Source organism: Camelus bactrianus, chromosome 5 (assembly GCF_048773025.1).
Source record: "Camelus bactrianus isolate YW-2024 breed Bactrian camel chromosome 5, ASM4877302v1, whole genome shotgun sequence".
NCBI lineage: Eukaryota > Metazoa > Chordata > Mammalia > Artiodactyla > Camelidae > Camelus > Camelus bactrianus.
The window spans coordinates 18,213,218-18,283,921 of record NC_133543.1 but is presented as its reverse complement, the minus strand read 5'-3'; the positions used below and the strand labels follow the sequence as shown (position 1 = coordinate 18,283,921).

General features: G+C 49.5%; 1 protein-coding gene and 1 non-coding gene across 5 annotated transcripts; both read left to right on the top strand.

Moving 5' to 3' along the window:
- Nucleotides 1–11,269: 11,269 nt before the first annotated feature.
- On the top strand, nucleotides 11,270–65,479 carry STEAP3 (STEAP3 metalloreductase). Of its 4 annotated transcripts, XM_045516275.2 has the most exons (6): nucleotides 16,245–16,259; nucleotides 19,744–19,867; nucleotides 41,256–41,755; nucleotides 43,615–44,142; nucleotides 50,299–50,463; nucleotides 62,816–65,479. In XM_045516275.2, exons 3-6 carry the CDS (start codon nucleotides 41,276–41,278, stop codon nucleotides 63,095–63,097), a joined length of 1,455 nt encoding a protein of 484 aa, XP_045372231.1. In that variant the 5' UTR covers nucleotides 16,245–16,259; nucleotides 19,744–19,867; nucleotides 41,256–41,275; the 3' UTR covers nucleotides 63,098–65,479. The 4 variants fall into 4 exon arrangements, with proteins under 4 accessions (XP_010952921.3, XP_045372221.1, XP_045372231.1 ...); XM_010954619.3 differs by lacking the exons at nucleotides 16,245–16,259; nucleotides 19,744–19,867 and adding an exon at nucleotides 11,270–11,393; XM_045516265.2 differs by lacking the exon at nucleotides 19,744–19,867 and having other exon boundaries at nucleotides 16,113–16,259.
- Nucleotides 52,745–52,818, top strand: TRNAT-CGU (transfer RNA threonine (anticodon CGU)). The gene has a single exon. It is a non-coding gene; the product is annotated as a tRNA-Thr (tRNA).
- Nucleotides 65,480–70,704: the final 5,225 nt, after the last annotated feature.

The following is a 70,704-nucleotide window of genomic DNA, read 5'->3' as shown; positions in this document are numbered from 1 at the left end:
CAACAGCAGAAGCTGCAGGGCCAGTGGTGGATCTGGTGTCCACACTGATGGCCACAGTGTCCTGTCACATGACCTCACTGTCTTTCTGTCTTTCCAGCTCACCTCCTTTGTGCCTCCCTAGTTTCTGTGCAGGCCCCCAACCTGCTCCAGACAGTCGGAGCCCAGGTCTGCTGTGTTCAACCTGGAGCCCTCATGGTCACAGAAGGGGAGGGAGAAACAGAGGAAGAGAGTGGGGGAGAAAGAATATGATGCTAGCAGACCCCTCTGTGGCATGTGGGGGAATATGAGGCTGTTTCCAGCCCAGTTCCCACTGTCTATCGAATCCTGGGCAGACATCATCACGCCTCTCGCTGGTTATGCGCCTGTTCCTGGCAAGCACCTCTGCTCCGACACTCATTCACCTTGTATTAATTAAACACTTGCTTGTAGGTGTTTTGTGGGCAATTCATACTTTCCCTGGGACTCAGTTTCCCCATCTTTAAACAAGAGATTGGATAAGATTATCTCCAATGCTGCTTCCACTGTTTTATAGCTTGGTTCATGCATTCAGCCAACCAGGCCTTTCTGGAAGGCTCTACCTGGGTTAGAAACGTGGGGGAAAGTAGGCGCAGAGAGAGGAAGATGAATTGCCTGAGGTTAAAGAGAACCAGAAGTGTAGACACAGAAGGGAGGATTCATATTGTCAGGCAGTGAGATAAGTGGGGGCACCGGGCAGACAAGGTGGGGGAGAGGGAGGATGGTCCGGAAGATGGCATTGTGCCCGCCTTCAGCGTACAGGGGCTTTACTTCCTCTAAATGAGTGTGCCAACTGAAATAAATGCACAACCTAAAAGTCGGGAGTTACGTTTTATTCGGCGGACATTTCTGAGGACTCAAACCCCTTTGAGCCGGTGATGACAGCCTCTCAGTTCGCTCTGAGGGGGCTGCTCCGAAGAGGTAGGGGAGGGGCCAGGATATATAGGAGCTTTACAACAAAGACCAGGTAGTCGGAACATTAAAGATCACTTGTTAACTGAAGAAAACCAGACATCTCAAGTTAAAGAATTTAGCATTTTTCTATGTATGGGAGGGAGCAAACATTTGGGCTCACTGAATTCATTCATTGGACAAGCATCTAGCTATCTGGGGCCGGTATCCTGTCCTTTCTTTCCCCTCAGAGTGCACCATTGTGAGTGGCTGCAGAGGCCAGGCTGCAGGCTTGTCTTCACCGGGGGGTGGTGGCGGCAGCCCCTGATGACTTGATGGTTTCAGCATTCTTTGTTTACCGACATGGTTTGCAGTATTTGTCATTAACTAGTGCCAGCACGAAACTGGTTAGAACCCGATGGCTGCAACTGCGCGGTAGCGACCAGGACCCAACTGGATATGACCCAACACTCACTGTAATATAATTAGCGCTGCGGTTTAGGCCTCACCCCCACCCTGTGGATTTTCCTGTGTGCATCATGGATAAGGACATGCTCAAAAAGGGACAAGCATGACTAAGCACTCCAGGGGCAAGAGCTGTCAGTCAATCAAGAGACCACCCCTAAGCGCGGGTGTAAGAGAAGGGGCCGAGACCACTGCTGTCCGCCCTTGGATCAGCCGCCTCGCGTTCTGGGAGGTGCGCTTTCCCTTTGCTAGTAAAACCCTTAAAATCTTTCAGGTAAGACAAGAACTGGGGTCTTTTTTCTTTCCCCCTTTGAGGTAACAATATTACTGTAGGAATCCGAATTCTACAAGAACTGATACTTGTTCCTTAAACAGAGCCTTCATCTCTTGCACTTAAGTATTTGTTTGCAGATCAATACCAATTAACCACTGGGAGAGACGGGCCAAGACTCCAGCAAAGGTCAGATCTTCCTCAATGGAGGGAATCACCCTCTGGGTTGTAGGGTAAGTCAGAGGAAGTGTTCCAGGCTGGCCCTGCCCACCCCCGCCCCTTTGCCCTCTCCAGTCCTTTAGGACTTAATGGTGAATCACTCAACACACGGGCTGCCTTCTGAAGTCATGTAACTTCTCTCTCACTTTACTATAATAAAATGGGCTTTGTTAGCAAATGAATACATGAACCTCAATTTTCTCTGTAAGTGAGAAAGTTGGACTAGAATTAACAAGAGCCTCCTTATAGTTCCTTCCAGCTCTGACATCATCATCCATTGCTCGGTGGTTGTGAAACTGGATTATGTAAGGTCCTGGCCTCACCAACTGTTGGGAAGAATCCTATGTTTTGTCCCCAGCTAGACAGCGATGCGCCTGTAGGCCGGGGCTATGCTGACGCTCACCGGGAGTGTATGTGGCAGTGTCTGCTGATGGCGTGGTGGGGGTTTCAGCGCTGACCCACTGGGTCTCTCCTTTGCTGTACCTTTAGTGCCCCATCTCACACCCCCGTAACCTCCCCTCTGATGACAGCAGTGCCAGGCCTGTCTCCAGTTCAGAAGTGCAGGAGAGTGAAGGATCCTCAGAGCAGCCCTCAGTGGCCACGAGGCTGGGGAGTTCCACAGAAGCAGATACACTCTCCAGAAGCTTCCAGCAGGATGGGGTGGACTTGAGGCCAGATTCCCTCTCAGCACTGCACTGAGCTTGACTGTCCTAAAGCATCATCCACCACAGGGCTTCTTCGATTCTCACTGCTGGGGGATCGGTGTTCTCACCTGAGAAATGGGCAGATGGAGGGCTGTGCTAGAAGGACGCTGAAGATGTTAGAGATAATGAAAGTGGAGCTGCCGTCACGCAGGAGAGGCTGCTGGCAGGTGAGAGCCACAGCAGGCAGAGGGAGCATCAGGGCCTCCCGGCCCCTCGCCCAGGTGCCCTCCTGCCCCATCTCACATAGGACCTCTGCCCAGAAGCATTTATGACTGGACTTCTGCCTCAAGAAATCCCCCTGGGGGCTAACTGGGGAAGGTGGGCCTGCCTGAGAGCATGAAAGAGTCACTGCCTCAACCACACTCTTGAGGAAGGCTGTGTGGGGCAGGCGCCACTTCTCTTTCCTCTCTCTTCTTGTCCAAAAGGCAGACAGTCCTGCCCGCCCACCAGCCCATCTCTGGGGCCCACACCCATTGTGCATTTGAGCACCTGAGGGGGTGCTCTTTCCCGAAGTGCATTACCCAGGCCTGTGGTGGATTTTTCAGCAGCCGCTCGCCTCACTAATGGTCTGGGAAGTGGACTGGGCCTCCAATCCTACCTAAGTGCTCGGGCCTGTCTGCATCTGCCCTGCTTGGGCAGGAAGCCCGGCGCTGCCCCTGCAGCCAGCTCACCACACTGCCAGCAGCTGCCGTTCGCCCTCTGTCCAGGACGTGAGACTTGGCTTTGGGGGCTGGCATCTTATTCTACCCGTAATTGTACCTGGTTCCTGCAAGATAGGCCTGGGGAAGTGAACAGTTGAGTCTTTTTTCACTTGGGGAACCTGTTCCAAAGTATGTCCTGCTCAGGAGGAAATCTCAGTGCCCCGAGGTTAGCAGTAATGGGAGACTGGCTGTGGGAACTGGAGACCCTGTAATTGTCACCAGTGCTGCCTGGATTCCCCAGCCCCTGCCAGCTCTGGCCATTCCCTCTGTCACCTCCACATCAGCCTCAGTAGGTGTTGTCCCTCCATACTGGGCCTGGCCAGTCCGTAGGCCAGAGACCAGGCTGGGATGTGTGGGTCTCTGAGGCCCTCAGCCTATGACCCCAAAAGAGAGTAACTTTGCTTTTTAGTTTGAAGTCATAATAATGCAAGCCCCTACCACCATCTACTCAGAAAGCTGTCCCCTCTCAAAGTATACCTGCCCCCCTCCTCCCCATTATTTCTGAGTATTTTCCAGAAAACTGGCTCCAAGGGCTCCTGCTTGAGGCCCTTCTTCCAGCCTCTGGTCTGACCGTCACACTGCCAATGACCACACGAGGTGGCCACGTGCACACTTGTGTGGGCACAACTCTCTCCACTGGGAATCACGGATGTCCCCACTTGCTTTGGAGAAGGAATGGGACCCTGATTACGCACAGCACAACTGGGCCCAACTCTGATTCTGAGCAAAATATCCCTCAAAGCTTGGAGTTAAGGCACATCCAGCACTCTTCGCTCACACAAACCTCAGCCTGATCTCACAACCCCACTCCCCACTCCCCACTCCCCACTCCATGCCTGAGCCCCAGTGATCTGGAGCTGGAGGTTGGAATGGGGAGGGGCTAGAGAGGAGAGGAAGGAAGTTGCAACTCAACCCGCATGGGCCAGAACTCTGGCCCCTCCTTATCTGAGTGTCCAGGCAACGCTCTCCAGCCCTGGGGGTCCTCCTTGCCCGATTCTAAGGCCCCCTATTTCCTATCCCCGGGTTAGTTTCTTTCCCCATGACCTGACCCACTAATGGCACATCTGTTCATGCAGCAAGAAAACCCCATCCCCAGCTATCCACAGGATGTGGCTGGCCTGGACAATAATAAAAGAGCAACAAACACCCAGGTAGCTGAAAGAGACTTTAAGTACCCATATGAAAGATGCACTTTCATGCATTCATGAAAATACACACCAAGCACCTAGCAAGCTGCAGGCACCGGGTCTGGGAAGGAAGAGGTGGCCCAGGGCCACCACGTTAGGAGACCTGGGTCCCACTGCAGGATCTAGAGGGTCTCTGTGACCCCATGCCCATGTGTATTCAGTTGTCAGGTAGCACGGCGCTGTAGGCCGCGGTCACGGTGGAGGGGCGTGGAATCAGACTCAGGCAGCCTTGGACTGAATTCCTGTTCTGTCACCTCTAGCTGGGTGATGCAGAAATTCACCTCGCCTCTCCAAGCCTCACTGTCCTTTTCTGTGGAATGAGGATATTGTCCCAAATCAGACTGTCTGGCCTAGAATCTTCCTCTCTGTTGCCCCCTCGGTGGCCCTCGTACTTTCATACACAGGGGACCCACTCATGGTAGGCGTGCCATAGTTGTTTGTCTCCTGCTTAGGCCCACTGAGAAGAGGGACTGTGCAGAGGGAAGGCAATGGGCCTCTCTCCCTGTGAAGTCCTCAGAGGCCTAAGGCAAATTCAGAAATAAAGGGGGGACACCCCATCCCCAACCAGCTGCCATCCCAGGGCACCCGGCCTAAGGCTGGCTTCATTTGCATGTTATTTGCATAAATTTGAATAAGCACTGTATCCCAGTGTCTTGTAGCCAATTATTTCATTCTGGCATCTCTGCTTTCCAGGAAAGGGCACCGACAGAGATGTGGCCCCCAGGGCTTCAGGTCAAGAGGGTACCCAGAGCCTCTGCCCCAACCCCAGTGGAAAATACCTCCCATGGGCTTGCACTGCCCCACCACCACCTGCAGCCCCTGAACCCCCATCAGGGCCTACTATCCACTGCTTTTGACCAGCAGAAGTTCCTGTTACCTGGCAAAGGCAGGGTTTTGGCAACTCCAATCCTCCCACACTTCTCAGCAGCCCTAATTTGACCAGAATAGAATCTTAGATGCAGAGGGAATTTTCAGGATGTCTAACCCAAGGGTGTTTATCTTGATCTCATCCACAGATAGATAAAGGCAGCCCTGCTCTACATGGGGGGTGGGAGTGGCATGGAGTCCCCTCTTGGGCTAGTCCTTCACCCTACAAGAGTCATCTGCAGGTGAGACAGGAGGGAGGGGGGCAGGGTATAACCATTAAAAGAATGACACAGCAATTGAGGGTAGGACCGAAACTGGTTAGAACCTACTAAGCCCAAGATGGTGGAAAATTCAACTTCATTAGACCTTGAGCCTCATTTTATGCTCATTGTAACGGATCCATGGCACATCCATAGGTGCCATGACAATTCTGAGGTTGATCATAAAGGGTAAAAAAGTGGGTGGTGGCCCAGTTCCTGGGAATCCCTGCCCCTTCCCCAAAGTAGTTGAAATAATCCTCCCACTTGTCAGCATATGAAGTTACTGAGCCCGTAAAAACTAACAAGCCCTCACCCCCTGGCCTCTCTCTCTGGCCTTTTGAGATGGCCCATACTTTTATTTTAAACTAAACCCCCCCACACCCCGTGGCCTCTCTGGCCTTCTGAGACAGCCTGCACTCTGTCTGTGGAGTGTGCAGCTCCCTAAATAAATCTACCTTCACTCTTCTATGAGTCGCTCTTGAATTCTTTCCTGATGGAAGCCAAGGATGCTCACTTGGTGGGGCGTGTCCCAGGGACTCGCCTGAGATCTGGGACATGGCCAGCCTCTCACACCCCATTCTCTTGCAACACAAAGACCTCAGCCTCCAGAGCATTTGAACCTCGCCTCATTTTATATCTGGACAAATGGAGGCCCAAGGAGGGGACGGGTCTCAGCCGAGATCACAGCACAGCAGAGCTGGAACCAGAACCCAGAGGAGCTGGTGAGCCTGTGGGCCCATTAAAACCAGTCCCCCTAAAACCCAGTTCCTCTGCCGAATTTACAGTTAATCACTCTATCCAAAGCTTTATTCCCTCGCCTCACACCTGTTCTCCTCAAGATTGAGGAGTATCAAGGAAAAGGGGGCGGTTAACACGGAGCAGGACCCTGCGGGGAACCCCCAGGGACAAAAGCTTTTCCATGTCCCCCATTTCTTACTTGCAGAAAAAGGCTCTAGCCTCTGAGCCCTTCCCTGAGTTCCAAAGGGCAGATTCAAACAGTTACTCATCAGGGAAGGGAGGGGACGCAGAGACAAAGGAAGAGCAGTCAAGAAACAGTAGTGCAGCGATAAAGCAGAGTCCTGGTTCCTCTTCAGGGGTAACAACCTGATGTACATCTTTGAATTGTTCTACAGGAACTAAGGCCCCCCCCTCCTCAGGTTGGAGAGAGGCTGGTGACTCCATGCAGAGCACAAGATTCTGGCAACACCACCCTGTTACCTCATCACCAACCAATCACAAGGAAGTTGTGCATACCACAGCCCTCACCCCAAGTGTTGCTTAAAAACTCTTTTCTGAAAACTATTGGGTCTTTTGATCATGAGCTGCCATTCTCCTTGCTTGGCCCTTGCAATATACCTTTCTCTGCTCCAAACTCCCACATTTCGGTTTGTTTGGCCTCATGTGCGTCGGGCACACAAACTTGGGTTCAATCACACCAGCAGGGATGGAGAACAGGCCCAGGAGGCTCCAGGCCTCTCAGAGCAGCTTTCAGCATCAGAGAGGCCAGATGGGACTGGAGCAGAAATGGGGAAAGAGGGGTCCCACCCCTGCTTCCTGCCCTGGGAGAGTGAAGGTTTCTGGAACTTCAGGAAAGATTGTGAGAAAAGAGCTGAGGGAAGACTGGGCCCTGCAGCCACCCAACTCAGGCCAGCCAGCCAGGGCTGACTGAGACCAAGGGACAGAGTGCACCCTGGGTCCTAGACCCCTCCTTCTCCCTCACCACCCCAGGCACTGGAATCCAGGGGACTGATCAAGGCAGAGAAGGACAAGGAACCAGGGAGTGTAGGTGAGGGGATGTGGAGAATTAATGTGTGTTCAAGGCATAATTTTCCCATCTGCACTTAGTTAACTCCACTTGCTGTCATCATCCCCATTTTACAGATAAGAAAACTGAGGCTCAGTTGTCAGACCTGGGTCCTTGTAACTTCAAAAGCCTTGTCCTCTCCAAGTATCAGAGGCAGTAGGTGCCATGGGTCCAGCAATCACTTACCTTGGATTCCTGCAAGAGATTTAACCTTGACCAAATGAGCTTTCTGAACCCCCTTTTCACCCCCAGCAGAGGCCTGCAGTGGGCAGTTGCTTTGAATTTGATGAAACGTGCAGGCTTTAGGCCTGGGTGAGGAGCTCCCAACACAGAAGACTTATAAGACTTACCGTGTCCTCTAAGTAGACTTCAAGACACAGCCCATCCTGGCCCTTCACGTGCCTTTTTTGATCCACATCCCTCTGTCACCCAAAAAAAAAGAATTCTTGATGAAAGGCAGAAAGCGTGATATAAGCAAGATTTTTATTAGTGAAGTAAAAACAAAATAAATAAAAGATAGTACATTCCTGAGAATTGGGAGCAGGCCAATCCAAGAGAGGAAAAATGGCGCCCTTCCTTTGTTTTTCCTGTTTTTATATCCTGGTTTTGTGATTGATTGACTGATTGATTGACAACTCAGGTTCCCTGTGCTCTGGCATGCCCATCCCCTTTTGTACAGGTTCATTGGGTCAAGTTACACCAGGTCGCCCTCCCATTCGCAGCTGCAGCGCTTTGATTTTAACTGGCTTCTTTTACTGGCCCTCATTTAGAGAAAGTAAAGATTTCTGGAGTCTTTTTCCTGACTGCAGACACACATGCTGCCATTTCCTGAATTGTTCCTTTCCCCTTCCTCTCCCCCTGCCCAGTGCTCATTTCTATCTAAACTACCTAACACCTCCACCCCCACAGCCCCATGGCTGCCAGAGACGAGCTTTGGGAAGTGAGCGAACTCCCAGTAACAGGAATGGTAGGGAGTGGGCCCCGAAACAGACCCATGGGGTTCAGCCCTGGTTCTACCACTTTCTGAGCTATGTCGCTTAACCTCCCGCTACCTGATTCTTTATTTGAAGATGGGGAAAATGTACTTATGAGGATTGTTGGGTTCACCCCAGAGGCCTGCAAGCCTTCCAGTTGCCCAGCTTTGAGACCAAAGAAAGAACCCAGGGACAGTGACACAGACATCAAATCTTTGTTGGATGCAGGATCTTACACAAAGGGTCCTGGAGCGACACCCCACCATGTGTGGCAGACGGTGGATGGGCAAGCGGGACATGACAGCAGTCTTCACCACCCGAGGGAGGAGGCTACCATTCACGGGGGGGAATTTCATCAGGTGGCCTCATCAATTACCAGGGACTAATTAAGCCCTATAATGAAGAGGACAGGGAGTGGCTTCAAGACGGTGGAATAGAAGGACACAGATCACATCAAAAATACATATGAACTTATCTATGGAACAGAAACAGACTCAGAAACATAGAGAACAAACACAGTTACCAGGGGCAAAGGGGATGGGAAGGGATAAATCAGGGGTTCAAAATTTGCACCTCTTGGGGAGTGATGGAAATGCTAGCTATCTTGATTGTGGCAGTGGATTCATAGGTGTACACATCTATCAAAATTCATCAAATTGTACATCTGCAGTGTGTGTAGTTTACTGTATGGGAATTATACCACAATAAAGGTGTTAAAATTTTTTAATTAAAAAAATAAAATAAAATAATATTTTAGCTGAAAAATATATATCTACATGAAAAAATACATCTACACGTGGAATAATTCTCACAGATTACCTACTGAACTCTGGCAAAAAATCTTGTATAAGTGGAACTACAAGGGAAATCATCACGAAACCAGCTGTCCTGGTCACAACTTGCAACTCATTGTCAGCTGGGTATTAAATTTTTCAAATATGTTTCTCTCTTTTGTGGGAAAACAAAGAGGACTGGGTAGTCGTGTGAGTGAAGGAGGGACTGGTCGAGTAAGGGACGTACAGAGAGCAAGAGAACCGCCATTTGAATGGCCCGACCATACGAGGATTAAATGAGTTAATGCCGTTAACATGCTTGGAACAGCGCCTGGTATACAACATGCCTTAAAAACTGTCAGCTATTAATACCACACATACTCACACCTCTTCAAATCTTCCTGGGCCCCCACGGCCAGCAGGTTAAAGCCTTGATTTTCCACCCAAAACAAACCAGGTCTCTCTTTATCTGCCCCCTCTCACCACAGCCCCATCTGCTGCAGCACCTTTAAGGGCCCTCCCCTCACCAGACCGTACAGAGGGGAGGGCCTGCTCCCAGGACCCTCAGGGCAGTGGGGGAAGTGGCAGACACTAAGATCTCAGACACCTTGAGCTGGCACGAGCCGGAGGCCCAGCAAGAGGATTCCACAGTCAGCCCCGACGCTGAAGAGGGAGCCCACAGTGCCTGCAGACGGCTGGGACAGGGGAGGAGGGAGAGGAGGGGCAGCTGCTTTCATTATCCAACGAGGTTCCTTGCCAGGCAAGAGGCCAGAGGAGAGTGCATTCCCTGAGGGCTTCTCAGAGGAGGGGAGAGTTTAGATCAGGACACAGGAGAAGGAAGAAGACTTTTCCAAAGACGAGAGGGGCCTGCCAGGAAGTACATCTCCTGCGGAACTGGCTCTTTCGGTGGTCTGCCTTCCTCACACTCCTTTTCCTCTTAATTGACTGACTGCCTTTTATTGAACACTTACTAAGTGCCAGGCATTTTCCTGGCGATTTCTCACTTCAGTCTCACAACCACCCGAGGAGGTATATACTCTCATCTTGCAGCTGAAGAAACCAAGGTTCATTGGGGAGACCACGTTTGCACACAGGTGGGTGTGTTCTTTGCCTTGTAAATGTCTCCAGAGACCCAGTCCATGCCCCTCTTCTTCTCAGAGGCCCCATACCTGGCTGACTGTGGCTCGTGGCTCCTGGCACAAACAGCATTATATATGCTATATGAGCCATCATCTTCCTTATATGTCCTGCAGGGACCTGGCTTCTCATGTGCTGCCAGGGACCAGCAAACGTCTACAGACAACTCTGAGGATGGCACACTGTGCGCATCGGTGAAATCAGGCAGTACACCAGGAAGAACCAGACTTGAAAACTTACCTGACATTCCACAGACCTGCTTCCAGGCTGTGTAAATCTCAGGTAGACAAACCTGTGGAGTAGCTACCCCTCTGAGAAGCTGGGGACAGCTCATAGGAGCCCACCTAGGTTGGGCAGGGCTGCAAGTGTTTGGAGAGAGCCCTGCTCCAGTCCTCGCCTGGCTCATCTTCCCTGTGGTCACACTACGTGCCCCTGCTCTGCGCATGCACTGAGCTGGCCCCCGTCTGGGGAACTAAGAGAGGTCCCAAAGGTGTGCTGGCTCCTGCCCCCAGGAGCCGTCCACCTGCTGAGGCGGAGGTAGCAGAAAAATCTAGGAGTCGAGCAGACCTGGTTCGAATCCCAGCTCCGCCATTTCTGCCTCTCGTGATGCTTTCATCATCTGAAAAATGGGGTTGATTCCATTCACTTTGCAGGATCTAGGTGGGACTTCAAGGGGGTGATTTAAACGTGGTATAGTCCTCCCCTCAAGGTGGGACGATGACAAATGTCACTTCCTTTCCCTCCTCCCTTTGGGAGCCAAGACCCAGGAAGCTGAGAATTAAGTGGGTTGAAAACATCCCCCGGCCCAGAGGGAGGGCTTATCTCAGCTGCTGACCACAGTGTGTTTGCAGATAACCCTGAGGGCAGTGACACTACCTGTGCGGGGTCTGACCTTCCCGCCCTTGAGCTGCCTCAGCTGACTCTCTCCGCCCCCCCGCCCCGGCCCCGCCCCCGGCCCCGCCCCCGCGTGCTGAGTGAGCTCCGGATGCCCAGTCTAGGGGCCTAACAGCAGCAGCAGCAGCAAACGGAGAGACAGCAGCAGGGGGCCCCTGGCGAGCTTGGCCCCTGCCCAGGGCTGCAGAAACTCCCCCAACATGGAGGACCATAGTTTGCACCCCCAATCAGGTGAGCGGGGAGCTGATGGGTGGGGAGAAGGCAGGGAGGAGCAGTCACTACACTGAATGGATTTTCTTTTCTCAGTAACTTAGGGCAGAAATCAAAGGGCACATCTTTCTCCCAAACCCTCCATCCTCCTCAGAAATCCAGCAGAGGGTGGGCCACAACCCTGCTCTTGCCATGAAAGGGGGATGGCCACCCAGGGCAAAGATAATTTGCCAGTGTAGCACACAGGTGTTATTTCTTTTGCTTAAACGATTGGATTTTTCCAAAAGCAACTTCAGACAGCTTACAAGGAAAAGCTTAACAATAAGATTATAGGAAACTAGACACAAAAAGCATGGGCTGGGGGAAAAATAATGTAAAACTAAAATATACTGAGTAAGGATAATATTGTCATAAAGATGGGTCTGAGTATCCTAGTCACCATGGTAAAAAGGGAAATCAGATCAGCAATTGGAAAGGAGAAGACTATGAGTCTTGTATTTTTTTTTTCTTGGAGCTTTGTGTAATAGGCATTGAGTGTTGTGAAAGACAGGTTGTTTACTTTATATTTATAAAAATGCAGAAGCAGATGAAATCAGGTTCTTTGGCTCACAGGGACCTTTGAGAAAGCAAAGGGAATGGTATTAAAGTACCACCCAGTGAGAGTGAATGCAGCCCAGTACAGGTTTCTGATTACATGCCCTGGCCCGGGTGTTCAGGGGGTTGTCTGTTTCCTCTTCTGTGCTGCAGCCCAGGGGTTTCTCAAACTTTTAATATGCATATGGTCTCTGCATTGTGAAAATGCGTTTCTGATTCAGGTCCGGGGTGGGCCTGAGATTCTGCAGTTCTAAAAACCTCCTAGGCCACTACATGCACCACACTTGGAGCACGGGGCTTAATCCCAGACTTCCCTGCCAACCCCAACTGAAGACAATGCCGGGCTACTAGTCCCCAGTGGCCACGGATGTTCTAGTCACAAGCCAAGACGCCTGGTCTTACACAGAGATAAAGTACCTCCCACGAGCCATGGAGCTTCCTTAGAAAAGTGGTTGCTCCTGCCCACCCTCCCACAGTCCTTCATGCACCCTCCCCTCCCCCCGAAATCACCTGCCTTTGGAACCTTCTCTATACCCTTGAGCTGCCACAGTTAAGTAAATCTCTTGTGGATACACAGTTTCTCATCCCACTGAGCTCAGCTTTTCCTCCTGGGAAAGCTCATGTTTCAATAGAGGACTTGGAAGAAGGGCGAGCCTCATACCAGCGCAGAGTATGCCCTGGGGTACAAGGGCGCTGTTAGCCATGCCTCATAATGCCTTAGCATATTGGCTCCAAATAAGCTGCGAGTGAATGAGTCTGTAAGTTTAAACCCCAGGCCCCAAGCACACTTTTGCCATCTTGCCTCCCCATCCAGTGCCTGCCCCTCACAGACCATCCCCAGCACCCGCCGTGGCCTCACCCTGGGTGGTTCTGACATGGCTTGACCCCCTGGGTCATCACGGAGGCAGAGACACCTCTCAGTTTTCCCGTTATCACCCTCAGCATCCCTACCCCAAGCTGCAGCCCCACTCCCTCCCTCACAGAAGGAAGCAGCTCCCTGCTCCCAGAGGCTTGGCTGGAGGAGTCTCACTGCGCCTGGGCTGGGCAAGTGGACAGGGGGCACCCTCCCTGGGGCCGCAGCCCAGCCATGGGCAGGACTAGATCCAGGTGGCCTGGCTCCTAGCCAGGCTGTCAGAGTACATCGGGCACATGGCTTCTCGTGACCATCTTGATTTAATAATCAATTAGAGTATTTATTCTGTGAAATGGATGCAATTAGAGTATTTATTCTGTGAAATGGATGCACTCTGTCCCAGCTTATAAGTGCTGGATCAATCCAAGAAGCTGTGTGGCCCAAGTAGGAGATGCATCTAGATTCTCTTCCTGAATACGTTTGTCTTCTTAGCCAAAGGAGCAGCCTTGTCTTCAAGAAAAAGGGGGATCTCAGGAGACTGACACCCGCGGACTCCAAGTCCCGATGTCCACCACTGTGTGTACTGGCACATCCTGTGGACAGGTACCATGCTAGCTCTGGGACAAGGAAGAGAGGGACCAGAGGCAGGCGGGAGCCCTGGGGTAAGCTTCTTGGAGATACTGGGAGATGCTGGGAGATGCAGAAGGTTGAGAATGGAAGTGCATCCATTCAATAACTACTGAGCCTCAACAACGTGTCAGGCACTGGAAACACAGAGTGATGGAAGCGGATAAAACTCCCTGCCCTGGGGGAATTCACATGTCTGCGGGAGCAGACAGTTAATAAACAACAAACAGAGAAGTTGTGTTTCATAATGTGTTAGAAGGAGATGAAGTCTAAGTAGAAAGAAAAACAGGGCAGTATACAAGGATGAGGGAGGGGGATGATGAGGGTGTGTCTCGTGGAAATGATGCTATTTCAGCAAGGACCCGAAGGAGGGAGAACCACAGGGACGCCAGGCAGAGGGAACAGAAGGGCCACGCCTGCCTCAGAAGCCTGCCTGATCTATGTGAGGAAAAGGGAGAAGGCCAGCATGGCAGGGTGACTGAGAGAGGGGAACCTGAGACGAGGTCCTACTGGACCTGGCCGCCACTGCCAGGACCCTGCTTTGACTCTGAGACACCGGGAGCCAGGGGATGTTCTGAGTCGAGGAGTAACGTGATCTGACAAGTGTCTCGATAGGATGGCTCTGACACCTCTCCCTTGGCCTGGCTGTGGATACGAGTCTGGCATGGAGGAGATGCTCACCCAATGTCAGTGCTCCATCCTGCCTCCCGGCTCAAGAGACGCTTGTCTGCTTCCAGGAGTTTGGCCCCAGGAAACATTTCTTGAGCTCTCATGCACACCAGGCCCCGTGATAGGCAAAACAGGGAAACAGATGGGCAGAGCACCAAGGCCACCGCTGTGGGTGGTGTTCTGTCCACCAAGGGGCTTGGCCTCAGCAGGGCGGTCATCTCCCTCCCTCCCTGTGCCTTTCATTACCCTGATGTTTTCCGGCAGAAGTTCACGTTCCCCTTAGGTCCTTCTTCTGTCAGTCTCTGCCAGTTCAGCCTTCAGCTCTCTCTCTCTCCAAAACTCACGGGGAGCCCCTCAGAGGACCCCCAGGTCTCTTTGGAAGGATGTTGGATGGCTCCAAAGGTCATTCTGAGAATGCTGGAGGACTTCTCAGCATCTCCATTTCCCAAGCTCTGCCCTTTGGAGTTACAGGAAGGATTCTCAAAGACCCCGTCAGCCAGAGCAGATATTTAAGGAGCACCTACTGTGTGCAGGGCACCATGCTAGGAGCACCAAAGAGGGCTAGGAACTGGTTCCTGTCTCCGTGAAGTTTAAACCCACTGCAGACGCCATTGGCCATCCAAGGGCTGGGACCAGGCATGGGATACTTGGAATGCCGCGTGGCATGGTGGGGTTTGAATGGACAAAGGCCCTTTGTGAACTGCCACAGAAACTCAGAGAGGGCGCAGCCCTCGGGCATCGTGGATGCTGGATCAGTTCAGGAGGGTCCCTGAAGGAGGCAGAAAGGACCTAGGCCTTGGGGCCTGGCAGAGCAGAGAGCTGGGGAGGGAGGGTATTTTTGGCAGGAGGAAACTTATGGAGATGCTCATGGGTGGGCCTCGGCGGGGTGGGAGAAGGGAGGAGAGGCCCTCACCCCACCACCAGGCTGCCAGAACTCTGCCCCCCTCCACCCAGTGTGCTCCCTGGGGTCCAGCTGTGGGGCCAGCCCCCTGCCTCTGGCCTCAGGGTTCAGATAACCCCTCCCTAGGACTTATCTCTCCAGCACAGGTTGGCATCCTGGAGTAATTTGAAGCTCTTCATGGGGGCTGGTGGAATATGTCCCATAGGAATATTCCAGAAAAAGTCCCAGGGGTCAGGTAACCCCCAGTCAGCCTCCCAAAAGATGAGTGATATGGATGCCCGAATTAACCACCAGAGCCTTGGTGTCCTCACCTGTAAAAGGAGGGGTGTGACTGTCAGCAGCGCGTGATGTGAGGCTATAGGTGAGAAAGGGCTTTGGTTGAATGCACACCCCTCTGGAAAGACATCCTCGCCTTATACCGAGCTCTGCTGTGCTGGGATGCTCCTGGCATGGGGGAGGAGAGGACAGTGCCCAGTGCTGGAGGCCATCTTTCTGAGGGGCAGGGTGGTGGTTTGAAACCCAGGAAGTCTAGATGGGAGGCAAGCTCCCAAGAGCCTTCCACCAGCTCCCAGGCCCTGAAAATGAGGGCTATTCAGAAGAATCAGAGGTTGGCCTTAAGGGTGGCTGAGGGGCAGAGGTGTGACAAGAGCACAAAGGCCCGGATGCAGCCTTGGTGAGGAGGGGCCTCTGCTGCCAGCTCCCCTTTGCAGGAAAGAAGGAAGCCAGACCGAGTCTGGCACCTTGGCCTCTTCCCACCTGTGTGAACTTGGGCTGCCTTTTAATCTCCATTATAAAATGCACGTGGATTTCAGGTGTCCCTCGGTTTAAGGGAGCAGGTCCCAGATGTTACCCTGGCCTCCACACGCTCTCCTTGTCCTGGTTAAGAGTTGGTCCTGGAGTTTTGCGCACTTTAATCAGGGGAGGGTTGGGGGGGGGGGCGCAGATCAAGAAGCATCCGAACCTTAGGCCCCGGGAGGGGCACAGGGGCCGAGGGTCGTGGCTCGCTACCGCTAGGGCTGCAGGGCCAGGCGGAGATCGCGGACCCTGCGGCTCCCCGATTGCGGCCCTAGGGGGAGGTGGCCGAGCCGGATAAGTAGCAGCGGGCTGGCGGGCGGCCACCTCCCCCGCAGGTCCAGCCCCGCGGGCGGGCGGGGCGCCGGGAGAGGAGGAGCCTCCGGGCTGGGCCACCGCCAACGCCGCGGACCTGCAGCCGCTGCCGCTTTTCCGAGAGGCGGCCGGAGAGGTGAGTGACCCCTCGCCCGGGTCGCCGCGGGGCTGTGGGCTGTACCCTGCCCGGGATCCCCGCCCTGGCGGCTGCCCCGTTGTACCCTGCGCCTCACCGCGCGCGGCCACATGCCTGCTGGAGACCCGGGCCTCTGGGACCGAGCCATGTGCGCCCGGCGGCAGAGAGCCTGGATCCTGGGTCCCCAACTCCGCGCGCCTTCCTTCTTCAGGGACACAAACCGCGTGCGCCGCCCGGGGTGGGCAGGGCCGTGTGCGCCCTGCGCGGGGGTCGGAGCGGTGGGGGACGAGGGGAGCCAGCTAAGCCCCTAGGTGCTGCCTCACGCCCCACCCAACACACCTGCCTAGCCCACTGGTCCCTTGTACCCCGGAGCCCTGGCCCACCAGTCTCGGAGGGGGGAGCCTGGAGCGGCAGGCGGGATCTTCCTCCCCGGGCCTTCCAGCCCTGTCGTCAGGCAGGCGGCAGGCGGCAGCCGGCAGGGGCGGGGGCGCCCGACCTTGATCAGGAAGAGGCTGAGCTGACTGGTGCCTGCCTCTGCCGACGGAGGGCTAGCCTGGCAAACTTACCCATTTTGCCTGCCCATTTCCCCGAAATCTGGGGGCAGGCTGCCCAGAGAGGTGCGATTGGAACTTTGGCCACTCTGGAAGATGAAGGGGAGGGCATGACGAACTACTATGTCGTTTGAGGGCCAGGAGGCTGGATCCTGGGGTAAAATGCCGGCAAGTCTCGGAGCTCTGACAGAGGGCTCCGCGGTGAGGCCTCGCAGGTGTCCAGGGCCAATTCTGAGACAGGCTCCAGAAGAAGGGGTTCTGGAAATAACCTGCAGGGAAGTGTTTCCGTCCATCGGAGTGCACTGATGATATAATTAACAGCAGGCATTTACTGTGCCTCTATCTGTGCCAGGCAACTTGCTTTGCACACAATATCCCGTTAATCCTCAGCACAGGAAGGTTAAGTTGGAGAAACTGAGCCTCAGAGAGCGTGGGTATTTTGCAAGGATACAGGAGTAGCAAGTTGCAGAAGTAGGACTTGTACACGGATTTATCTGACTTGAGAGCCCAGAGGAGCCTACTAGTGGGAGAGGAAGGCCAAGTTCTCAGACTCGTGGCAGCCTGAAGAATGCAGTCCTGGGGGCCAGAAGATCCGCAAGTCCAAAGGATCTTACCTGGGCGTACCCCTTCCATCATCGGCGTGGTTCCTTAAAAATCCAATGCCTCAGTTCTACCCACAGCTGGCTGAATCAGAGACTGCAGAGTGAACCCCCCTGCATCCAGCCAGGAGAACCTGGAGGGCTGGGATTGTATCTTACTCATCTCTGTGCCCCTCTCTGTCCCCAGTGGCCAGCGGAGGGGCCAGCTTGGAGCATGTGCTTAGTCAATGTCTGATGGATGAATGGATTTAGTGGAGCAGGGGCTGTCACTGGAGTAGAAAAGGTTTCTTGAAGGAGGCTTTGAATGGTGGACAGGTGGTCTCAGGCAGGCCTGGGGGAGGAAAGCCTGGAGTTGGCAGGTGACCCTGGCCTTGGAGCTGGCAGGGAGCTCAAGCTGGGCCACCAGTTCACAAGAAGGTTGGACAGCCAGCCCCAAGCCTGCTGAGCGCCCCAGGACCAGGCCTGGTCCCACTGGGCCCATAGGTGTGCCCCCTCTAGCCTAGAGATGCCAAACAGGTAAATTCCTCTCCCATTTAGGTTCTCTGTCCTTATGCCAGGGCCCTTCCCTCACTGGACTTATCAGAGCATCAGGCAGGGCTTCAGGTGGTTAAAAAGGAAAAGCTGAGGGCTGAAGTTCACTGCTGCACACCTGAGCTGTAAAGAGGGCAGGCAGTGGAAGCTGGATGACTGCGGGGGAGGACACTTGGCTTTGCAGTCGAAAGACCGAGTCTGAATCACAGCTCTTTACTGTGTGGCCTTGGCCAAGTCCTCGGCATTCTGAACCTGGTTCTTCATCTATAAAACCTCGCTAAGGACTTGACACCTAGTGTTCCTATAAAACAGGAACAGTAATACCTGCCTGGGGGATTTAGGATAATACCTGCTGAGTTTTAGGGTTGCAGTAAATATCAGATACCTCCCCCTTCCCCCTGATTTTGAGTCTGAAAATCAGCTAGGGTTCTTGCAGGCTCGTTGATCTTCTAGTCTGAACCCTTCAGTTCACTGGGGAAGGTAACTAAGGCCCAGAGAGTGGCCTCCATGGTCTCTTTCTCTGTTGCAGACCTGGCCTCGGGCCCAGGCCTCAGGGCTCCTGCTCAGTGTCCTGGCTGATGCCTCCCAAACTAGGAGCAGAAGTCAGCGCCGCCTGCTTCATGCCCTGTGCAGCCTGCAAGTGGAAACCTCTACATGCTGGGGTGTCAGGCAGGTCAGGGCGGGGGAAGGAAGCAGGCTCTGCAGTGATGCCCAGCCTCCCTGGGCCCCAGCTGAAGCTGGATCCAGCCTTTCCTGCTCTCCCTACCATTCATAGTGGCCAGGTCTTCCTGGGCTGGGCTGGGCTGTGCTGGGCGGTCCAAGCTGCATAAGTTATGCCCTCTAGAAAATGGCTTTCTAGCATCCAGACCAAGAATAATGGGCCTCTTGATTTAAAACAAGGAAGCTGGCCCATTTAAGCAGTTACTAAAACCTAAGACCTCAATGGCTCTTTTTTTTCCCTCCTGGGGGCTTGAGGGGTGTGTTCCTTTTTCTCCTTTTATCCCAACCTTGCCAAGTTCACCATAAGCCAGGAGCTGTGGAGGTTACAGAACTTGGAGGTGGGAGGCCAGGGGTGGGGGCGGGCACTCTAAGTGGCTTTTAAATGTTTGGCTACAGAAGTCACTTCCTCCTGTCTGCCCCCTGCAACTGGGCCCACCTGCCCTTGCAGCCTGACCTCCTGCCACTCCCAGACCTCTGCATGTCAGCCCCTCACATCCTTGGTGTGCACCGGGCACCGCTTTGATCACCCCTGAAATGTCAATCGTCACCGAACATTCAGCTTCCCACGTGCCAGGCTCTGGGCCAAGCACGTTGTATGTGAGCCCATTGAACCTTCCAACTCTCTTATGAGGTAGACAATGCTGTTTTCCCAACCATGTCACCTTCCCAAGAACGCAGGAGACTCCAATCCATTCTTTCGACCCCAAATTTGAGACTCCTAACCATTAACTATAGATGCTTGTCCAAATTCTGCCTCATTGTTTATTCATTCAACAAACATTTACTGCGCACCAGCTTGGTGCCAGGCACTCAGGACCTGGCTGAGTCCCACTTTGGTCAGATGAGTGTCCGTTGGCATTTATAACCCCACCAAAACTCATACCCACCGCTTCTTTCTGAATACAAGTAGGGGAAGTCGGCATCACTGAGGCCCGGGTCCCACAGCTAATGCCAGCCAGGATTCAAAATCAGAGACAGCTGCCCCCTGAGATGGAAGTATTGACCACTGTACCTATTGTCAGGGTGGGATCAGCGGCTGATTTATGTGGGACCATAAACTCCTGCATTGTCATTTCAACCCAGAGCAAAATGTTTCCGTCCTCCTTTGATCTGAAACACTGTCACTGGAGAATTACGTGATGCTCAACTCTTCCCAGTCAGTGGGTCCTCATCAGTCACCGCAGTCACCTGGCAGAGCGTGCAAAAGGTGAGCGCTAATTGTCCTGCAATCAGGCAGTAACTGGCTCCTCGCTCCTGCTTCTGCTTCATGAGAGCCAGGTGGGGTCTTAAGTGCACAGCACGTTTTTAAACCTTCTGGAGCCATCAGATTAGGAGCATAAACTGAAAAATGTAGCCCCAAGACTAGCAAGTCGGTCACAGGTAAACGTAAAGGAATTTGGGGACTGGCGAATGGGCTTCCTAAGCTTTCCATGGGGAGTGGGCCATCTTGGTTCGAGATGCTTGTGGTGGCCATCCGGCTGTGGTGGGGGGAGGCCTGTGACTTGACTGGTGGGCTTAGGAGGGCGACAGCATGCCCTGCAGTTGGGGTGGAGGTCTCCCTGAAGGTGAATCACTCAGATATCACAGCTGAGGATGCTGAAGGGTCTCAGGTGGATCTGTGAGATGGGCCCTCCAGGTGGAATCTGTGCAAAGACAGGATGGCCAAACACAGGGCCTTCAGAGTCACACTAATGGGCCTTTTGGATTGTATTATTTGTTTTATGAGGGGGAGGTAATTAGGTTTCTTCATTGATTTCCTCTTGGAGGAGGAACTGGGGATTGAACCCCTGACCTCTTGAGTGCTGAGCATGCGCTCTACCACTTGAGCTATACCCTTCCCTCTAATGGGCCTTTTGGAATCCAAGGGGCCTGTGCTGGGCCTGGGTGGCCAGCCAGACCTGCCCATGGGTCAGTAGAGCATCGGTCACAGTGTGGCAGGGGGTATGATGAATCAGCCACAACCTGGGCGTAGAGCTAAGCAGCCACAGGAGGTAACAACAGGCCTTTTGTGGCTGGTCAGCAGTGCTGGCTCCAGACTGGCCGGAAATCAGGTGGCGCCTAGAACTGGAAGGGAAGAAAACAAGACGTGCTGGGCCAGGCAGCCAAGGGTGGTGATGGAGGTTCAGGGGACTCCATCCGGGAAAGCCCCGCCCTCCTGGTGTTCCTAGAGTGAAAGGCTGGAGGTTGGAGACCTGACGATGCTCTCTGAGTTCTGGCTTCTCTAACCTTTGCTACAAGGCTTCTTGAACTTTCTGATCTGATATGTAGCAGGAGGAAGAGGGTGGGGTCCCAAGATTGGGGTGAGCTCAGGACACAGCTAGGGGCTCAGGGAGAACCCCGGGGACAGGGGATCACAGCTAAAACCTGGAGCTCCTGTGGGCTCTCACCTGGAGGGTCTGCTTTCCTAAGGAAGTGTGGTTTCCTGACAAGGCAGCTTCTCCAAGGGGATGGGAGACCACCCAGAAGCTCTGAGAGGAAGAGAGCATGCTGAGCCTGGCTGGACCACTGCATCAGGCAGGGGCTCCATGCCTGGAGCTACTCAGAAGCCGACTGCTGAAACTCTTAAGCAATTCAGTGCTCACTGTTTAAGAGCATCACCGGAGCGCCCACCAGCCCAGCAGGCTGCATGCGGCCCGGGCCTACAGCAGACACAGGACATGCGTATTCAGAGCAGAGAAGGTGGCTGGGGGGCTGGAGGAGGTTGGGAGGGGCCTCACATGCCCAAGGGCTCAGGCTGGATCTTCAGGGAAGGAGTATTTGGATGGTGGAGAGGATGTCAGGACTTTAGATGGAGGTGACAGTGTTGGGAGAAGTGGGGAGCGACTGAGGGATGGGAACGCAGGCAAGTGGTGACTGAGCTGAGCAGGGGAATTCAGTCTGTGGGAGCTGGCCTGGCTGGACTCTGGGGAGATCCAAGAACGCCCCTGCCCACAGGGAGTGCTCTTGAGTAGAAGATACGAGACATAGAGAACCGTGCAGGCCCCGATCTGTGCTGGTAATAAGAGCGCACCTGCCCGGAGCCCAGGGTGTGTGTTCTGGTTATCAAAGGCCCAGATGCCCGGGGTTACTCAGAGCTAGTTTCCTCCAAGATCACCAGTTTTCCAACAAGTCAAAACCAAACAAATATACTTGTCCTAAGACTGGACAGAGTGTAATTTACTCTGACACAAAAACCTCCAAACCTCTGGCCTCTGTGCCATTGGTGTGGCCTCACTAAAGAGCTGGCGGCAGCAGCAGACAGGCCTGCCCCATCCATGCTTTGCCCTCAGGACAGGGCTGTCTTTCTGCAGGTCCTTCTATCTGTCCGTCTTTCCCCCCACCAAGGGCACTGACTGGAAAGTAAAGACGACCAGGAAGCCTTTGTTGGCACAAAATGCAGAGAGAATTATCCCCAAGCCAATGACAGCCACAGTGATGGCAGTAAATTACCACTGATAGCAATTGATAAATTGCCATTTTCTACAGCCATTATGTTTGGCTTTGTATCCCGAAGAGTAAAGGCATCTCCCTCCCTCCCTCCCTCCCACACACACACACACACACACACCCTGTAGTGAGGCAGTCTGCCCTGCACTGAATGACATTTATTCCTTTTATAGATCCTGAGTTCGGCTGGCTGTCCTGCTTCAGTTCCTGTAGCAAAGAGACTTGAGTCTGAACCACTAATTATTACTAGTGAGGTTTCCTCCCCAAACAGGAAGTATCAAGGCAGAGCCTCGCTCCCACAGTACACTCTGTAACCGAGCATCAGTCACCACCCGGCCCAGTCCCTGTGGCCAGCAGCTGGGGTGCAGGCTGAGGGGGCGGCTCCTCGGCTGTCTGAGCCCCTGGCAGTTCCTACGCCTGCTGAGTGTCACTGTGAGTCCTGTCTTCAGAACCTGAGTCAGGCTGCTCACAGGTAGGAGGGAGACCCCAGCGAGAAGAGGTGGGCTGGATCTCAGTGGAACTGTCAAGGGACACGTGCTTCAGACGCTCACATCAGCCAGTTGTTGGTGAGTCTGGCTGGGCTGCAGGTGCAAGGTGGCCGGGGCAGTGTGTGGGCCCCTCCTTCCAGCCCCGCCGACCCCCCGCCTGCTTCTGTGTCCCCTGGCATCTCAGGGAGCCTCTGGAACTGGCACCAAAGAGAATGGTGACCTTCATGCCAAACTAAATGGGGAATATCATCTGTACATTAAGTCAGGAACCTTTTCAAAGTAACAGGTTCAAGGATTTATCACACAGCGCCTTCAGTTAATGAGAGCAATGGCTTTGTGGGTTCTGGTATATTAAAAAAAAAAAAGAGGTTAATGTTTATGATGCATTTCTGTAGAAGGCAGGCCTACGGGGAATTGTAAATTTTACTTATTTGGAACCATTTCTGGGTTGGTTTCTCAGAGAACTGCTGCTGTAAGTAATTGAACCGGATTTTTCTAGAATGTTTTGAAAATCTAAATGTTTGTAAAAAGCACTATAAATTATTCATTCACTTCTCTTTTGCAAGCGGCATGGTGATAAACCTCTCTTCCCTGTCTGAACAAACTTGCATGTTTGTGTGTGGCTGGGTATGAACAGGCCTGTGTGTGTGTACACATGCGCACGCGTGTGTGTGAGCCTGAGCTTTCTGTATTGTTTGTAGGAACTTCTCAGCCTTCCTTTTAAAAATATAATGATTTTTTTATGATGGCTAAATAACGATTCCAGGCAGTCTTACAAGAAATATAACAATAAGATTTTTGTAAGAGTCCATCAGAAAGGGAAAATGCCCACACAGAAAATAGAAATATAGCAATTAAGATGTGTCTGGCTGTGACCCAGCTTTTAAACCCGGATATGAGGCTGGCGTCCTCTATGCTGTCTCCCTTTGGGTCAGCAGTGGGGGCTTGAGTGGGCACCTGGACTCAGAGCCTCCCTGACCCCTCAACCTGAGATCAGGGAGGGAGGGCCCGGGGCACCACGGTTTGGAATGTAGGAGAGAAGGCAGTCCTGTTATTGCAGAAACAGCCTGAGGGTGAGAGGCTGGAAAGTCTGAGTTCGGGCAGCTCAGCAGGGCCAAGAGGAAGCCGAGACCATCTCAGAGCCCCATGTAGACCTGGTAACCAACTATTACTCATGCCCATGGCCTCCAGCTGCCTGTCCTCACCACCCTGGGGCAGCTTAGATGCAGGGACTGGACAGGACCAGGGCAAGAGCCAACTGTGGTGCCTTAAGGGCGTCCCAACTCAGCCTCAGTTTTCTCATCTGCAAAATGGAAATAATAATAGCCTGCTATAGGACAAACCCCGAGAATACATGCCTGCGGGCAGAGTCTCCCCTGTGTGAGTTGGGCCTCGCCTGGCAGTAACTTCTCTTCTTTGCCTCCTGATTATTGCAGAGGCGCCACGTGCCAGGCACTTGCTGGGTGCTAGGATGTGACCCAGCTGCATCTCGGCAGGAAAGGGTGGGCAGACCTCACAGCTGCGGGGAAGCCCGGAATTTCTACATGATGTGGTTAAAGGGGCAGTCATGTCGAGGGAAGGGGAACCAGGGGACTTCCCTGAAAGCTGTTTCTATGTGCATAGCAACTAGATGGCTTTTTATTTAGATTGTTTATTTCAAATCTATAAAGTGGGAAAAATTTACCTGACTGGGAAATGTGAATTATTCCTATCAAAGGATATTAGTTTGTTTGTTTATGTATGCTTTATTTGGGGGGGGGGGTAATTGGGTTTTTTTAATTAATTAATTAATTGATTTATATGGAGGTACTGAGGATTGGACCCAGGACCTCTTGTATGCTAAGCACATGCTCTACCACTGAGCTCTACCCTCCCCCTGGTATTAGTTTTAGTATTAACATTAGCACATGGGGAGGGGTGATGGAGATTTCAGGGTCTAGGGACCCCACTGCCATCCACCCCTTGGACCTCTAAGGGAAGGTACCTACCACTGAATGCTGTTTCCATCCTGTTACCCCTTGGCTGCAGAGAGCCCAGGGGATCCAGGGGAGGGGGCAGGGGGAGGGCTTCACAGAGGAGTGGCCTTTCTGCTAGAACTTGCCATTTGTAAGGAAAGGGCTTTCCAGGTGAAAGGATTAAATCTGTGGCCTGAGCAGGAAAAAGCATGAGGTGAGGTGGCCCGGAATGAGACCCTAGAGCGGGTGGGCCTTGGTTGGGAGAAGCCAAGGAGGCTATCTGCCTGTGGCCACGGCTGGGTCTTGCCTGCCCCAGACACCTCTGCCTATTGGAAACTGGGCAGACCGCTCTGAATGGTTGCTACCCCCGACTCAGAAGCCTGTGAGCCCTGGAGCCATTTACTCAGCACCCCTGAAGCTTCCTTCCATGGGGACCCACTTACCCTGATGTGGCATTTGACTTCCTACTCTGGCTGGAGCTGCATGAGTGAAGCTGCATTTGTGTTATTCTGTTTATTTACAGGGTTGAAGCCCAGCTTGCGCCTTAGTCTTCTGCGTTACTCAGTTTATCAACTAATGAAATGCCTGGCCGGGTCTAACAACATGGCCAGGCTGCAGTTGGGATTCGAAACTCAGGGTGTGATGTAATCCCCGCTAGGTGCAGGGGGCCCCCAGGGAGGTTCTGGGGAGAGCAGCCTGAACTCACAAGCACACTCTGCCCTCAGGCACTGGATCTCCCAGGGAAGTCATTCAAGCCACAGACGTAAACTGAGTGCTTATATGGTGCCAGGCCCCGGGCCGGGTACTAGAGACACCTTCCAGTGAGTCGGAAGTGGCCCCTAGTCTGGTGGGGTGACAGACGAGTGAACTGGCGTGTGCAGTCAATGGTGACATGCCAGAAGTGCAGGGTGAGTCACAGAGCACGAGGTCCCCTCTGTCCTTGAGGGCCCAGGAGGAAGCCGGGAGGTGCCCCTGGGGCTGCCTGGATCAGCCTTTTGAGCTCAGAAGTCCCAGTTCCGCATGGGAAGGAGTTGCGTGACTGTCCCCACTCAGGGCAGTTGGAGGGTGGAGGCTGACTTCCAGCATCTCTAAGAGTCCAGAGGAAGAGGCCATTGAGGGTTAGGGGAGGGCTCCCCAGAGGCTTCCTGGAAAAGGTGGCCATCAGCTGGGCAGAGCCGGGGAAGCATGCATCCTGAGCCTGGGAACCCGGCCACATGAGGCGGGCTGAGCTCCTTGGCAGAAGCCCTGGGAGCTGCTTGTGTGTCTTGGCTGCCTCCACCCCTTTCCCTTCCTCTACACTCCCCCGGAGCAGGGGCCCCCTAGAGGCAGAGGGGCCCATCGCTGATTCTGCAGATTTACACCATGGCAACGGGAGGGGGTGGGAGGCAGCCACAGCCCATGAGACCCCAGGGTTTCAGCTCCAGGTGTCCCTGGAAAGCAAGAAGCCACCCAACCCCAGACGCTGAGGCTGCAGATTCAGCTGCTGCCACCTGATAGCCGCCAGCCTGGCTGGATGAACTGGCTCGTAGGGAGCTGGCTGCCCCCACATGCCAGCAGCCTGCCCTCACCGGGCAGAGACAAGTCACTCCTCCCTGGCTCCCCAGCGCTGGGCATGCCCTCATTCAAGCACTTTTCTCCTGGCTGCGGTGGGTAGCTGGTCTTTATCCTAAAAGCCCCAAGGACAAGGCGTCTTCTAATGGCCTGCCAGATCACCTGCTGGGTACACAGTGGTTATTCGGGGAACAAAAAAATGAGGAAATTTCTCAGACGAGGATTAGTGGGACCAACTATTGCATAAAACAGCGCAGGCCATGCATTGCACAACTCCAGGGGGACACTGTTCACATGGATCACAATGTATATGGTGCCCCTGGGGTTTTGCTGCATAGGGACCTTAGCATCTTCCCTGCTTCGGGCCCTGGCCTTGGTGCTGACCACCAGGGCGTCCTCCTTCGCCCTCCCCACCAGCACTGACCACTCTCCTGCCTCTGTGCTGGTGGTGGGAAGTAACGAACTGTGCCAGGGAGCACTTCCTCCAGGCCCTGCTGTCAGATCTTAGAGAAAGAGTCCTGGGTGTGGAGTCGGGCCATCTGAATTCCTGCTCCTCCAGGAAACTCCGTCCTCTGGGAAGATCACCTCAGCTTATGTGTTGGGAACTCCTGGGTCCCCAGGATCTATGTGGCCTCCCAAGTACCCCTCCTTTCTTCTCCCTCAGGCTGCAATGGGCCTGGTGACCCACACGCAGGAGGGGAGGGGGCCATGGTTGTGGTCCTCCCGGAGGGTTTGTCTTGTTGGCTGAGTGAGCAAAGCTGCCATGGTCCCGAATTCTCACCAGAAAGAGCTTTGGGAGTCCAAGGGGTGCGCCGGGATGGGGCACACACACCTGACCCTCATGCCCAAGAGTAGCATGGGGAGAGACACTGATACCAGAGGTCCCGGGGGTCGGGGAGGCTTTACAGAGGAGGTGGGCTAAGGTGGACCCAACTATAAGAATTCAGGAGCAAGTTGAATCTGGAGCAGTTCTTACATGCAAGGGACTCTCATTCATTCACCCCTTGCGCAGACCTTTTATGAGCATCCACTGTGGTGATTTTTAGCGTGTCGTCCTAGGACCAGCAGTGTCAGAAATTCTGGGGATGGAGCCCAGCAATATATGTTAACAAGCCCTCAAGATAACTCCAGTGCAGCTCAGCTTCGACCTAATACGTGCTGGGCATTAAGCTAAATGCTGGGATTATGGAAGGGAGTTTGACTCTGTTCCCATCCTTGAGGAACTTGGAGTCCCTGGAGGAGACAGGCAGACAAGAGAAAAATACTGCCAGTGGGAAAGGGCTGTTCTCAAGAGGTGTGGAGGCAGAGAGGCAGCTGGTGGGTAAGGATTTCAGAGAGGAAGGATGGTCTGGGGACCCCAATGACATAAGGTTGATCCCTGTCAGGGAGCTGGATGGTGGGACTGGCAGTCCCAGGAGGGCTCAGGGAGCCCACTGCCCAGCCCCAGGCCACTGTTGTGGCCTACCCCTGACCACCAGCCTCTCCCTGCTATACCCTTCTCTGTTCCCCCACCCCCTTTTCTTCCCACTCCCTGAACCCCAAAGAGCAGCAAGTCTTTTCCTCTTATTGTCTTGGTATAAAATGTGTGCTAAAATCCAGACCATTATCTCAGGGCATATTTTTAGAAAATTTTAGAGTAAATTTTTCCATTCAGCGGAGAATACCATGTATTGATTTCAGCGCATCTATGTCTGCTTTACACAGACAAAAGGCTTTTTAAAATCTTAGGCAGAGAGGAACAGTGTGAACAATGAATGAATTTAACAGGCTTAGACCATGGCATGTTGCTTGCCTCGTGGCACCCTTACTACATCTCATTAAAGTAAGTAACATCGCTCCATTGTACAGATGAGGAAACTGAGGTAAAGGGACTTGCAGAGGCCACCCAGCTAATCAGCGGTGGGGCTGAAATGTGACCACATAGCTGCCTGTGTTCTGGCTGGCCTTCCTTGTAGTTTATGAAGGCAGCTGATCTTGAGTAAGTCCAGAGCATCCAGATGTTGTCCTGAGCCTGCGCTCTGCTGGGCAAGCCCCCAATGGCGGATGATGGCTCTCAGGAGCTGCTGCTCTGCCAAGTTAAGCAGGAGATGAGTTTGGTGGGGAAAGATGAACGGATTAGACCTAATGCAAGTGGATTTGCAGCTGTGTGCTGGTTTCCAGCTGCACATCCTTAGAGAAACCCTCCACCACTTGGGTGAGTAGCAGGATGCAATGCCTGCCCTCCCCCTCTCACTGGAATGCATCTGCCCTGTTAACTGACCCATCCTGGGAACTGGTAGAATGGGCCTCGGATCTCAGCAGCCTTCCTTGCCCACCATCTAGTGTGGCCCTGTAATGGCTGTCTGCTGGCGTGGGATGGGCTGCTGAGAAGTAGCTGGATGAGTAAAAGCTGTGGGGTCAGAAGCCAAGAGGACCATTTTGCCCAGGGTACCATCTCCCTGCAACAACACTCAATAGCATTGATTATATAAACCTCACTTTTCCAGAGGTCATGTGGCTTAGAAATCTCACACATGTGTAAGACAACTAGGAGATAACTTTGGAAGGTTGCAAATCACCAACACTGATGTCACGAAATCCATGCATTAAGCTCCTGAAGTATCCTTACACTCTCACCCAAAGCACGTTTATTCTTAGTTTACCCACATTAATAACAGGCTGCGTGGTACCTAAATTGTTTTTATAACAACTTTCTTGAGCTATAATTCACATGCTATGTAATTCACCCATTTGACGTATACGGTCCGGTGGGTTTTAGTATATGCACATAGCTGTGCAATGATCACTGCAATCAATTGTAGGATATTTTCATCACTCCCCAAAGAAACCCTGCACCAATGAGCAGTCACTCCTCATTTTCCCCAGCCCCCCTCCTCCCGTTCCCTGGCAACCTCTAGTGGAGTTGTCTGTCTCTACGGATCTGCCTATTTGTTGGCATTTCATATAAATGGGTAAATACTAATATGTGGCCTTCTGGGACTGGCTTCTTTCATGTAACACAGTAGTTTCAAGGTTCATCCCGTTGTAGCATGTATCAGTACTTCATTCCTCTTTATTGCTGAATATTATTCCATGGTGTGGATAAACCGCATTTTGTTGATGTATTCATCAGTTGATGGACACTGGGTCGTTTCCACTTTTGGGGTATTGTGGACTGTGCTACCAGGAACACAGTGCACACACTTCTGGGTGTACATGTACTTTTGTTTCTCTTGGGTAGTGAACGTTCCTAGGAGTGAGATTGCTGGGTCCTATGGAAACTCTCTGTTTAACCTTTCAAGGAACTTCCAGTCTCTTCCCCAGTGGCTGCGCCATTTTACATTCCCACTAGCACTGGATGAGGGTTCTGATTGCTCAACATCCTCACCGTCACTTACTAGCTCTGCCTTTTTCTAGTAAGTCATCCTAGTGGGTGTAAAAGGGTTTTAATACCATGGTTTTAATTTGCATTTCCCTGGAGGGGGGCAGTAATGTTGAGCATCTTTTTGTGTGCTTATTGGCAATTTGTGTATCTTCTTTGGAAAAATGTCTTCTCAGATTCTTTGCCCATTTTTATATAAGTTGTCTTTTTAATATTGAGTGGTGAGAGTTCTTTATATATTTAGAAACCAGTCCCTTAGCAGATTGGCAAAATTTTTCTCCTATTTTCTGAGTTGTTTCTTCACTTTCTAGATAGTGTGTTGTCTGTATATTTTGTCCAGGGCAAATTAGCAGGACCCGGGAGGGCTTTAATTAAGAGGTGAGCCAGCTGACAGACAGCTGTGATGAACATCTTGACAAAGAGGGGGGATATAAGCCTATAAACTTATAAAATGTCTCTATGGAACTAGGACAAGACTCAAGAACATCCTCTCTTTCAACCTGGGGTGATCCTGGGTTCTGGGTAAGGATCTGACTGCCTTCTCTTGAAATACGCATGGCATTTTAGAAGGATTTCTGCCCCCAAAGGATAGAGTAAGTTTTGAAGCTGTAAGCTCCAGTATTGTAAACTGTCGACTGAAACAAAATGCACAACCTAAAAGTTGAGAGTTACGTTTTACTCAGTGGATTTCTTAAGGACTCGTGCCCAGAACACAGCGTCTCAGATCACTCTAAGAGGCTGTTTCAGAGTGGCAGAGTAGAAGCCAGGGTATATGAGTTTTTGCAAGACCAGGTAGTCAGAACATCAAAAGATTACTAATTAAAGAAAACCAGACATCTCAAATCAAGGAATTTAGCGCTTTTCTATGTATGGGAAGGTGCAAAGCTCTGGGCTCACTGAAATCACTCCTTTGATGTGCGCCCAGCCATCTAGGGCCAGTGTCCTGTTCTTCCACATCCTGAGTTCCCTCTGGGTGCACCGCTGAGGTGGCTGCAGAGGCCAGGCTGCCTGCTTGTCTGCATCTTGAGTTCCCTCCGCACACTACTAGAGGTGGTGGTACCGGCTGAAGAGTTGATGGCCACAGCAGTCTTTGTTTACTGATACGGCTGGCAATAGTTTTCATTCATAGTACTTTAGTCACAAATATGCATGGGACCTCCCCAGTGTGCCCGGCACAGTGCTGGGATTAGAGTTATGGACATGAAACAAACATAGTGACCTCTATCTGCCCTCCTTAAATTGATGGGGGCCAGGAAGCCACCAGGCAAGGACCCAGAGAAGCCCTCAACCACTGGCAAAGGTGTGTATGGCCCTCAACTACCCTGTGCCTGCTGAGGGGCACCGGGCAGCCTTTGGTCCTCTCATTTCACGGACGAGGGAACAGGTGAGAGAAGATGTAACTCACCAGTGTCTACCGTGAGGAAACTGTCAGGGTAGAACCCAGAGTTTCAGCCTCTCGGACCGTGTTTTTTCCATCTCTATATTTTTTAGGTTAAAAGAAAAAAAAAGAGGTTCTGGGCAAGAATTTGTGTTTTCATTCATGGCTTGCCAAGTCCCAGGTGCTGGCTGTGGGCACGCATCAGTTTGTCCCTGCTGTTTGGCGCCCCCGGTCCTTGCTCACACAGACCCCTCTTTCTAGATGGCTTTTCCGGGCTCACTCTCCCATCCTTCAAGGCTCAGCTCAGGCTCACTTCCTACAGGAAGCCACCCAGCTGCCCTGTCTGAAGGCTGGGACCTCTCTCAGGAGACCTTATTCAATTGTGCCTTGCGCCTGTCACTCTGGGGGGAACCCAGCTATCTGGGAGGGTGTGGACCTCCCAAGGGGTGATAAAGGATCATCCCTGGGGGCAGAAAGAAAACTCAGAGCTTCTCTTTGTGTTTAAATTTTAGCCTTATCTCTTTACATTATAATTTTTACATATGATTTACTCTGTATATAGCATTATAGTGCACAAGTTACATTCTAAAGATATTTAACTTACAAATAAATAAAGCAGTAATAGGAATATGTCCCCTCAAATGTAATGTTAACATTTTTAAATAAAATTTGAAGAAATGTTGGCTAAGTCAGCCTCTGCCTAGGAGGGGGTGGACAGCACCCCATCCTACTGCAGGGTGCCAAGCCGGCCGCCCTGCCCCCACCCACATCCCACCCCTCCACCCCCGCCACGGTGATCCCTGCATGGCCCGGGCTGCTCCAGCCCCTGGGGTCTGATGGGCTGTGTACTGCCCATGCAGAAGAGGCTCCAGAGCTGTCCACGTCCTGACTGCCCACCTTTAGTGGCCTCCCCAAGAGCAGGCAGGAGCTGACAGGCAGGCCTTCGGGCCAGGCATGGCTCCCAGCCACAAACACAGCCTATGTCACAGCCCTGCTGGGAAATAGGAGGGGCCGGGCCAGCTGGGGCAGAGACCTAGAGGGGACTGAGAACTGTGGTTTGTGCCGGTTCCTGCACACCCGGGCCTCCACGCTGTTTATCCTCCACACTGTTGGGAGGAGGAGGCGAGCAGGTCAGTGTACAGGCAACGGGGGCCCGGCCACCCCAGACAGCCTGCAATTTGATCCCCTCCCTCCTCCCTAGATCTGTAAATAGAACAACCAGGGAGCCAGGGCCCAGCCAGGATTAGACATTCTCTCACCTTTGGGCCACATGAACGGTCAAGAGGGCCTCTGCTGGACCTCTGAGGCCTGTCCCACCCTCCGCGGCCTTCACACCAGCAGCAAGACTCGTGCTGGGCACTGGGAGGGCGGAAGAATTTTAAAAGATGACCACAGCCCACGAAGCACTTCAGAGAATATACACACACACACACACGCGTGCACACACACACACACATGCACATACATACACATATAAACATGACACCAATCAGAACAGGTGTTTTCCTATCCCGAGGACCAAATTTTGGTGGCAAGAAGCACTTTAGAGATGCTTTATGTTTAGTTTCCGTTTATCCTGTGGCTAAAAGCAGGGCCTCTTAGGACCGTAAGTCTGGGATGTAATAGATCCCTAGACTGAGGGATTGGGAAGGGCTCGGAGATGACTGGTGCAGTAGCTCGCATTAGAGAAGCCACCCAGAGAGGCTCAGTGATGCTCTCTGGTGTCCAAGGGCCAGTTTGTGGCAAAGCTGGGACCAGCCCCACCCCTGCCCCAGGTCCCTCTGCTGTAGCTGCCTTGTCTCATCTCAGCTCCCCGAAAGGAAGCAAATACTGAACCAGGTTCTGAGCCGTGAGCCTTGAGAACCAGTGCCAAACACTTCCATCCCAAGATGCTAAGTCTGAGGATCAACACGGACTGGATTCAAAGTCCGGGTCTCACTTTCCCTTTGGGCTGGTTCAGTTTTGCTGTAAGTGAGGCTGTAAACCATTCGGGGCTCTTCAAGCATCAGCAGATGCCATGTGTGCCATGAAGCCCTCCCTGGCTGCCCCTTTGGGAGCCCCATCCTCTCCTACCCTGCATCTACTCATGGGTAGATGCACTGCCCACACATACACACACACACCCATACGAGAGTGGGGACAACATCTTACTCATCCTTATGCCCTTAAGAGTGTTCAGTGTGTGGTAGTTACTTGGAAGATGGGAGGGAGAGAGGAGAGAGAGCAAAGCCGGAGGAAGGGCTTCTGCCTAAATTGCTAGCAGACATGGAGAAGGTGGTCCAGAGGCCTCAGTGTCGTGATTCTCCCTCCGGTAAAGGCAAAACTCACCCCAGTGCTGGTGTCTCCAGGTGGCTGAGGCAGGAACTCGGGAAGGCCCTGGGGTACCTATCCCAGCCTGTGACTGACCGCAGGGAAGGCTGGAGTCCCCAGAGTGGGTTTACAGCCCCCTTGGCCCAAATCCTTGATGCTGGCCTGAAACCTGAGACCACCTGCAAATCTCCTGCCACCACTTGCTCCTCTTCCCCAGGGCTACAGAGGTGCCTCGTCCCTGCTGCCGGTACAGCGCGGGCAACCAGTGTCTGCTTGATTACTGACCAGCACCCACTCAGGGCACAGTTCCTGCTTAGTGAGCTCCGTTCTCAGTGCTTTACACATAGCGACTTCCCTTTTCCTACAGCCTCCCCTTAAGGATGGTACTATGATTGTCTCCCTTTTAACTGGGGAAACTGAGGCGCTGACAGGCCCACGGGGATGGCTAGCAAGTGGCAGGATCAGGATTAGAACCCAGGCAGACTGGCCCCAGAGCTGTCACATAACTCTAAGTCTGTGCTCTGGGATCCTTGGGAGGTCATTTTGCATTTGCAAAGGGTAGCTCATCACTGCTTGGAAAAGTGTCCCGTCCCTAGAACCCGGCAGAAAATATGCTCTCCCATTTCGCAGGGGAGGGTCTGTCCCCTTCAGAGCCCACAGTCAAGTCCAGCCTGAGCAGGGTCAGGGTCCCGCCTGGTGCTTGCATGTCTCTGTGGGCGTGGCCCCTCCACGTGTGGGTCCCCACAGAAAATGACCCCAAAAGGGCTGAGTGCAGCTGGTCCCCAGTATCTGTGAGAGAGATAGGGTGATGCTTCCAAACCACTTCAGAGGTGGGAGAGGCTAAGGGGGCCACCTGCCCTTGGCAGAGGCAGGACGCAACACATGTCCCCTAACTCTTGGAATGGCTAGTCAGTGCGCCCCTTCCATGTGAGCCCTCTTCTCAGCCAGCGTTGGCCGCTCACGAGACAGGTCCCTGTCCTGTCTGGGCAAAGAGACTCTTGGTGAAGCTAAGACTGCAGAGACTGAAAGTCCTGCATCTGAAGCAGTTTCCTCAACCTCTCTGAGCCTCCAATTCCTCCTCATTAAGTTGGGGATAATGATGGCCCCTCCTTCGTGGGGTCCTTTGAGGACTGGACGATCGCCACTCGTCGCACATTACCTTAGAGCAGCATCAGGCCCATAGCAGGCATCCCCTAGATAGGACCTGCTGCTGTCACCTCGTAAAATGTCTAGGTCACAGTTTTGAAAACCTTTGAAGTTGGCATTGTCTGCCATCTCAGAGCAGGAATTGTGACCTCCATTTACCAAGGTGGAAGCTGGGGCCCAGAGAGGCACAGGGGCTTGTCCAAGGACACACAGCTGGTCCATAGCAGAGCCAGGACACAGCCTCCTGGTCCCTCTGTGACCCCTTGCATTAAACCTCGTACCTCTCTCCTCACCCGGTGTTTTGTAGGTCCCAGGAGGCCGTTGTGGAAAAGCCATCTCTGCTTCTCCACTGGTTCCAGGAGGAGGTTCTTAACCTTTCGGTGCCAAGGACCCAATGGACTCATAGGCTGCTGAAGCCCCTGGGCTTCTGCTCAGAATAATGTTCTTCCAAACATAAAATTACATAGAGTTACAGAGAATACCAATTTTATTGAAACACAGGTCTCAATTTTTTTTTTTAAAGATGTGTCTTGTAATATGCATGACTCTTTCTTAGGGCATTAAGTAACTAGATTGAGTGGCATGTCTAATATTTAGTGTAATTTTACTTTTTAATTTTTCCCCATGCTTATTGAGGTGTGAATGACCAATAAAACTATATATTTAAAGCATACAGTGTGATGTTTTGATATGCATACACATTGTGAAATAATTACAATAAAGCTAACATATACATCACCTCCCATAATGACCATTTGTGTGTGTGTTGGAACACTTGAGAACTACTCTCTTAGAAAATTTCAAGTATGTAATACAATATTATTAACTATAGTCACCATGCTATTCATTAAATGTCCCAAACACACTCATGTTAGAACTCAAAGTTTGTAGCATTTGACCAACATCTCCCCATTTCTCCTGGTCACCATTCTGCTCTCTGCACCTAAGTTTGCCTTTTTCTGATTCCACATATAAGTGGGATTGTGCAGAATTTGCCTTTCTGTGTTGAACTTATCCCACTTAGCACAACATCCTCCAGCTTCATGTTGAGGCAGATGTCAGCATTTCCTTTTTTAGGGTTGAATCATGTTCCATTGTATGTCTACACCAAATTTTCTTGATCCATTCATCCATCAGCAGACACTGAGGTTGTTTCCATATCTTATCTGCTATGAATTATGCTGCAATAAACATTAGTGCAGATATCTTTTTGAGATGGTGATTTTTTTTATTGAAGTATAGTCAGTTTACAATGTTATGTCAATGTCTGGTACAGCATAATGTTTCAGTCATATATATAAATACACATACTCATTTTCATATTCTTTTTCTTTAAAGGTTACTACAAGGTATTGAATATACTTCCCTGTGCTATACAGAAGAAACTTGTTGTTTATCTATTTTATATATAGTAGTTAGTATCTGCAAATCTCAAACTCCCGATTTATCCCTTCCCACCCCCTTACCCACATAGTAACCATAAGTTTATTTTTCTATGTCTGTGAGTCTGTTTCTGTTTTGCAAATTAGTTGATTTGTCTTGTTTTTTTAGACTCCAAATATAAGCAATATCATCTGGTATTTTTCTTTCTCTTTCTGGCTTACTCCACTTAGAATGACAATCTCTAGTTCCATCCATGTTGCTGCAAATGACGTTATTTTTTTCTTTCTTATAGCTGAGTAGTATTTCATTGCATATAGATACCACCTCTTCTTTATCCAGTCATCTGTTGATGGACATTTAGGTTGTTTCCATGTCTTGGCTATTGTAAATAGTGTTGCTATGAACACTGGGGTGCATGTGTCTTTTTGAATTAGAATTTTCTTCAGATATAAGCCCAGGAGTGGGATTGCTGGATCATATGGTAAGTCTATTTTTAGGTTTTTGAGGAATCTCCATACTGTTTTCATTAATGGCTGCACCAAACTGCAGTCCGACCAACAGTGTAGGAGGGTTCCCTTTTCTCCACACCCTCTCAGCATTTATCATTTGTGGACTTTTTAATGATGGCCATTCTGACGGGTGTGAGGTGATATCTCATTGTAGTTTTGATTTGCATTTCTCTAACAATTAGTGATGTTGAGCATCTTTTCATGTGCCTGTTGGCCATCTGAATGTCTTCTTTGGAGAGATGTCTATTTAGGTCTTCTGCTCATTTTTTGATTGGGTTGCTTGTTTTTTTGCTATTAAGCTGAATGAGCTATTTGTGTATTTTGGAAATTAGTCTCTTGTCGGTCACATCATTTGCAAATATTTTTTCCCATTCTGTAAGTTGTCTTTTCGTTTTGTTGATAGTATTCTTAGCTGTGCAAAAACTTTTAAGTTTAATTTGGTCCCACTTGTTTATTTTTGCTTTTATTTCCATTACTCTAAGAGCTGGTTTGAAAAAAATATTGTTGTGATTTATGTCCAAGAGTGTTCTGCCTATGTTTTCCTCTAGTTTTATAGTATCTGGTCTTACATTTAGGTCTTTAATCCGTTTTGAGTTTATTTTTGTATACGGTGTTAGAGAATGTTCTAATTTCATTCTTTTACAGGGAGCTGTCCAGTTTTCCCAGGACCACTTATTGAAGAGACTGTCTTTTCTCCATTGCATATTTTTGCTTCCTTTGTTGCAGATTAACTGACCATAAGTGCGTGGGTTTATTTCTGGACTTTCTATCGTGTTCCATTGGTCTACGTGTCTGTTTTTGTGCTGGTACCATACTGTTTTGATTACTGTAGCTTTGTAGTATAGTCTGAAGTCAAGGCATATGATTCCTCCAGCTCCATTCTCCTTTTTCAAGATTGTTTAGGCTCTTTGGGGTCTTTTGTGTTCCATACAAATTTTAACATTTTTTGTTCCAGCTCTGTGAAAAATGTCGCTGGTAATTTGATAGGGATTGGATTGAATGTGTATATTGCCTTGGATAGTATGGCCATTTAACAATATTGATTCTTCCAATCCAAGAATGTGATATATCTTTCCATCTGTTTATGTCATCTTCAATTTCTTTCATCAGTGTCTTATAATTTTGGGAGTACAGGTCCTTTACCTCCTGGGGTAGGTTTATTCCTAGGTATTTTATTCTTTTTGGTGTGATAGTGAATGAGATTGTTTCCTTAATTTCTTTTTCTGCTATTTCATTGTTATTGTATAGAAATGCAACTGATTTCCGTATATTAATTTTGTATCCTGCAACTTTACCAAATTCAGTGATGAGGTCTAGTAGTTTTCTGGTCGCTTCTTTAGGTTTTTCTACATATAGTGTCATGTCATCTGTAAACAATGACAGTTTTCTTTTCTGATTTGGATTCCCTTTATTTCTTTTTCATCTCTGATTGCTATGGCTAGGACTTCCATACCTGTGTTGAATGAAAGTGGCAAGAGTGGGCATCCTTGTCTTGTTTCTGATCTTAGAGGAAATGCTTTCAGCTTTTCACCATTAAGTATGATGTTAGCTGTGATTTTGTCATATTTGGCCTTTACTATGTTGAGGTATGTTCCATCTATGCCCACTTTCTGAAGAGTTTTTATAGTAAATGGATATTGAATTTTGTCAAAAGCTTTTTCTGCATCTATTGAAATGATCATACGGTTTTTATTCTTCAGTTTGTTAATGTGATGTATCACAATGATTGATTTGCGGATATTGAAAAATCCTTACACCCCTGGGATAAATCCCACGTAATCATGCTGTATGATCTTTTTTAATGCATTGCTGGAGTCAATTTGCTAATATTTTGTTGTGATTTTTGCATTTATATTCATAAGTGATACTGGCCTATAATTTTCTCTTTTTTGTGTGTGATATTTTTGTCTGGAGTACCATATTGTTTTGATTACTAAAGCTTTATAATATAATTTGAAATCTGGAGATATGGTACCTCAAGAATGCTTTAGCTATTTGGGGTCTTTTGTGGTTCCACATGGCTCTTAGAATTGTTTTTCTCTATATCTGTGAAAAATGCCTTTTATACAGATTGATTTGAATCTGGATATCTTTCCATTTATTTGTGTCTTCTTTGGTTTGTTTCATCAATATTTCGTAGTTTTTAGTGTACAGATCTTTCACCTCCTTAGTTAAATTTATTTCCAAATATTTTATTCTTTTTGATTGTATTGTGATGGGATTGTTTTCTTAATTCTTTCTCAGATAGTTCATTGTTGGTATATAAAAACAACTAACTTTTGTCTGTTGATTTTCTATCCTGTAGCTTTCTTTACTGGATTAATTGCTTAATTTTAACAGTTTTTGGTGGAGTCTTTAGAGTTTTCTATATTTAAGATCATGTCACCTGCAAACAAAGACAGTTTTACTTCTTCCTTTCCAGTTTGGATGCCTTTTGTTCTTTTTCTTGCCTTATTGCACAGGCTAGGACTTCCAGTTCTATGTTGAATAGAAGTGGCCACAGTGGGCCTGCTTGTCTTGTTCCTGACAAGCAGCCTTTCAGCTTCTCACCACTGAGTGCGATGTTAGGTGTGGACTTGTCATATATGTCCTTTATTATACTGAAGTACATTCCTAGTTCTATACCTAATGTATTGAGAGTTTTTATCATGAAAGGATGTTTAACTTTGTTAAATGTTTTTTCTACATCTGTTGAGATGATCATATTCTTTTCATCCCTCACTCTGCTAAGTGTGGTGTATCACATTTATTGGTTTGTGTATATTGAATCATCCTTGTATCCTAAGGATAAATTTCACTTGATCATGGTGTAGGATCCTTTTAATGTACTGTTGAATTCAATTTGCTAGTATTTGTTGAGGATTTTTGCATCCATGTTCATCAAGGATATTGTCCTATAATTTTCTTTTCTTATAGTGCTCTTCTCTGGCTTTGGTATCAGGGATAATGCTGGCCTCATAAAATGAGCTTGGAGATGTTCCTTCCTCTTCAATTTTTTGGAAGAGTGGGACAAGGATTAGCATTAATTCTTCTGGAAATGTTTGATAGAATTCATCAGTGAAGTCATCCAGTCCTAGGTTTTTTGTTGGGAGATTTTGTTATTACTGACTCAGTCTCCTTACTCATTACTGGCATGTTCAGATTTTTTATTTCTTCATGAGTCAGTCTTGGTAGATTGCTTTTAGGAATGCATCCATTTCTTCTGGGTTGTGCAATTTGTTGTCATATAATTGTTCATAATAGTCTCTTATGATCTTTTGTGTTTTTGTGGTAGCAGTTGTAATGTCTCTTTCATTTTTTATTGTATTTGAGGCTTTTCTGTTTTTTTTCCTAGTGAATCTAGCTAAAAATTTGTCAATTTTGTTTATCTTTTCAAAAAACCAGGTCTTAGGATTAGTTGAGTTTTTTTTGTTTTTTTTTTTTTTCCTGTTGTTTCTCTAGCCTCTATGTCACTTATTTCCACTCTGGTCTTTGTTATATCCTTCCTTCTGTTAACGTTGGACTAAGTTTGTTGTTCTTTTTCTAGTTCCTTTGAGGTGTAAAGTTAAGTTGTTTGAGATCATTCTTATTTCTTCATTTTAGTGTTAAGCTATAAACTTCCCTCTTAGAGCTGCTTTTGCTGCATCCCATACATTTTGGTAGGTTGTACTTCAGTTTTTGTTTGTTTCAGGTAGTTGTTTTATTTCCATTTTGATTTCTCGTTGGTTGTTCAGGAGTGTGTTAATTTGCACGTATTTATGAATTTTCTAGTTTTCCTCCTGTTGTTGATTTCTAGTTTCATACCACTGTGGTCATTAAAAAAAAACACACACACTTGATATGATTTCAATGTTTTAAAATTTGTTACGATATGTTTTATGACCTAATCTATGATCTGTCCTAGAGAATATTCTGTGTGACCAGGAGGAGAATGTGTATTCTACTGCTGTTGGATGGAATGTTCTCTGTATGTCCCATGTTTCCATACTGATTTTCTGTCTGTCATATCCATTGTTGAAAGTGGGGTAGTGATATAGCCCACTGTTACTATGTTGCTGCCTGTTTTTCCCTTCAGCTCTGTTAACATTCATTTTATGTATTTATGTATCCTATCTACCATAATTTTAAATTAGTGATGAGTTTAAATAGTATTTGGAGAGCTCTTTCACAATTAAATCTGTGATATGACATTGGCCATTACTGGTGACAAACTCACAGGTAAACTAATACTACTGTTTTGTGGCTTACATTCATACTTGAAGGAAATAACAAATTCTAGTCAGACATTGGTGACAATTAAAACATAATTTTAAACTTTTGGCCCAAGTCCAAGGTTTTCTCCATGTCCACTCATATTTCAGGCTCAGTAAAGGAGATCGCAGGGTACCTCCCCCATCTCAGGGTCCCTCCCCCATCTCAGGGTCCCATTCACTGTCATGTCTCTCTCCAGCCCTACACCCAGAGAGCAGGACTTACAGTGTTCATTCATTCATTCATTCATTCATTCAGCAAACATTGAACTCTAGCTCTGTGCGAAGCCTCAGGATAAATGGTGAGATTCAAAGTCAAATGAGATGAGGTTCCTGCCTTTAAGCTGCTCATTATCTGCTTAAGGAAGAGCATCAGAGGTACTGTTCCGACATGCAAAATGTAAACAAGTGCGGCAACATGTCTGCCCTTCCTGGTAATCCGATAAGCCTAGTGATGCTAAGGTTGGAGTCACTCCTGGATGGTAGCACCAGCCATCATGTAATCCTTCTGAAGAGAAATATGAAACTGCATAGATCGTGGGAAGTCCATATCTTTCTTTCTCAGCCCTCTCATGAATTTATCCCAAGGTAACAATTGAGGACAAAGGATAAATGGTGGAGGGCAGAGGTCCTTTCCTGTCCTCTTCCGGAGTCTGTGCCCTCCTTAGGAAGGGGTGGGTCTTGCTCAGATTGTTTCATCCCTACCCCCACCCCCCAGTGCTGGCACATGTTAACACTCTTGAAGTGCTGTTGGATGAATGTTGGACCAAGACGCAGCTCTAATGGACAAGAAAGTGAGCAGGTAGGAGGGGCAGTTCAGAAAGCCCTCCGCTGATCAAGTTCCTGTTTTCTCTTCTAGCTACCAAAGCATCAGGCAAGATGGACAAGCCACTGATCAGCCGCCACCTGATGGACAGTGATGGCAGCCTTGCTGAGGCCCCCATTGAGGTTCCCAAAGTGGGAATCCTGGGCAGTGGGGATTTTGCCCGCTCCCTGGCCACACGCCTGGTGGACTCCGGCTTCAGCGTGGTAGTAGGGAGCCGCAACCCCAAACGTACGGCCGGGCTCTTCCCCCCAGCAGCACGAGTGACTTTCCAGAAGGAGGCAGTAGGCTCCCCAGAGGTCATCTTTGTGGCTATGTTCCGGGAACACTACTCCACACTGTGTGGTCTCAGTGACCAGCTGGCTGGCAAGATCCTGGTGGACGTGAGCAACCCCACAGAGCAGGAGCACCTGCGAAACCGCGAGTCCAATGCTGAGTACCTGGCCTCCCTCTTCCCCACCTGCGCGGTGGTCAAAGCCTTCAATGTCATCTCTGCCTGGACCCTGCAGGCTGGCCCAAGGGATGGGAATAGGCAGGTAGGTGCTAGAAGAATGCCAACCATCGTAACAGTAAATGTAAATGGCTCATTTTCATTGAGGGCTCTTGCTGTTCCAAACTCTTTATGTACATATCTCAGCTCATCTCACATCAGCACAAAGTCCCATTTTACAGAGCAGGAAACTGAGGCTCAGAGATATTCATGGACTGACTTACACCAAGAACCACAGCTGGATTCACATGAATCTGAAATCCATGTTCTGTTTTCTGTGGTAACTTGATTTCTTAGGGGGCAAGAAGGAAAAGGTTAATGGCTTTCTTTTTACTATCTGGAGTCAAAAAAAGGAGAGATTTTGCTTCTAGAATTGGACTTAGAAAGAGGAAAGTAACACACTCATGTGCCAAGCCCGAAGGAAGCAGGCATATCCCAAACTTTATTTCATTTTTTTTTTAATGTTTGCTATTGTTTAATATTACAATTATTTTTTTTTAATTGCAGTATTGCCAGTTCACAATGTCACATCAATTTCTGGTGTACAGCATAATGTTTCAGTCATACATATACATGCATATATTCCTTTTCATATTCTTTTTCATTCCAAACTTTATCTCATTTATTCCGTGGGCTTCTAAGGACTGAAGAACAGTCAAGAGCAGGTTATTCTGAGGGTGGAAAATAGCTCCAGAAAACAACTAGAGCTGCACACAGTTGTTGGCAAGAGGAAATCCTACCAAGACGAGGTGGTTTTTAATGCCAAGAGGCCACCTGCATTTTCCTGGAGGAAGGATGCCAGGCTCCACATGTATATGAGAACTTCCACCAGTGAGTCCGGCCCAGGTGCCTCCTCTGCCCAGCTCCACGGCAGGCTGTGGGAGAGCCCCCAGGTGCCCAGCCACCCCACTGGAGGGCCCTCTGTGCTGCCTGCATCTTGGGACTCCCGTATGTGGACAGGCAAGGGACAGCAGGTGAGTGTAGGGTGGCAGGGCCTGGAAAGAACAGAGCTAGTTGTTGGCTGGGGAAGACTTAGAACCTTGGACCTGGTCCCACCTCATGTTATCAGGCACAGGGAGCAGGACGGTCATTCCAAAATGAAGGGACAACCTGCAGAGGCACAGAGGTGAGGAATGCTGCTCCCAAACTTTATTTTCTTCACCTGAAAAATGGGGCAATAGTACTTACTTGCAGACTTGTGGCGTGGCTGAAGGAACATGTTTGTAAAGCTTGGTGCTTAGCGGGCGCAAGTCAGAGTCAGTGGAGCAGCTGATCATAGCCATGTCGGCAAGGCCCATGAGTGTTTGGAGCCCAGAGGACACCAGTCGCCCGGCATGGGTGCTCATGATGAGTGGGGAGCCATGGGATATGAGGGTGGGGCTGGCTTGTGGAAGGCCTGTATGTTGGCTGAGGGATGTGGGGAGCCAAGGGACATCATTCAAAGGGACACTTCTGGACTGAGGGATGGAGCTGCAGCCATGGCTGCACATTATGGGCCATATACAAAGCCCAGAGGCCGGGCAGCCCCCAGGGCAGGCTATAGTCCTTGAGACCCTATTCCACGGGCCCCTGAGGGCTGAGATGGGCGGTTCACTTGTGGATGCTGGTGGCCATGCACTGGGCAAGATGCCCACTGTTGGATGAGCCTCAGCCGTTCTCCTCGAGTAGCAGGCATTGCTGGGCCAGAGGCTAGGAGACCACAGGAGAGGGGAGAGGGGCCAGGAAAGGACCCTGGAGGGGGAGTCAGAGCCGCTTTCTGCTCTAGCTCTACCCTTACCTGGCAGATCACTGGACTTCAGTTTCCGCGGCTGCTCAGTGAGGAGTTTGGCCCAGATGCTCTGAGGCCCCGCCCACCCCTGCGGCCTGGAACCCCATCTGATCTGCTCCCCTCCTTCCTCCCCACAGGTGCCCATCTGCAGCGACCAGCCGGAGGCCAAGCGCGCTGTCTTGGAGATGGTGCGCGCCATGGGCTTCGCCCCCGTGGACATGGGGTCCCTGGCCTCGGCCCGGGAGCTGGAGGCCATGCCCCTGCGCCTCCTCCCTGGCTGGAAGGTGCCCGCCTTCCTGGCCCTGGGGCTCTTCGTCTTCTTCTACATCTACAACTTCGTCCGGGATGTTCTGCAGCCCTACGTGCAGCAGGGCAAGAACAGATTCTACAAGCTCCCCGTGTCCGTGGTCAACATGACGCTGCCGTGCGTGGCCTACGTGCTGCTGTCGCTGGTGTACCTGCCCGGCGTGCTGGCGGCCGCCCTGCAGCTGCACCGCGGCACCAAGTACCGCCGCTTCCCCGACTGGCTGGACCACTGGCTGCAGCACCGCAAGCAGATCGGCCTGCTCAGCTTCTTCTGTGCCGCCCTGCACGCGCTCTACAGCTTCTGCCTCCCGCTGCGCCGCTCCCACCGCTACGACCTGGTCAACCTCGCCGTCGAGCAGGTAGGTCCCCTGCTGGTCTCCTGCTGATCCGGGTACCTGGGTGCCCAGGAGGACTCCCTGCCGGTTGTCATCAGAGGATCCTGCCCCAACTGGGCTGTGCTCACATCCTGCGTCCAAAACTGGGGGTATCCGTGAACAAAACAGGAAAATCCCTGGCCTTCCAAGCTGGGGAGACTTAAAATGCAGGTGTTAATTTGTAGAGGGTGCTCAGAAGGCAGCGAATGCTAAAGAGGAAAGTCAAGTAGGGGAGAGGGATGGGGTGCGGTTTTAAAGGGTGGTGTGGGAGGCCTTGCTGAGTGATGGGAGCTAAGGCGGGAAGGAGGGGAGCTGCCTGGCACACTTGAGCATCAGCAAGGTGGCCCTCTTGGTGGTACCCAGGGAGGGGATGGTAGGTGAGGCCCTGGCGGCTGAAGCCACACCCAGGAGGCCTGGAAGGCTGAGAAAGGGCTTTGGCCTTAGACTCTTAGCCAGTGAAAGGTTTTAAATAGAGGCGTGATGATTCGCCTAGGTTTTAAACTGGCTCCCTTTGGCTGCCAGGTGGAGAACAGGTAGAGGCAGGTGCTGGGAGGCCAGTTAGGAGGCTGTGCAGGAACCCACATGAGAGGCAGTGGAGGCTTGGAGTTGGGTGGGAGCAGCAGAGAGTAAGAAGGTATTGCAGGCATCCTCTGAAGCCGGGGAGCTGCTATAATAGACGTGGATACACGAGGAGTTGGAGGATGACTCTGGGTTTTCAGTCTGAGCACCTGGAGGGATGGAGCTGCCATCGGCTGAGATGGGAAAGGCTGTAGAAGCGGGTTTTGTTTGTCTGGGGAGGTGCCCAGTAATTACGCAGTGATTTAGGAAACCCATGCCGTGCTCTTTTGCCAGCAGGGCCCCTGGGAAATGGAGGGCCTTCAGGCCAAGCCAGGTAGCACCGCAGGCAGCATCACTTGGCACCCAAAGAAACAGGCCCCCGGATGCTCCCTCCTGGTTTGCATGCTCACAGGGTCTGAGTCTGAGTCCCAAGTTTAGGTCTACAAAAAACACTGCCTTTCTTTATTTTCCCCAGCCTGCTTAATTCCACCTCGAGTCCCCAGCCCCTGGCCTGGCACATACATCTTACCCGGGATACACTCCAGTACAGTTTGGCCCAGGTGCCAGTGAGAGCCTTCTCATCTACCCCTGGGTCCAGCCCAGGTGGCCCCTGCAATTTCTGTTCTTGCTTGGGAAGCAGGGATCTTACTGAGGCTGGGCCTTCCCCCGGTACACCCACTATGCAGCCATCTCCTCGGAGGCCTGGCCACCTCACAGAGCAAGACCAGGAGGCAAGGCTGTGTGGCTTCCTAGGAACCACAAGCCTTAGCCGCTACTCACTGTAGGTTCCTGCTTCCCTTCTGCCAGCTTCTCAGATGCCCTCATCCCTCCCCACCCACGGACACCTGGCATGATTGCATCTGTGAGCTTTCATAAGAGAAAGGAGGAACCCCAGACTTCAGGCAAAGAAGCAAGACACCTGATGAAAATGAGAGGAAGGGAAAAAATAATAGTCACAAACTCTTAAATAGAGCATGCTGTGTTCCAGGCCCCATTCTAAGAGCTTTACATACCCAGTGTGAATTCATTTAACCCTTATCTGTATAAGGCAGGTGCTGCACTGCCCTTATTTTATGAATGATAAAACTGAGGCACAGAGAGGTTAAGTAACTTGGCCAAAGTCACACAGCCAGTCAGTGGCTGAGCTGGGATTCAGATCCAGCCATTCTCCTCCAGGTCCATGCTAATATCCAGATTACTTTCTCCAGGGAAAAGAAGTCCAAATTAACAGCTACATAAATGATCCCAGAACTCATTCATTCACTGAGCACCTAATCTACCAGGCTCTGAGGCCACAGGATGAAATAAGACAGTCTTGTCCTTAGCTGGCGTGGGGTGGCGTGGGGTGGCGTGGAGGCCTAGAAGCTAGGGCCCTGGACTCCTGTCCTCCAGCATCACTGATTGGAACGAAGACCTTGACCTTGAGCATGTCACAGCCCCTCTTTAATCCTCAGGGCCCTGATGTAGATGCAGGTCTCTCCCACTGCTGAGGTTTTTGATGCTCTTGAGTGATATTTTCTTACTTCTAAAAGGAGCCAGCCTGCTCAGCAGGAGGCTCTGCATGACTCCTGGGGGGCTGGCACAGGGTTTGCTGCCAGGGGGGTGGCAGATCTGGGTGGCAGGTGTTTCAGGCAGTGGGTGGGAGAGAAGGTAATGCCCCCTGCCCACTAGGAAACAAGGCAAACCCCTGTCCCTGCCTTCCCCACCCACTCTCTGACTGCCATTTTCCAAATTCTCCGAGCCCCTTAGTGCTATGTTAACCCAGATTTTGCCTTGATGCAAATACCAGGGCACAGAGGGGCACATGCAAGGTAAATTTCCCCGAGTTCCAAAGCCCTTTGGGCTGCTGGCAACTGTCACTCCCATGGGTCGGGATCACTCTCAGAGACAGTGAAGGCCTCTCAGGCAAAGGGGCTGAAACTTGTTCTGCAGAGTTCTGGAGGGCAGAGCCGGGGCTGCTGTGGGTGTGTCAGGGCAGCGGATGGTTAGGGAGGGAGGGGTGAATGCAGAGCAGAGCAGCCCAGAAGTGGTGAGTTGCCTGATGGTCCACAGGTCAGCCACGCCATCGAGCTCAGAGACTGGGTATCTGAGACTGTTCTGTATTCGGCCCCTAACAGCGGGGCCTGACCTGTGACCTTCCCAGCCTGCCCTCAGGCTGCTCTTCCAGAGCCTCCAGGCAGGCGAGCACTCCCCACCCACTGGGGGATAGGGCCCCGTTAGCCTGGGCACAGAATACTCTCCAAGGTTTCCTTCCACCCCCTAAGTCCTCAGACTTGGAGGCACAGCTGTATCCCTGCTGGAGAAGACCTCTGAGACCATGTTTACTGACAGGATTATTACCGACAGTAACTAATATTTGTAGAGCGCTTTCCGGTTGACTTGCGTGGTGCCTTAGAAATGCATCTCAAGATCAAAATCAAAGATCAAGATCAAAGAAAACATTTAAGCTCCACACTGTTTTCTCCTCCCTCTCACCACAAATTGAGTCTCGGCTGTCTGCGAGAACCATCTAAATCTCACATACAACTGTGTCACTGGGGAAAAGCATTCAGAGACTTCCCACTGTCCTCGGGGTAACGACAGACCCTTCACGACGTGGCTGCACTCTGCCTCCAGCCTCATCTCCCCACCGCTCCCGTGACATGTGACACTCAATTCCCAGATTGTCCTCTGAACGGGTAGAGCTCGTTCCTCTCATCTTAGACACCCCACCCTGGGACACCTTGGCTTTCTGACAAACTCCTATTCCTCCTTCAAAACCCTACCTCTGGTAAGCCTCTCCAGCCTATCTCCCCCGTTCCCCATCCCTACCTCTGTAAGCTGGTGCACTTTGTCTACACTTCTATTATCTTTCTTATGCATCACTTTGTAATCACTCGTTTACATGTCTGTTACACGTCTGTCCTCTGCCCAGCCCAGGGTTCCATGCCTGGGTCTTGCACCCCTCAAAGTCCACGGTTCCTCACACAGATTCCCAGCACATGTTCATTGAGTGACTGACTGTGAAGCCAATACTAGGCATCTCTTCCAGGGAATACAGGGAGAGCTTGGGGCAAGAACTGGTCTAACCTCCCAGCTGCCGTTAAGAACAACAGCACGGGGCGGGGGTGTATAGGTCAGTGGTAGAGCGCATGCTTAGCGTGCACAAGGTCCTGGGTTCAATTCCCAGTACCTCCATTTAAAAAAGAAAGAAAGAAAATAACAATAGCACCAGCCATTTATTATACTGATCACCTGCTGTGTGTCAGTCACATACTTAACGCATTTCACACACATCATCCTTCTGGTCTCTGCCATAACACAGTGTGTGAGAATGCGGTGCTATTAGCCAAGGAAGGGACTGCTCAGAGTCTCATGACCGCCCCCCAGCGGCAGTGCCAGCACTGGAATCCAGGCTTTGGGACCCTGAAGCCATCCTCCCCACCCACCTAGGCTGCCCCTTCCACATCCTGCCTCCCCCTTCTCTGGGTTTGGCTAGTGGTCCTCACCCTCTTCCCACCCACCACCTGCCCTTGAGGCATGGAGAGGGGCTAGTGTGGCAGCTTCTGGGCCTCCTGCCCCTGGGCCCTTTCGGCCTCTAACCTGCGGGGAGAGGACACCCTACACGTGGATGCCAGCGGTCCCTCTCTTGTTGACAAACACTATCCTTGTTGTGCTCAAGGAGGCCAGCTTGATTAGCTCTGAACACGGGAGGATCACAAGGAGGGTAGAGAGCTGTTAAATCAACACCCGTTCACTGGTCATGGGGGAGCCCTGAGTACAGCCCTAAAGTTCAATCAGTTGGGTGAGACTCCCCCAGGCTGCCCCAGGATTCCAGATGCTCATGCAGGTTCTTCACCACCCACTGCTCCCTTGCCCACCTCACCCCACCCCTTCCCTTCCCACCATTGCTGCAGAGTGGAAACAACAGCGGAAAAAAACAGGACATTTTGCAAGCAAGTGTGGTACGTGTGTGTAATCATCTCAACCCTGACTTGTGACATTAAAATGCCTTGTCTTACCAAAATGCAGAAAGGAGTGACTAATGAAGTATATTGGAAGAACAAACAACTTGCAAGGAGGAGATGACTTACTGAGCAGCAGCTGTGAATGCTCGGAAGGTGTGAGCCTCTTCTGGGCTCAGCCACGCTCAGACCTCCCTGCCCTCCGCGGAGTAATCCCCGCCCCGCCCAACTGATGCTGACGGTCGCTTCGTCCGCAAGCAAAATCCTAGGATTTCAGACATGACCTCTTCCAGCTCTGTCGGTGGAGAAGGGGAGACCCAGAGTCTCACACAACTCGTGGTCAGGGTGAGAACCTGGGTCCCTGGACTCAAGGTCTTTCTGTGGCTGAAAGATACCAGCATGAGCCAGCCTGCCCTGAAATAGAACAGAGGCCATTGTTTTCCTCAAATTGCAGGAGAGTGCCCAAGGATGGCATCTTCTCGGTTTCTTTCAGCTTTCTCTCAGAAGCTTGCAAACCAGTTTTGCTCAGCTCACTAGGTTCATTTTGAATCTGCTATCTGGTAATGGCACTTGGGTGATTTTTTTTTTTCCTGCTGAAATAGTGTCTCAAAAAACCTGTATGAGTCATTCTGTTTGGCAAAGCAGAGTGGTCACATTTCCTAATGGAAATGCCGTGCCTTGTTCTGCTGGTAGAATTGAAGTGCCAGTGTTTCCTGGTGTTTCTCAGAGAACACCTTGACTTCTAGGAACCCTGTTACCTGGTCTAGCTGGGCAATGATGGTTCCAGTAGAAGGACCTCGATAAAAGCTCTTCCTCGTGCGTGCACTATACGAGCAAGTGTCGGCCAGGCTGGGAGGGGGCTCAGATCAAGGGCAATCGGAGTGGGGAGGGAGGGAGTGGAAGTCTCTGGGTTCACAGGGGCTCCCCGATGGGTGTGTCCCTGGAGCTTCGTGGGAAATCCCAGAGCTCTGTTAAGAGCAGGTATCCTTGCTCTCTGCAGCACGGCACACAGTAGGTGCTTCATAAGAGCTCACAGGTCTGCTCGGTAGACGGATGTCAGTCTCTGTTGCCTGGCAGTGGTTGAGCTGAAGCTCTATTCCTCAGACAGAAATGGCGAACTGGGTGGAATGATGGGTGCTGGGGCCTTTGAGTTAGGAGATGTTGAAGGGTTTGGTGTCTGTGTATGTCTGGAAGAGGAGCCAGGGACAAGGGCAGCTTGGGGGACCAAGGGTCCAGGATGAGACCAGCTGGGAGGGGAGGTCGGCAGCGGAGGCAGGAACCAGTCTGGCTGGAGGGATTCTGAGCTAGAAGACTCTTCCTTCCTCCTGGGGATTTTGGGACCAGAAAACCATGTGAGATGGTCATGTCTGGAGGTTCTTTATGTCTCATTGAATTCTCTGGCTCCTTACTCTTGGCTTCGGTGACCCTTCTGGTTGGCTGGCTCCGGGCAGCTTTGTGAAAGGTGTTGGGAGGGAGCCTATATCTTTGAAAAGCACCCAGAACAGAGCCAAGCACACATTACAGGAGGGGAAATGTTGGTTGTGACCGTGTTTCTCCCATCCTCACACCTGCACTCACCCACATCCCAGGGCACCGACTTATGCCATGGCATTCACGGTTCTCCTTCTCTCCACGTCAGGTCTTGGCCAATAAAAGTCACCTCTGGAAAGAGGAGGAAGTCTGGCGGATGGAGATCTACCTGTCCCTGGGAGTGCTGGCCCTCGGCACGCTGTCCCTGCTGGCTGTCACCTCACTACCTTCTATTGCAAACTCACTCAACTGGCGAGAGTTCAGCTTTGTTCAGGTAAAGCCATTCTGCCGCTTCTGGGGAGCCTCGGGGTGTGGTCCTGGCCCCTTGTGTGCAAGCACCTTCCCCTCCGCCCCCTGCATGGGCTTTCATAACCTGTGCGGCGGGACCACTCAGTCAGACGCCCGGACCTCCCCAAGACTTGAGTGCATGGCCGTATCTGCTGGGACAGGCTCGTCCTCATGACATCTGGGGAAGCTGGATCCAGGCATGTGAAAAACATAGACAGCAGAACGCTGAACCCTGGCCTCAACATTCTCAGTGTCTACACTTCTTGGGCCTCCCAAACCAAATCCATGACATGCACTCCCTGGACACAACACTGGTCTGTCTGGGAGTCGGTGAGCCTGGGAGCGAGCCTAGCCAGCCACCCAGCATCCTCATCTCAACCCTGTTGTTCCCTTTAACCCCTCGATTTATGCAGGACAGACAGGAGGTGAGCGTCAGGAGCTCAGTTTCACAGCATTTCCCAAAGGCCACCATTCCTATGAAAAAGGACATGTGTCATCAAATAAATTTGGAGAAAGATCTGCTTCCCCCTGAGAGAGTCACAATGCACTTTGACACGTCAAATAATGTCTACAACAAGCAAACCTTGTTAAGCAGATTTATTTGTGTGTTAGTGCCCTCCCTCCCTCCCCCCACACCCCCCCAGGTCGTAGCTGTCCACATGCCACGGAACCCACTTGGGGAAACGCTACTCATGGCAAAGCTTTATGCATTTATTCAGTCTGTTTACTGAGCGTGTACTGCACGCCCAGCATTGTGCTAGGACTGAGGTGCAACGGAACAAGACAGGCATAGCCACGTTTTAATTAGAAGGACAACTGGGACAGGGACATTTTTGACATTTCTTTGGCATCTCCTGCTGTTCTCCATACAGAGCATGCGGTCAGCCCCCAAGTGTTGGCAGATTAACGCATCCCCTCCAACGATGGGCGCTGACTAATACTGGATCCTGCCGTCAATACTGTATCAGGGCAGAGAACAGCCATCACATCCACCCCCACTGTCAACAAAAATCTGTCATCTACCTTCCCGGTGCAGTGAGCACGCAGGACAGGATTCAAAGGGGGACATCCATGGAGCGATGCTCTTACATAATCCAAATTGGGGCCAAATCCTGATTGGGGCCACGTGCATACCCTGGAACAAAACAGAATTGTGGTGGGTTTTGGTTTGTGGGTTTTTTTTTTTTTTTGAAGTCTGTTACTGAATCTTCCTGGCTTGGCTCATCTCGAAAGGTCTCTGGAGGAGTGCTCAGACCTGACACGTGCCAGCAAGAGAGGGGGAAGAAAGAATTTGATGTATCTGCCACTAATCCTCAGGGTCGCACACCCAAATCTGGGATTTTCCTGTTCCTCCTGGAGTATCCTGGGGTGCACGGTTTAGCCACAATTAAAACAGACTGCATGTTTGCTCCCTTCTCCAGAAAGTTGTTCCCTTAAGCAGCCGTAGATTACGAGCCCTGGCTCCAGCTGCCGGAGAAAGCCAGGGGATTTGATTTTGTTAGCAAAAGCTGACTGGGACCTCAGCAGCCTCTCTCTTTTACATACAGAAGAGTTGAAATACAAATAGGAAAGTCCTTCTGCCACTGCGAGAGGAAGGAGGAGGTGGAAGACTGAGAGATAGGGAGAGAGGCAGGGTTTTACTCATGGAAATCAAATACCTGCATTCTGTCCACAAAAACAAATGCTTTCTCTCCCGAGAGTGCTGCTGCTGCAGAGGAGAACTGTCAGAGCCCCGGAGCCCGGTTCCAGCTCTGCCTCCCCACACCCCAGCTCTGCAACCGTGGGCAGAACACGTGTGCCTCCCCGCACGCCCCGAGCCTCCCTTTACACTCCTGTAAAATGGAGCGGATGCCCTATAGAGGTGTGGTGAGCCACTGTACGAGATTACACGTCAAAGAAAAATACAAAGCAATTTGCTGTTGTTCTTAGGGCATGTGGCCACCTTTCCCTGACCCCTGACTAAGCTACCAACCACCCGTCTCTGAGCTGGGTAGGAGGCAGCAAGAGAGAGGCCACAGGCTCTACCCCAGAGCCTCAGAATGATCCTGGGCAGTGTTTGCAAACTGCAATTGGCATTCGTTAGTGGGCCATGAAATCAGTTTCATGGGTCACAGAGAGCTTTTTAAAAATGAAATGGAGTAGAATATCCCCCTGAATGTCAGAGGGCTTTACAGACATTTTTCAGTTGTGTTGACTCAGTGGCCGTCTGTGCATATGTGGGTCTACCTGGCTGGCTACTGGGCAGTCACGAAAACTGTGATTCTTGGGGAGGGTGTAGCTCAGGTGGTAGAGCACATGCTTCGTATGCACGAGGTCCTGGGTTCAATCCCCCGTACCTCCATCAAAATAAATAAACAAACCAACCAACCTAATTACCTCCTCCCTGCAAAACAAAACAAAACAAAACAAAACTGTGATTCTTACCAGGATCCACCATCGGAAAGTCTGCAGCCACAGAGCAATCTTGCAGAAATGCAGATACCCAGGCTCTCCTCTGACTTATGGACTCAGATGCTAGGGGGTAGCCCTGGAGTCTGTTTCTGTAAATAACTTGGGTGACGGGTGCACGTGCTGTGGTGTGTGACAAACTCTGGGGTAGGGGACGCAGTCTGTGGGGCCAGCAGACCTGAGTTTCAGTCCCAAGACCACCACTCACGATAGTCCGTTTGCCACTCAGAGCCTCTGTGCCCTGACTTGTGTCCGTGTCCACCTCCTGTGGTCATCGGGAGGATGTGCATCAAGGACACATCATATAGGACAGGATACACGCACCCAACAGTGACTATACGCTTTTTGAGCTGAGCTGCAACCTTCTCCCGTAAGGTGAGCGCTGCCTTTTGGTGAGAAGCTACCCGGACCCATTTCCCTCCCTTCTAGGGCTTAGAAACTGGCCATGGAGACACCGGGGCTCTCAGTGGGCCTGGCCTGACCTCTGGGTCTCTAATGATTTATTTTTGTTTTTGGTAAGGGGAGGTAATTAGGTTTCTTTATGTATTTTTTAATTAATTTTTTAATTTAATTTTATTTTTTAGTGGAGGTATAGGGGATTGAACCCAGGACCTTGTGCATGCTAAGGACGTGCTCTAGCACTGCGCTGTACCCTTCCTCTGCAATGATTTTATCGAGCTAAAAGCCATCAAAACAGCGTGTTGATTCCGCAGAGGTGACTTGTGCTCATGTTTATCCGTTCGTTCCTGAGGCTGTTTTCCAAGTTGTGAATGTTGGCCTTTGGTTGTCTGGGTGTTTTTGTTACTGTTGTTTTGGTTTGTTCTGGGCTGTGCTAACTGCCCGTAATTCAGCCAATTAAACATTGTTAGACTGCAAAATACCCAGGTCTGTGCAGCTCACCTAGGCAGACAAAGGCGAGTTCGGCTCTGAGCTCCTCAGTTCTGTCCCGTAGTTAGAGGCGCTTCCTGTGACCCTGCCGCCTCCAGGCACCTTCTCGAAATAACGACAGGGCCCCGCTCTGACCCCAGCTTTGTGAGCAGTTGTCCCCAGCCCCTTCGCGCCACAGTAATTGAGCACGAGCAGAAGCCACCAGCAACCTGGCTGTTTCTCCTTTGCTAACAAGCTTGCATGTAATAAAAATGGCCTTAGTTTGTTGCGGGGGTTATTCATCACCCCGTGACAATGCCTCCCTTTCTTTTGGCTTCCCTTGGCTGTGCTGGGATTTTTAAATTGTTCCCAAGGAGAGAGAGTTTTAGGAAAACAAACTTACTGGAATCATCGAGGCTTCCCATTGGGATTGGAAAGTCAAAAGGCCCTTTGTTACTGGCCGGTCTTTGGCTGTCAGCCCCCTCTGTGAACCATTAGCCTCAGGCTGGAGCTTCCTGCCATCCGTCACCATGGGAGTCTGGATGGCAAAGGGATGAGGATGTATGAACGGGAGCAGCATCTTCATACTCTCCCAGTACCTGTCCCGCATGCCCAGCACAAAACCCATCACTCTCCAAATTAGGGGCTGGGGACAGTGGCCCACATGGATCAAACCCTAGAGCTCCAGGGCATGTCACTGAGTGGTGTGCTAAGGCCTCACTGGGGCCACCAGACTCGGCTCCGGGGCCTGGTGGGTTCTCACAGCTGCAGCATCTGGAAAAGCTTCACGATGCCCAGTGTGGGCCCCTCCAGGCTGTCCGTGGGTCTTTGTGGAAGAAACAGAAAGGACCAGGTCCACCCCAATCAGATAGGCTGGGCAGGGGGCCCAGGGAGGCTTCTCAACCTGAAGCTGGAAGGGCTTGGGGGATGAGAGTCTCACATTAGTGGTACCTAGTCCTGCCTGCACGACAGCTTCATCACTGAGCTTATAAAACTACCAATGCCTAAGCCCCACCCCAAGCCAATTTCATTTGCATTTCTGGGACTCAGGCTTGGCCATTAAGATTTTCCCCAAGCTCCCCAGGTGACTTTACCATGTAGTCAGACTTGAAAACCAGTCTCCGACTGCTAGACTCTCAGAGATAAAAGGCACATCCTAGCCGTCTCTGCAAAGCCCAATAAATCCACCCGAGGAAGGGGAGCAACGGTCTGGGGCTTGGTGGGGGACCACCGTCAGGGTGGTTGTCAGACCAGTTCACAATTTAGTCCTAGTAGGCAGGGAATAGCTCAGTGGTAGAGCGCATGCTTAGCATGCACGAGGTCCTGGGTTCAATCCCCAGCACCTCCATTAAAATAAATAAGTAAACATGATTACCTCCCCCCAAAACAAAATAAATAAATGAAATACTTTTTAGAAAAGATTTATTCCTGATGATCAGTGTTGGGGACCTTTCCTCCTCCTTTTTATTTTTTTATTGTGGTAAAATAGCATAACACAAAATGTATCACCTTAACCACTTTTAAGTGTTCAGTTCAGCAGTAGTAAGTACATTCACAGTGCAGTGCAACCATCACCACCATCCATGCACAGAACTTCTATCATCTTGCAAAACTGAAACTCTGTCCCCGTTAAACAGTCACTTCCCACACACCTCTTCCCCACCAGCCTCTGACCATTACCATTCTCCTTTCTGGCTCTGTGATTTTTATTACCCCATACAGGCACCGTAAGTGGAATTATTTGTAACTGGCCTAGTTCACTTAGCATGATGTCCTCAAGGGTCATCCATGGTGTAGCACATGACGGAATTGTCTTGTTCAAAGCTTATGCAGAAATACTGCCTTTTGCTCATCCATTCATCTGTCGGTGGACACTTGGGTTGCTCCCACATTTTAGCTTTTGTGAATAATGCTGCTGTGAACATGGGTGTATAAATAACTCTTCAAGCTACTACTTTCTGTTATTTGGGGAATATACCGGAAGTGGGATTGCTGGTACACGTGGTAATTGTATTTTTAATTCACTGAGGAACCTCTATACCATTTTCCATAGTAGCTGCACCCTCTTATATTCCCACTAGACGTGGACATGGGTTCCAGTTTCTCCACATCATCACCAACACTTGTTTTCTGGTTTCTTCCGTTTTTTTAGTGGTAGCCGTCCTAATGGGTATGAAGCGGTATCTCTCTGTGGTTTTGATTTGCTTTTCCCTAATGATTAGTGATGTTGAGCATCGCTCTGTGAGCATGTCAGCCTGATACCCTCTTTAGAGAACTTTCTCTCTAAGCCTTTTGCCTCTTTTTGAATTGGGTTGTCTGTTTTTGTTGTTGTTGAGTTTAGGAGTTCTCTAGGTATTCTGGGTATTAATCCCAAATATTTTCTCAATGCTGGGGACTTATTTATCCCCAGTCTTCCAAATCAACAGATCAGAACTTAGAAAGGGTCAGTGTTCGGAAGTTGCTGAGAGATTTGGAATTCTTGATAGACATGTCTGGAAGTGACAAGGACTAGGTTACATGTGACTCACAGTCAAGGAGGCTTCCCTTGGGGGGCTGACCATTTTCATATGACATAGGAGGGAACTGTGGGCCGGAGCATAGAGTCAACCCAGCAGGCTGTGCTGAGCCCGGAAGTTGTTAAGGATGTGATAAAAAAGACCCTTGAAGTGGTCACAAAGCCAAAAAAGAACCAGAGGTGGCCAGGAGGGCTAGAGACTGGGAATCTTTGGGCAGCTAATATTTTATTTAGGGTCAAAAATGTGCTTGCGAACCTGTCTATGAACTTACAGTGCATAGCAATTAGAAAATGTTTATTTTATTTTTCACTAAAAACACTGCAAGCAATTCTTCTGAACCGTGTTGCCTCCACTTGCTGAGGTTCACCTGGTGTTCATACTGGAGGGGATGGAAGGAGAGCGTCCCCAAGGCTCCGGAGGAGCGGGAATAGGGCAGGGAACAGATTCAGAGCCGTGTCTGAGGGGAGGGCAGACAAGACAGCATCTCTCAGCCGAGCCCCTGGATCGATGCTGACCAGCCGGGCTGGAGGGAAATCCAGGAGGCCCAATTACAGCTTCTCTGTGGAAAGCTCAAAGCCAGCCTGTAGAGAGCACGCTGAGGTATCACCATGCTGCCACACTTCACTTAAACCCTTGCAGTGTCTCCTTGGAGAACATGCATGTGTGTTCGTTGCGTGATGGGTCATTGCGTGACGGGTCACTGCTGTCTTCATTCCTGTGTAATGAACACGGGTCTCTGAAGATCATTAATTCTGAGAAAAGTCAGCCAGAAAGAGAAAGAAAAATACTGCATGATGTCACTTATATGTGGAATCTAAAAAAAACAGACAAATGAACTTATTTACAAAACAGAAACAGACTCACAGATACAGAAAACAAACTTACGGTTACCAAGGGGGAAAAAGGGTGGGAAAGGAGGAATGGAGTTGGAGATTTGCAGATACTAACTACTACATATAAAATAGATAAACAGCAAGTTTCTTCTGTAGAGCACAGGGAACTATATTCAATATTTGGTAGTAACCTATAATGAAAAAGCATATGAAAATGAATATGTGTATGTATTTGAACGACCGACACATTATGCTGTACACCAGAAGCTGATGCAACGTTGTAAACTGACTATGCTTCAATTAAAATAAATAAACTAATTAATTAATTTTAAAAAACAGACACAGGTGTCTCCTGCCCCTAATCTCTCAGTGGCTCCTGGGTGCTTACAGAATTCAATCCCCCATGGCCCTCCTCCCCATCTCCATCCCCAAAGTTCTAACCCTGGGTACCCCACTCTCCATCATTGCTTGCCTGGTCTGAGGGCTGCAGCATACTGCACATATACAGAGCTTTTCCTGCAGTTCTGACTTTGGCTTTTGAAATCACTTCCTTCTCCCTGAGGCTAATTAAATGACTTGCTGAGGGTCCCAGTGTCAGTCGAGACCAACACCAACAGGTGAATCTGGAAGGCCTCGTTCGTAGTCCACAAGAAACCTTCTACGCAAAAGATTTGCAGAGGCTAGAGTTATAGATCAGCACATCCTGGCTATCTTCACGTCACGGTTCCCACAGAGAATCATGTCGGCGTAGCCCTTGGGGTGATGAGGAGCTGCTTGTGGCTGCAGGTGACCCCCCCAGAGCCCACACGTGTTCAAGAGGTTGGATGCTCTGCTGTAAGATGGCCTGGGCTGTTTCCATTCGGATTCAGGATGGCCTTGATCTCCTCAGTGTCACCCATCTCCTTCCACTCAGGAGAGGAGTCCTGGTGGAGTTTGGACCTGGGGTGTTCATAGCTCAGAGCACAGGCAGGAGGTGAGGGACCAGCGCCCACAGAGCATCTAGGTGGTGTCGTGGGCTCTGTGTACACTGTCAGGACACCCAGCCTGCAGGCTCCTGGGAGCCACCTTCACTACTGGTGCCAATCCACGTGCCAAGTAAATTTTTTCCTTTTGTTTATCTTTTTTTTTAATTGTCGTATAGTTGATGTACAACTATACTTATGTAAGTTACAGGTATACAATATAATGAGTCACAATTTTTAGTTCTTCTCTATTTATAGTTACTACAGATTGTTGGCTCTATTCCCTGTTATGCAATATATTTTTGTAGCTTATTTTATACATAATACTTTGTACCTCTTAATCCCCTACCCCAAACTGCCCCTTTCCCTCTTCTGTCTCCTCACTGGTAACCAGTAATTTGTTCTCTGTATCTGTCTCTTTCTTTTTTTATTCTATTTACTAGTTTGTTGTATTTTTTAGATTCCACATATGAGCGACATCATAGAGTATTTGTCTTTCTCTGTCTGAATTATTTCACTTAACATAATATCTTCTAAGTCCATCCATGTTGTTGCAGATGGCAAAATTTTATTCTTTTTATGGCTGAGTAGTATTCCATTGTGTGTGTGTGTGTGTGTGTGTGTGTGTGTGTATACTACATCTTCTTAATTCTTTATCCATTCATCTGTTGATGGACACGTAGGTTGCTTTCATATCTTGGCAATTGTAAATAATGCTGCATGAACATTAGGGTGCATGTATCTTTTTGAATTAGTGCTTTTGTTTCTTTCAGATATATATCCAGGAGTTGAATCGCTGGATTGTAGTTCTATTTTTATTTTTTGAGAAACCTCCATACTGTTTTCCACAGTGGCTGCACAAATTTACTTCCCCACCAATAGTGCACAATGGTTCCCTTTTCTCAACATCGCCACCAAGATTTGTTATTTCTGTTCGTTTTGATGATAGCCATTCTGACAGGTGTAAGGTGAGATCTCTTTGTTTTGATTTGCATTTCCCTGTTGATTAGCGATGTTGAGCATCTTTTCATGTGCTTTTTTGGCCATCTGCATGTCCTCTTTGGAAATAAAAATGTCTATTCAGGTCTGCCCCCTTTTTAAGTGGGTTTTTCTTTGATGTTGAGTTGTATGAGCTGCTTATATATTTTGGATATTAACCCCACATTGGTCATATCATTTGGGAATAATTTTCCCCCATTCCATAGATTGTCTTTTCATTTTGTCAGTGGTTTCCTTTGCTGTGTGAAAGCTCTCAAATTTAATTTGGTCCCACTTGTTTATTTTTGCTTTTATTGCTTTTGCTTTAGGAGACAGATCCAAAAATATATTGCTACATCTGATATCAAAGAGTGTTCTGCCTAAGGTTTTCTCTAGGAGTTTTATGGTTTCTGGTCTTACATTTAAGTCTTTAATCCATTTTGAGTTTATTTTTGTATATGGTGTTAGAGAATATTCTAATTTCAGTCTTTTACAGGGAGCTGTCCAGTTCTCCCAGGACCACTTATTGAAGAGACTGTCTTTTCTCCATTGTATATTCTTGCCTCCTTTGTCATAGATTAATTGACCATAAGTGAGTGGGTTTATTTCTGGGCTCTCTATTCTGTTCCATTGATCAATTTGTCTGTTTTTTATGCCAGTAACATACTGTTTTGATTATTGTAGCTTTGTAGTATTGTCTGAGTCCAGGAAGCATGATTCCTCCAGCTCTGTTCTTCTTTCTCAAGATTGTTTTGGCTATTCAGGGTATTCTGTGTTTCCATACATATTTTAAAATTATTTGTTCTAGTTCTGTGAAAAATGCCGTTGGGATTTTGGTAGGGATTGCACTGAATCTGTAGATTGCCTTGGGCATATACATGATTGTGTTAAGTTGTTGATCTTCTAATTTCAGTGCATTTTTAAAACCCTGCATTTGTACTCTCCTTCCCTCGTGATGATTGTTTTTGATACCATAGTTTATATCTAATTGTTTTTTTATATCCCTTGTCAGCTTATTGTGGATATAGATGATTTTACCACTTTTGTCTTTTAACCATCCTACTAGTTTTATGCCTGGATGATTTCCTACCTTTATTGTATGTTTGCCTTTACTGATGTGTTTTTTCATTTGGTAATTTTCTTTTTCTTTTTCACCTAGAGAAGTTCCTTTAAATTTTGTTGTAAAGCTGGTTTTGTGGTGCTGAACTCTTAGCTCTTCCTTGTCTGTAAAGCTTTTGATCTCTCCATTAAATCTGAGTGAAGGGTAGGGAGCATATAGCTCAAGTGGTAGAATGCATGCTTAGCATGCACGAGGTCTTGGGTTCAATCCCCAGTACCTCCTCCAAATATAAAATAAATAAATAAGCCTAATTACCTCCCCCTCACAAAACAGAGAAAAAAAACTTCCAGCTTCTTGCTCTGTGCATCCATTCTCCTCCTGAGTTCTTTGATCATCTTTTACAATCATGACCCTGAACTTTTTCTCAGGTAGATTGCGTGTCTCTACTTCACTTAGTTCTTCTGGGGTTTTATCTTGTTCCTTCGTCTGGAACATGTTGCCCTCATGTTGTCTATGTTGCTGTTTGTATTTTGATATATCTGTAGCTTAGTTACATTTCCTGGCCTTGGAGAAGTGGCCTTCTGTAGGAGACATCCTCTGTGTTCCAGGAGCAGACTCCCCTCTTGTCAACTAAGCTATATGCTCTAGGGAATCCTCCTGTGACAGTTGTGTGGTCCCTTCGTTGTTGCAGGACGACTACATGGGCAGTCTGGTAGGCTTGGATGTGTTGGCCCCTAGTCTGGTTAGTTGCCAGGCCTTGCCTTGTGCAGAGGCTGCCAGCTGCTGGTTGGCGGGGCCTGGTCACGAGGTGGTTGACTGCAGAACCCCAGGGGGCCCCAGGGCTAGTGCTGGCTCACTAATGCGTGGGGTCAGGGTCCAGAAGACTCCAGGGCTGTTGCCCACCCACTGGTGGGTGAAGCTAAGTCCTGAGGCTACTGCTAGATACTAGCCGGCAGAGCCGGGTCCTGGAATCTGGCCGCAGGGCCTGGGATTCCCAGAGCTGGTGTCAGATCACTTGGCAGGGTAGGGACGAAAAACGGTTCCTGACACAATTGTGTACGGGGTCTGAGGGGTCCCAAAGCGTGTGTTGGCCTGCTAGTGGGCCAGTCAGGGCCCCGCTGGTCCCACGGTAGGATCTGACCTTCTGTGGGATCATAATTTTCTCGCATCTGATGTCGGCCTCCTGGTAGCTAAGGCTGATCCGGAGGTTACAGCAGGCTTCCTGGAAGGCAGAGCTCATGCCTGCCCACTGGTGGGTGGAGCTGGGTCCTGGCCCTCTGGTGGACGGGGCCATGTCTAGAGGCGTGTTGAGAGGTCACTGTGGGCTCAGGAAGTATTTATCCAGCCCATCTGCTGATGGGTGGGTCTGTGTCCCAGCCCAGTTAGTTACATGGCCTGAGGTGTCTCAGCACCGGCACCTACAGGCTCTTGGGTGGGTCCAGGTCTTGGTTCTAATGAGCCAGAGGGAGGATCCCACAGTGGCACCTGCCTGCACTGGTGTCCACGTGGTAGACAAAACTCACAAGCATGGCTGCCACCAGTGTCTGTGCCCAGGGTGAGCCACACTGCCCACCCCCACCCCTTCTCCTGGAGACTCGTCAAGAGACTCGCCAAGACCAGCAGGTAGTTCCAGCCCAGGCTGCTATCAAATTACTGCTTTTTCCCTGGGTCCAGAGCAGGTGAGAGTTTGTGTGTGCCCTTTAAAGAGAAGTTTCTATTTCCCCCAGTCCGATGAGACTCCCAAAATTAAACCCTGCTGGCCTTCAAAGCTAAGTGGTCTGGGAGCTCATCTTCCCAGTGCAGGAACCCAGGCGGGGGAGCCTGATGTCAGTCTCAGAACCCACTGTTGTGGGAGAACCTCTGCAGTGTAATTATTCTCCAGGTTGTGGGTCACCCACCCGGGGGTATAGGACTGATTACATTGCAAGCCTACCTCACCTACCTGTCTTGTTGTGGTTCCTTCTGTATGTCTTTAGTTATGGAAGAACTTTTCTGGTAAGTTCTAATCTTCCACATATATATATATATGTATATATGTGTATGTATGTATATGTGTGTATATATATATCAATGGTAATTCTGCAAATAGTTGTGATTTTGCTGTGCTCACAAGAGGTGAACTCAGGGTCTTTCTACTCCGCTATCTTGGTCAATTTCCCTTTGTGTTTATCTTTAAATCAACTTAACTTCCAATTCACTTTTTATCTGGCCTTATCTTAGGCCAAATATTATCTGTGAAATTATTATTTTGCTATGTTAGCAGACATTTAGTACTCTAATATACATTAAAATATGCACAAAACTAGGAACTTGTTTTTAAATGTCTTGCAATTTAATTCAATCTTAAGTCCTCTGGCAGCCACCAGAGGCATGAATAATACAGTTTGGGGAAAGCATTGTTATTTTATCAAATCCTCATGAACCAATCAATCCTTCGACACTTCAGAGTATGAACATTATTCCTGATTTTCCGTTCGAGAGACTGAGGCTCAGAGAATTTAAGTAGTAATAAGATCATGCGGAGAACACATGACAGGGCTGGGCTTTGAACCGGGGACCCTACTAAAGCCGCCCTCCTTCTGGCCCCTCCGCCAGGCAAGCCCACGAGCTATTGGTGGGGTCACAGTGTCCGTCCTCACCTTGGCCTCATTCCCGCTTTCCTTTTCCCCCACAGTCCACTCTGGGCTTTGTGGGCCTGGTGCTAAGCACCCTGCACACGCTCACCTACGGCTGGACCCGCGCCTTCGAGGAGAGCCGCTACAAGTTCTACCTGCCCCCGACCTTCACACTCACGCTGCTGGTGCCCTGTGTCGTCATCCTGGCCAAAGGCCTGTTCCTCCTGCCCTGCTTCAGCCGCAGACTCACCAAGATCCGGAAAGGCTGGGAGAAGGATGGCGCCATCAATTTCACGCGGCCCGTGGACCACGCCCTGGCCCAGAAGACGAGCCACGTGTGAGGTGCCTGCACCCGGCTCCGGAAACCAGACAGAGGCAGGAGGGTGCCCAGGGCCTGTCAGGACACCTCATCGTGATCACGCAGGACAGCGGGATTACACACCGATTGGTGGTTTCAGGTCTGACTTCCTGGGACGTATGCGGTAATCTTTAGAATGAGGCACTCGTGTGTGTGATGTATATGTCCATATCGATTTCATATATGTAACAGGATTTGCAATTATACTTCCTTAGCTAAACAGCTGAGTCCCTGAGACTTCAACTTGCAGATTGAAAAGCAAGTGCCAGATGTTAGGAGAACGGCAGCTCCCACTGTTGTGACCTTGGCAGAGAGGCACAGGCTTGTTTGCACAGAAAAGGCAGCGAGAGGCTTGTACTTCGGTGGATTTGATCCATTTGTGCCCCCGCCTCCACCCTCTTTTTGCTGCTTTCCCAAGGCTTTTGCAGAGCTGGGGCTCTGAGGTGACAGGGCAGGCAGGAGCTCTGCCCGCAGCCCAATTTGGAGGCACAGTCCCCAGTGAGCAGGGGCTGTAGCCGGAGGCCGGCAGGGATTGAGGGCAGTGGGGGTGAGCCTGTGTCTGTGCCCGGGGAGCCCCATGAAGGTCCACCCTTTGCCAGGGGAGGGGTTGGAGCTGAGGCTGCCCCCACTAATCCTCCCTGTGCTGGGGAGATTTTTTTTTTCCTGAAAGAAGTCACCATGGCAGCTGCGAACTGATCATCCTGTGGGAGTGTGAAGTCACCTCCTTGCCAAAGCCACTAATGAACCCTGTCTTGAGAACAAGTGTAATTTCTTTCCCTCCTTTAAGTTGGTGATGACCGTTCTTTAAACCACTGTGCCTTCTCACCTTTTAAATCATTAGTTTGAATGTCTCCCAGGAAGGCCGGGAGCAGACCCTTTAAAAGTCGGTTCAAGGGGGAGGGGAAAGCAAGGCAGAGAGCCCTCAGCATGACAGCCCGTCTCTCTCTGGACCTGCCCGGGGGGCTGGGGGGCCGATTATCCTCATGGTACTGGTCCTGCAGGACACTAGGGACCTCTTTTGATGTCTTCTGCTGCCACCAGGCAGAGAACCTGCCTTCTGAGCACCCTGAAAATCACACTGGCTCCAAGTTTCTACTAATGAATCGTTGTTTCAGAATAGCTGGGAGGGTCTTTTCCGCCAAAGCTGCAAACTGGAAACACTGCTGCTCCAAAGGACTAAGAGGCCACAGGACTTGTGTCCTTGAATCACAGGCCACCCCTCACTGATTCGTACTGAAACTGTTTTTATTTCCCCTGTGGAGAGACGGTGATTCTCAGCTGAGCCTCTAAACCCCTGGCAGAACCAGGATGATGTGTTTGAACACATAGCGGGGTGCAATCTTGACAAAAGACATCAGTGAGACGCACCCCGAGGGGCAGTGTTGGTCACGCTTATATTCGTAGGTTGCCTGGGCCAGAGGGCATCTTAGGGTGGAATAAAGAGTCAGCCAGCAAAAGCTGAGCCAATAGTGCTGCGGAAGAGGCTGCCCCTGCCTCCCCACGGAGGCTGCATGAGCTCATGTCTGAGGAGCGCATTAGGGTCCTTTAGCAAAAAGGAAAAAAAAAAAGCCAAGAGTAAGCACATCTCATTAGGCCCGAGATGGATGTAGGGAAGGCATTACAGGCGAGGCTGCCGGCTTCCTGCAGATGTTTTCCATCTGCGGCTCCAAGACTGAGTGGCACGAGCTTCTCTCCCAGGTGGGCCCTGGTGGAGCAGCAGCCGTGGCCCCCAGAGAGGCTCGCTGGAGAGGAGGCAGCAGCAACAGAGATGGCAGCATTTGCTTGACAAAACGAGGGCCCATCCCTTCCCTGCTGATAGGAAGCAGGGAGAACGTGGGCAGCGGGGACCCACCAAGGATCGTCAACCCGGGTCGGTACCAGCTGCCTTTCTTCTCTGGCCCTCCCCACGCCTGGGAAGCTCCCTTATGCCAAAGATGCTGACCCCGAGCAAAGTCCAGTGTGCTCCCTGCCCTTCTCCACCCACCTCCTGCTGCAGGTGCCCCTCAGGAGGGAACAGGTACCAGCAGAGGACTTGGCCACCGACTGACTGGACCATCAGCTCCTGAAAGGCAGGGAGGGCCATGTGTTTGGCCTTGACCTGGTGTCTGCAGCTGCTTTTCCCTACCTCATCCGGCAGCCGGCAACAGCACCCCCATGAGAGCAAGTCACTCCCTTACAGCCTGGGGAATCCCATGTGCCTCTGGGTACAAAAGTGCCTGAACCAAAGTGCTCTGGAAACCCTAAATGCCGTGGATGGAGGTTGAATGTTTAAAATCTATGCCATTAAAACAGTCTGTGCATTTTGTTTTTACCTTGTAGAGCTTGACTAAGCAGCAGCGAAAATAAACAGATAACCTTCCGCGAATTTCAGGCTTTTAGTTCTGTCACATTGATCGCCTGCGCGTTCGTTCACACGATCGTTGGCCCGGGCAGCCTTCCGACTGGAGTCTGCTCTGAGTCAGGCCACGTGCAAGGCGAGCGCAGGACGATCTGGGCTGGGGCTCACCTGAGGAAGGGACCTACAGATCCTCAGCAACAGCCCAGTACAGACATGGACGGGGCCCGGGTGACAAAGGGCAAGGGTATGGGAAAGGAGGACCCAAAGCCAGTGGCGGGAGGGAAGGCTTCCTGGAGGGAGCGGTGTCTGCACTGTGGTCTGAAGGCTGGAACCGGAATGTGGGTCCGAGCAGCAGCGCTTCTCAAACTACAAGGTGCATACGGATCTTGTTCAAACACAGGTTTGGATTCAGGGGTCTGGGATGCGGCTGGAGGCTGTGCTTTTAATAAGTTCCCAGGTGACACACAGGGCTGATCCTCAGACACTGAGTAACAAGGGCTTCGATGGCTTCCTTTGTCTCGGCTCTGCTAGACAGTCTATGGCCCACAAACCAGTGCATCTCTGCCCCTTAAGCTTCCTCTGGACTCTGGTCCCCTGGCTGCCCTGACGAGATATGCCTCTGTACACTGCTGCAGTGGCTGCAACCCCTGTTCTCTTAAAGGCAGAGGGCGAAAACACTGCACCAGAGCCACAGCCTTGCATTCTGTGTGCTCCGTGTAAGATGCCCCCGGGTGGACCCCCACGGCAGCCCTGGGTCCATCCAGAAGACAGGACACCCACCTGCCATGTAGTCCAGCTTTTCTACTGAAGTAACCAGAATTGTCTAACTGTACTGGGAAATTAAAAAATCATGTGCAGAAAGCAGTCTAGTGGCTAAAAACCCATTTCTTGGGAACAATAACCAAAAGATGGCCTTGCCATTTTGAGCACATGAAAAGAGTTTTCCAAAGTGAGAAACATAGCTGGAGAACAAATTCACTGCACATAATTTTCAACAGGAAAAAAAAAAGTCTTGTGCTTGGAGGTTTGTTTTTCTACTCTTTGTCCTTCCAGATAGTTTATCTTAGTTCAGTTTGATCTCCAATAGTTACTCAAAATGCTTTGGCTTCATTTTTGTTTTCTCTGTTCTGAAATGAACAGTCACAAATGGAACCTTTGATGCACTTAGCAACCAAAAAGCTTCCCCTGCCAATCCTCCCATAAAGTGAATAATCAACCCCTTGTTTACTAAGTGTTGATTTCATTTATTGGATCAGAAACCCAACTTATTTCTATAATTTCCATCATATGCAGAACCTACTTTTGTAAATCTAATTTTACCTAACAGTTCAAACTTTTCCCCAACCAGAGAATTCATTAGAGTTTTAACTTCCTGAAGAGTCTTCCTGCTATAAAGAAACTAGTTCCTGGACAAAAAAACATACTTTTTAATGCACTGCTGAACTCTCAGGAGGTAAGAGATATCACCAGGGCAGAAAATAAATGGGAACACACATGCACACACAAATAAATAAACTAAACAATGCTCTCCTTGGCTGCTGGCAGAAGCAAATTTGAATTCTTTCTGGAGAAAAGCAACTTCAGTTCATATCAACCAAATAAGAACTCAATATCTAAGATCAACAAACCACAGGTAAGAATCAGCAGAAACACAACTCCAAGGAATAGAATTATCAAAATAGAATAATGAAATACTAAATATCTAAAGAATTAAAAAGTAGAGTCATGAAAATAAGTAAGCAATGAGACACTATGAAAGGGCCAGGCATGATGAAAAACAGAACCTTCAGAAATGAAAAAGTATTGGAAACAAACCTAACACAATAGAAAATCAATAAATTCTAAAATGGAGCTGAAGAAATTACCCAGATGGCGAAAAAGAGACAAATGGATTTAAAAATATAAAAGAGAGGTTAAAAGAAAGTTTAAAATTTAAAAGTCTAAAATTAAAAATCTAATACACAAAAAACTAGAGTTCCAGAAAAAAAAAATGGAGAGGCAAATTTTAAATTGTACATGTTAAAATGGTAAATTTTATGTTATATGGATTTTACCCAAATAAAAATACCAAGAACTCTGGTTTATCAAAAGGCAGCATAAATAATGTGAAATAAAAACAGAAAATACATTTTGTAAGAACTAAAATCAATTTTTGAAAATGACAACACAAAAGAAAACTGGACAAAAGATATGAACAGGCAATTCACAGAAAAGGATAAATAGGGAGAAATAAACATATGGAAACATGTCTGACCGCATTAGGATTCAGGAAAATGGAAATGAAGACGACAAAGAGCAAACCATTTCCCTCCAGCAGATGTGGAAAGTTCAGAAGTCTGACGGTGCCAAGTGTTGGCAAGCATGTGGGTTAATGGGGACTTTTTATTCCGACAATGACAGCAGAAATTGATATAACAACTTCAGAAAACAATTTACAGTTATCATTGTAATATCAAATATTTGCCCTAAGAACCTATAATTTCTCCCTCAATATAACTCAGAAAAATTCTTATAGGTGAACAATAAATGCTATAAAAATATTCATGGGGCTTCTGGAAAGGCAGCAATCTTGATGGTTTAATTTCTCCTAATCCTTCATAAAGATACATGAGCAGCTCAGATTGCAAAACTGAAAACCCAGGGGCAATCACAATGACAAACTAGATGATACAGACCCCACAAACCCTAAAACCTGACTGAGTGGAGACACACCTACAAGAACCTGCACATCATAGCAACAGAGCATGTGACAGATGGAAGAACCTCAAATGAGTCACAGGGAAATCCAGCAGGCCCACTGGAGAAGGGCAGCAGATGCGGGGAGGGGTCTGCTCACTCCCACAGCGGTGGGGACGAGGGGCGGAGCCTGGAAGGGCCAGTAGAGCCTGGGCCTGAGAAGCGCTCAGAGCTGACCAGCTCAGGCTCACATCTAGGACTAGTCCCAACTAGAAGGAACTGCCAGGAGCAGAATCCAAAGGGAGCAGGTCCGTAATTAAAGTAAGTCAGATAGAGAAAGACAAGTATCACATGATATCACTTATATGTGGAAACTAAAAAAAAACAAACAAAAAAACCCCAAATTCTATTTACAAACCAAAAACAGACTTCATAGACATAGAAAACAAACTATGGTTACCAAAGGGGAAAATGTGGGGAGGGATAAATTAGGGGTTGGGGATTAACAGACACATTACTAAGTATAAAATAGATAAACAGCAAGAACCTACTGTATAGCACAGGGAACCATATTCAGTTTCTTCTAATAACATAAAATGGAAAAGAATCTGAAAATAAAATATATATATTTGTATATGTGTAACTGAATCACTTTGCTGTACACCTGAAATTAACACTGTTAATCAACTACATTTCAATAAAATGCAAAAAAAATTTTAAATTTTAAAGAAGGGAGCAGGTCAGGGAAATAGTGAAAAAGAATAAAAAGAGGATCCAGATAAAAGTAGTCAGGAGATCTCAGGAAGCCAGGTGCCACAGTTCCCTAATACTTAACAAAAACAACAGAAGAGGGTACTCTAAAGTTGTAAAATTGGAACAACTCTTAGATTATAGGAGTTTTCCATAAGTTCAGGAAATCTAATATTATGTACACATAAGTAACAGAAAAGGATTGAAGTTAAATCCCATACAGTTATTCAAGGAAAAAATAAGGAGCAGACTAACATCCCTGCAGATTATAAAAGCACGCCAGAGATACGCAGGGATGGAAACTATAGCCTAATGTTTCAAAACGGCAAGGCGTAGGAGGGTAATAGCTCAGTGGTAGAGTGCATGCTTAGCATGCATGAGGTCCTGGGTTCAATCCCCAGGACCTCCATTAAAAATAAAACAATCCCCCGCCCCAAAATTTTCTTTTAAAAAAGCAAGGGAATGAGAAATCCAGAATTCAGGACGGTTTTTATCTAGAAGGAAGCAAAGAGGATGGGGTAGGGAAGGTACCCATAAGCTATTTTCTTAAGCTGTGTGTACTTTTCATTACTGTTTCATAATTTACAAATAAGTTTATATTAAAAGTCTATCAGCTCTCAGCATTTGGTGGTATCTTCTGAGAAGCCTCCGTGCCATGAGAGCAAAGCGGAGGAAGGATCAAATGCTCAGGCTGAAGCGCAAAAGAAGAAAGATGAGGCAGAGATCCAAGTGAACTTGAACACCCATGGAAGCCACAGGAGCAGAAGCAAGGAAAGCCAGAGGACAGGGATGCTGATAGAAACTGTTGGACTGCATGCCTACTGTCTAGAACTTGTCTCAAAGGATCTGGAACATCTATTGCCATTCTGATCGCCTCCACCACCTTTAAGAGACCCATCTTGCTTGTATCAAAATGGTCTCTTTTGGTCCTTTGCCCTGGATCTGTGATATTCTGGACTAGTTCTGTTCTCAGTTGTGGCTGAATGTAACATGTGTACGATAAATCATCTCTTCTGCTGTCTTAGCTAAAGGAGAAACAAGTTTATCAGATCTGCACACACAGAATTAAAAATTACAATGTAATTCTCCCTTTCATCTGCCATTCATTCATTCATTCAGTTAGTCACTCAACAAGTGGTTACAGTGTGCCTACTCTATGCCTGACACCATGCTAGGTTCTAGGACAGAACCGTGAACAAGTCACCACTGCTCCCCTACTGTAGCTCGCAGCCTCCTAGGACTTGTCATGTCACTGGAGGTGGTGCTGAGCATGAAGCAGCTTTTTAAAAATCTGCAGAACTGAGAGCCAGGAGGATCCACAATCAGAACAATCAATTTCAGAATAACTGGGAGATACCTTCTTAGCATCACTTGAAGGAGGTAATTTAAAATTAAGCAGTCAACACATATATCCAGAGGGAATTCTGATTTGAAAAGATACATGCACCCAAATGTTCATAGCTATTTACAATAGCCAAGGCATGGAAGCAACCTAAATGTCCATCGACAGATGACTGGATAAAGAAGATGTGATATATATACACAATGGAATACTACTCAGCCATAAAAAAGAATGAAATAATGCCATTTGCTGCAGCACGGACGGACCTGGAGATTATCCTTAGTGAAGCCAGAAAGAGAAAGAAAAAATACCACATATCACTTATATGTGGAATTTTTCAAAAAAGACACACATGAACTTGAAGAAACTGACTCACAAGACATAGAAAGAAAGCTTATGGTTACCAAAGGGGAAAGAGTGGGGATAAACTAGGAGTTTGGGATTAACAGATACACAGTACTATATATAAAATAGATAAATAAGG

What these genes read in the sequence shown, in the direction of transcription:
- STEAP3 (XM_010954619.3), top strand. Translation starts at nt 11,363, where the DNA reads ATGGAGGACCATAGTTTGCACCCCCAATCAG. An exon ending in TCAACCTCGCCGTCGAGCAG is followed by an intron (nt 44,143 to 50,298) that starts GTAGGTCCCCTG and finishes TCTCCACGTCAG; the next exon opens with GTCTTGGCCAATAAAAGTCA. An exon ending in GAGAGTTCAGCTTTGTTCAG is followed by an intron (nt 50,464 to 62,815) that starts GTAAAGCCATTC and finishes TTTCCCCCACAG; the next exon opens with TCCACTCTGGGCTTTGTGGG.